Raw genomic sequence first — 72,089 nt, forward strand, 5'->3', positions numbered from 1 at the left:
TTACAAAAACTAAGCTTATCTGATGGCAAATAGTGTATTCTCCATCTCCTTTCGGCCTGTCTACAGGCCAATTTCTTGAGCGTAAGTTCTTCGGAGAACCATGGCTCAGAGCAATGTTTAGTACCTTTGGATAGTCTAAGAGGGGCCATGTCGTTGGCTACTTCTGTCAAAATGTTTTCCATTGTAGTCAAGGTAAGGGGACTCACAGAAGAAAGCTGGTTCAAGAGGGCAGTGGTGAGCGCAGGTTTAGACACTTTGCGCCAGTCACGTCTGAAAGCAGCAGGTTTACACACCGGGGAGATAGGAGAGTGGTGAACGAGTGAAAACTGAATAAGGACGTGGTTGGACCAGGCAAGATGGCAGGGAGGGGAGATAAGTATTGAAGATGTAGGGGCACAGATAAAATCAATGATATTGCCCACCTGGTGGGTGGGCTCCAGCATCAGCTGAGGAAGGCCTACATCGTCCATAAGAGACAAGAGGTCATTACCTGATTAGGGTTAAAAGAGTTAGGAGATAGGTTAAAATCTCCAGCCACCCAAAGATTGTGGTGTGTTGTTAAGGGTTCTGAAATATATTCAGGGAAGGCAGTGCAAAAGGTAGCATCTGCTCCAGGAGGGCGGTACACCAGAAGAATAGTGTGGGTGAGCTTAGGGGAGATAGTAATGTGTACAAGAAAACATTCCATCTTCAGAGAATGAGTCGGCGAGCTACACCGAGTGGTATATATGTCTTTGTGCAAGACGGCAACCCCACCACCGGGATGGGCAGCGATACGGTCAGCATCATTTAGTCATTTAGCTTTTGTAGTTCTACAGCAAGGCATTTTGCATAGTACAATCTATGCACAAGGTTTTCCATTGAGGAATGGTGTGTGTTGAGCTGCACATACATTTGTATATGAAATGGACGAAAGGAACACTTGTTTGCAAATGTGTTGAGGAATATTACTCTATTAAAGTTTTTTTGCCATAATGGTCTCGGCTAGTATTTCATAACCTTGTTCATTATTGTCTATGCTAATTGGGTTTGCTTGTTGTCTTTATGCTTCCTCATTGAAATACTGTTTTGTACTACTTTTTTTTATTTATTAATTTGATTTGGTTGCAAATGCAACCATACACATCTAATTTCTCTAAAAACTGAGAAAATGGGAAAAACAAAACAAATTCCATATACTTTAAAAATATATAAAACAGTTGTCCAAGAAACATGCATTACCATAATCACCATATCCCCACCATGCAGCTTGCCCGTAAAGCTTACTTGGGAGTAAATATCCATTTCATTCATTCTATTCCATGCTACTGTCATTGTCCTGTCAGAAAACAATATTTGTAATTTCGATAGGCTTGCAGATAATCAAAGGATTACAGGAATTATATGGATTAGTTCATGCCATTTATCCCAAATCTGTTTGAAAACTAAATTTGATTTACTCCAAGTTCTTCTGACTGTATTCTTGATAGTTATCTGATGGCAGCAAGGTTCAGAGATATCTGTTGGGCATTGAGTATCATCAACCACATCATATTAGAATTTAGCATCTTATATTCTATAAAATATTTAGAAAAATACTCATCCCTTAGGCTTGATAAGGTCCTACATTCGACCATGATGTGTTCTAAGGTCTCAATCTCTTTCACAATATATGCATGCATGTGTTGATCTGCGTTTTATCTTTCGCCCTCAATGCTTTTATTGCTCTAGTAGGCCACAAATCATTATCTCATTATCTTGGAGCGATAAGGTATATCTGGATATTTTTGTAGATAGTTGGGGACATCATTCAGCTTTTTCACAGAAAAACGACCAGTTTTAAAGATCTTTTATTTCACACATTCTAATCTAGTATTCCTGCAGTCTAGATGCCAGGACATCTGATTTGCTTGGTTTGAATTTGTTGTATCAGCTACTTTCATATTATCTCTACAGCGTGTCTTCCATCGATTTATCATGTCTGTGCCATCATCAATGAAGGCCTGTGATAAGATTTTAATCATAGTGCAATCGAACATGCCCTTAGTTTTGCATTTTTCATATAATAAGAGTGAATTCCAATTGACCACAGATCTCAATGATGTTAGGCCCACTTCAAACCGGATTATTGGCATGGGAAAACTTTTTGGCAGTCTCAAATTCTTTTGCCCAAAAAGTCCTTCCAAATAGGTCCAGTTTGGTTGACTATCCACTAGTTTGGTTAACTCTCCATATGTTACTGTAGGGATAACTTTCTGCTTATAGAACATTATAATTGGAAGGCATGTAAATCTACCATATTTTCGTTTGATCAATCTTGTTTGTGAACATAGCATAAGCATTTTATACTTCAGTTCTTCCTTGTATGGCATATCGATCTTGCTGTCACTTATGTTTATCCCTAGGTATTTGTAATCTTTAACTAATGTTATGGGATTTTTACCAATGGTCCAGTGGTTTGCAAGTTTACCCACAGATGTTTTTCTACCGCCAATTATCAGTATTCTAGATTTAACTGTATTTATTTGTAATTTATTTTCCTGAGCGTGTTTCTCTAAAGCACTTAGGGACCTAAAAAGGCTGATAGGAGTTTGATCTGATATTATAAGATCATCAACATAGAGCAAACGGCCCATTATGTTTTTATTGATTTTGGGAGGAAAAGATCTTATCTTGTCTAAATGTTTATTGATGTTACAAATGTAAAAGTTAAAAATGGTTGAGCCTACTATACACCCTTGATTGAGTCTGGTATTTCCTGGTATTGATCTTGTTAAGAGGACTTCACTCTTCAATTTTACTTTTACAGAGGTTCCTGTGTAAAATTCCTGGATTAGGTTGACAATGTGTGCTGCACTTCCAGCTGCTTTTACTTGTTCCATAGCAAGGTTTGTGAGACTGTATCAAAGGCATGTTTGTAATCAATAAATGCAATATATGATGGGCTCTTCTTCCTATTCACTTGACATTTTAGGGTTTGTATGGTTAGTAGGTTGGGAGCAGTACCTACCCCGGGTATAAAGCCTGATTGTTTTGGATCCTGCAAGTTGTGATCGTTCAGCCATTTATCCAAGGCGGTCAACAATATCTTTGCATAGATTTTCCCAGCAGAATCTAGCAGGGCCACAAGTCTATAGTTAGCCGGTTTAGTTCTGTCACCTTTTTTAAAAACAGGGATTATGAATGATTGTTTCCAGGAATCTGGGATATACCCTCTCTGCTCAATTTTTATATATATCTCCTGCAATATCAATGCCCATTTTTTTGGGAAGGTTTTGATAGTAGCATTGGAAATTCTGTGAGGCCCCGGGCATCTTGATGTTCTTAACTTTTAGATTATTGTCTGTACATTCACTAAATCTATCCCCAGTCTGTTGTTTGATGATTCATATTTTGGGCACATCTACTTTCCAAGTGAATTTTAATATAATAGGGTATGAAAATTTTCAACCAATCCCAATTCACTGATGGCATTTAAAATGTGGGGAGTACTACATATTTTGGCACCGTCCTTCAATAAAGTCCAAATGTGTGCACTTGACTTGGTTGCAATGGTGTGTAACATCATTTCATTTTCAATTTGTTTGTTTTGGAGTCTACGTTGGATTAAAAAAATGTTATACTGTGTGTTAATTTTCACAAGCTCTTTTTTATATTCTTCTCTATTTTTGGCACTGATCTTTCTGATTGCCTGCCTCTTTTCTGCTTTTTTCGCTCTAATGACCGGGTCATATGTGCCGTATACTCTCTCTACTACTCGATTATTTTCTTTCATGGTTGTTTTAAATTTGCACAATACATTCACATAGTCCTTTGGATTGGGCTGAGTCAGGTTGTTCAATAATGTGTTTAATTTGGGTTCTGTCCATTTAATATGATTTAGGCCTTGATTTAGGTCTAAAGGATGGTTATGATAGCTTCTCAGTGGACTCAGTGTTGATTCACAGGTTATAAGCAGAATGTTATGATCACTCAGATCTGTCAGGAACATAACACATTTTGATACTAGATCTAGATGTTTCTCTGAATTAAATGCATAATTAATAATGGCTTCAGATTTCTGTCTCTTCCAAGGTGGGCGTGGGGAGATATCCCCTTCCACGCATCCATTTAGGAGGGTCATGCTTCTCTCTGCCATAAGCCTCAGCTATTTCACTGCTCGCATTGGTAGAGCTCTAATATCACTAGTCACATAGTGAGTGTTCAAATCTCCCACATCCAGAATCATATTTATGGTCGGCTCAGTATCCATTTTTTCAAAAAAGGCCAAGAACATGACCTAATAAGTCATCTTCTGAGATTAATGCCTGATTCCAGTAAGCATTTATGATTGTGGTAGCAGGAGCCTTTGGTTGATTAGAGTTCGCAATTTCATATTTTAATAATTGTAGACATGCGTGATGGTTTTCCATTGAGTAAGTTTGCAGGTAAATCCATTTTCAATGCAACTAGCAAACCCATCATTGGTCTCCCTTTTTTTGGCTTTAAGGCAGGTACCCAACATTTTACCCATGATACAGGTGGTGATGTCAGCCAGGTTTCCTGTGGTAAAATTAAATCATAACTCCTTAGATTATTGGAGCTATCTTGTTGCATTAAGTGAGAAAAACATCTGATGTTCGAGATGTCAATTTTCATGGTAGCTGGCTGCTGTTTTATTGGAATCTATTCTTGTTGCTCATGATTGGTTTCTCTTACTGCTTTTTCTAACCATGCCCATTTTGTTGTTGTACCAACAGGTGTCTAATCTTCATAATACACATCTCTTTTCATTTTTCCAGTGAGGCTTTAGCAATTTATTAATAGGGGTTTAAATCTTGAGATGTAATGATGTTGATCATCACTTCTAATGAAGATTTCATCATATTTTTTGCGATGTTTTATTTTTATTTGAAAGCCTCTTTCGCAAAGATTATTTCTTTCAGCACATATTAATTACCTCACTATTTGCGACGGTACTCTAATTGTAGCCATATCCATTCTCCTTGTGTCTGGCAATCACAATCTGCTCAATGTCTCGTGATTGTATTGCTTTTAATTTTGGAATGGTATGGAACATTGCTATAAGCATAGATCTATTTGGGTATGGATCATTGTGCCTCCTTCAGTTTAATTTTTTTTTAAAGCATTTAGATGTCTGTATCTCCTGTTCATGTGTTTGTTTTCCCCCGCTGTTCAGCAGGTCGCCTATTTTAAGAGCACTCTCTTGTGTTTTTGCTTTAACCTTTGTTAATATGCTTCTTTTGGCTCTTTGTCTAATTATAGGCCCTTCATCTTTTCTTTATCTTTGTTAAGAAAACGTTTTCTTCTTTCCTCCATTGTTCGAAATTCTGAATCAGTAGATCCTATATTGGGATTCACTAATTCAATTAGCTGAATTGGGTCTTTCTCAGCTGTGTTATCCTCCACTTTTGAGAGTTCTGACATTATAGAATATGTGGTAAGATTCATTAATGAACTCATGTCCAATTCTTGATCAGATTCTGAAGGCGGCTGTTTGTTTTTTCTCCTGCTGACATTTCTATTTTTATCTTTTCACTCACCTATTTCCATAGATATTACATTAATTGTTGTTTTGATCTACTTTAGATTTTTTTATGTTGGTAGGTGTTGTTAAGGCTTTTATGAATTTTCGCCTTCCTCCTGTTTGTTTTGTGGTTTTGGTATATTCTGTTTCTTCGTTTTTCATTTTGAGTTTATTATTGTTCTTTATTTTGTTTGTCTTTTATGGCTGAAATAATGTGTATACTGCTTCATTATTATCATGAACAACATTTATCTCCAGATCATCAACATGCATATCAGGTTCTGACTTAGGCATGGGGGCCATCTCCTGCTCCAGGGTGCCATCCGGTAAAAACACAGGAGACGTCATAGAGGAGGGGGAACCCTCTTGGCCATTTTCGATCAGTAATACAGGGACAGCTGGAATAATATGATCATGCTCTTCATTACTTTCCTGACCCATCCCGAGCATCATTTTGGATGTTGTTATGGGACGACTTCTTCACAAATTGCTTTAGGTAGCAATATTTCTCGTTACATTTCTGATTGTCTCAGATTTATCTGATTTAATTCAGAAAAAAACTTGATCAAAGTTTGAGTTTATGTTTGCCAAAGTCATTGAATTTTCCTCATTTTTTATCTCTATATGCTCATATATTTTTGTCAGGCTATATGTTCCAGTATTCATAGCAGCTAATGTAATTTCGTACGTCGGTATGATTGGATTTTTAAATCCAAATGAGAGTCTCGAGGTGGGCCTTATATACAGAACATCTGACGAAGCAGTAGTTGACCCACAGACCTAAGGCATTTAAGACAAGGTAGCAATATTTAGAGATACATAGGGATGCAGATTTTACTCATACATCAATAATCAAACTGACTCAGGAAGTTGGCAAAACAAAGTGCTGTTTTATTTGCAATTATCTAAAAGAGGGAGTTACAACGGCTCGATTTCTCTCAATGAATTTCATAAAAAACACAACTCCTATAGTCAAAATTCATCATCATTGACGTCACACTACGTGGCAATCTTCAAAAACCTACTTGTGGATGTGATAGGCTTACAGGAAATATTTAAGTACACTTTGCATACTAACAGGGTTCGCCAAGGTAGGTGCATGGATCATAAGAATAGGGTGGTCTGTTTCTTCATTCTCATGTAAAATGTCCCAACTTCCCACAGGATCAACACTGTCCTCTGAACCTATCCGACTGAAGCCACCCCCTCTGCTCTTTGAAATGCTCCTCTTACCCTCTGGAAACGTCCCATTTCTCTTCTGTCATCTGTGTACCCCTCAACCCATTCCTGCAACTGTCCTGTACTGAGCTGCCCTTCTGTGGAGCTAATAATCAAAGCTCCATCCATGCTCAGTTTAGCTAACTTCTTCTGTAACAGTTTTGCTTCTGCTCTTTGCACTTGCTCCTCTATTTCCTTCTCCTTCTCTTGTCTCCATCTACAGTGATGTACTATATGTGCCGGAATTTCAGACCATCCCTTTGCCTGAATACCCACCACCTCATCAAAATCATTTTGCACTTCCTTGGGGAGAATCTTACATAAAATGTGATGAAATATAGCTACATTCTTGTCCCACATTTCTATGTCCCTGCTTGCCACATCTCCTGAATCTGATTTATATACTGTGCAGGATCCTCATCAACGTTCATTGTATGGGCCATTATTGAATGCATTTCAGGAGCGTCTGGGTATGTTACCCTCAAAGCTTTCCATACGTGTGCATGAAAGATGTTGAACGTTGCCCCATTGTGATTGTTACTTCCTCCATATTCCATCTGTTCCCCCAACAACACAGCAAACAAACTCTTCATGTACCTCACAGCTAATGTGATCCCTACTGTCCGCTTTTCTAGTACATATCTCTACTTGCCCACCCCAGCTGTGAGTGCGAGTAGTTCCATCATTAAGTTGTTCAGGTCCATATGCAGCGAGGACACATAGTGTGCTCTCCCTAGTCCCTTGTGCATTCTAAGCCTCGGGCCCATGGGTGCCCCTGTCCTCTGTCCTGCCCCTTGATCTTCCCTCTGTTTCTCATCCATCGCCCATCCTCTTCTGCGACCTCCATTTCACTATCGGTACATACCGCGTCACAATCTACACTATTTTGCATGAACCCCCCTGCGGTGGACCCTCTGGGTCTCTCTCTGAACTGAGATGTTCTTCACTTGTCACTACCTGGATATCCCTGATGACCCTGCAATCTATTCTGAAAAGAATCCCTCCCGCTCTCCACTGATCTGTGCCTATTGCTGTGCTCTGCCCCTCCTTCTGTCCCTGTGTCGCTCGTGCTACCTACTCCTCTGATTTCTTCAGTGCCTCTTCCAATTTTCTTGGTGCTCTATTCTCTAATTCCATAATCAATGGGCCTTGGGCTGTATTGGTCCACCCCACTGAGGTTCTCTGCCTGGAATTGGTGGGGAATGCATACTGGTGGTTGATGTATCCCACGGTGGGCTGTAGAGGAAAACACCCACAATGAGGTGGGTTGGTGGAGGTGGCGGCATTTCTGTGTGTACTGAGTCTGCTTTCTACTGGTTATCACCAAGGGTGTTCTATATATCTTCAAACATTGTCCACATTTTGGGTATATTCTGCCAGCTCTTGAGATGATACGGAATACCCACACTCCTTCTCAATTCCAACCTCATTTAAAAACCTTTGTTGATCGATCACAGGTCCAGCAGTGTCTTTCTTCAAATTTGCCAATGCTTCAACAAAAACCACTCCCCCTTTTACGCCCACACTCCAAACCCCACTTCAGTCAAAACATTTCTACTCACCACAGCACAACCCCTCTACACACAAATGGCAACCATCGCCCCACTCTATCCCTCTCTTATGAACACAATTATTAAAAACATCATCAAATAGAGACACAGTTACATACACAATGGTATAGACCCTTCCTCTGTCTCCTTTCTCTCGAGATGAGGGAACTCAACACGTGTCACGCCCCTTTCACTATAGGGCAGAAGGATACAGGGTTCTCTATATACAAGACCATCACCTCAATTACAGCACTGTCTTTCCTTGTCTAAGAGGATATATCAAACATCAATTCTTCACTTTTACCACTACACTACTATGAAACCATTGTTCCCCATGGCGGTCGAGATTAACTGCCTTACGACTCAAAAACTATATAATGTCACCATGTGGTATTTCCTCTTCTTCAAGGAGATTTGTCTCCTCTTTCTGCATATGCTCATACACACCCAAATTCAAACTGTCACCCTGATTGTGTGGTTTAAATGTTTCATGCAAGAGAGCATACTTGTTCTAAGTGTTCTTCCAAACTCATCCGATGTGATGCCCCCCTCTACTTGCCTTCACAGCTCCAAGGACCAGGCATGCCTTCTGGCAACACAGCACTTGCGCACATCCTCAGAGTGTGTGCATGGACTAGTCACTGCAGATGGGTGCCGCAATCCAAGATGCATGACAGGGAAGCAACCAGCCTCACACAGGATCTGGAATCACATTGCGGCCACCAAATGTGCACTGTAGGCCCAAAAAACAATCAATAAAGGAAATAAAATAAAATAAATAAGAAGTGCACCATTTGCAAGGAAGTATTATTTCATGCAAATTTGTTCGGAAGTGTTAATCAGTCGTGTAAAATATAGAACTGAAACCGCGGTCAAAATGGCCATTATGGGTTACATCTTTTATAGTGGAAAACCGCAAATTACCATATGCAAAACATATCAGGTACAACTTAATCCCACGTTCCATATCGACCAACACCAATACAGAAATCATTACCCCATTGGTTGTGCATATCTTAATATAACCCCTTACAAGATTGCCTAATTGTACAGTCAGCAGGACACACTGGGATATGATGGGTGCACTATATTCAGGTACTTTGTTTCAACAATGGTCTCACCTTGTTTGTCAAGATAAACTTGGCCAACTCTTGATGTGCATGCCCCCAAAAGGACCCAATTAGGGAGCGAATGAGAACACCAAGGTCAACCCCACCTGGGAATACATGGCTTCCTCATGAGGCCAGAAACTTTTGGCATTCCCAGATTGCCCCTTTGACCTTGCAGCTGTAATATTTGGCACCACCTCTTGCTACTCTCATCTTAGAACATGTTACTTCCCCATCACTCGCCCTACCTTATCTCTCTTTGGGACCCAGGTGCTATAGAAAAAATGCAATCAAGGCACTGCTCTTGGGGATGAGTCTCCCATATTTATTTGCTCAGGCACCTGTAGTTTAAATGGCTGACCACTTTTCAATTACTCCTCCCCTAGCTCTACACTTTGGCCATACCAAACACCAGGCTCTGTTCTCATGAGATTCATCCTTCAAAGAAACAGCACTAATCTAATCGTCCGAAACCAACATTCCATTGTACTGCCACCTGCGCGTCTCCCTTCCTCAATAACCTTGACTGTTTGCAACCTTGCTGAAGGAAGGAGGCATACAATCTAATTAAATAGAAAGAGCAAAAGCTCCAAAAGGGGGTCTCTTTCTCTAACTACCAGCTGCTATTTCTAATGAGGCCTAATCCAAAATGGCAGAACTCTTGCCAATGCAGCACACAGCCATCATATTACTACAGCACAACCCTTACCCACACTGCTGGAGACTTCAGATAACATTTCCCCTACTACCAAAAGCTTTCATGAATATAAAATAAAGCAGAATATTCTAAGATCTCCTGACTGCAACCAATGAACAACCTCAATCGCTACTATTAGCCACAAAACTATTAAACACAACCTGCCTCTAACCACTAAATATACTAAGCGATGTTATTACATTGTTCTCCTTCTTTCATCATGCAAGACTTTGCGATGCTCTCTAGAATGTGTCAATGCTACTTACAAATAACATGTGTGCAGACCTGTCAAACCAAACAGCAAAATACTGACATTTAATTCGACCAGCTCTTCTAGCTAATACAATTTTTACAGTTCTATTTTACTAGAACAACACACTTTTTTGATGGGTTTTTTAGCAAAACCTTTTTTGAAAAAAATGTTTTTAGGGGGCTTCCCACCAACCCCTAACCCCCTAATCATTTAACATTATGTACTATCCTCTACCCTTTATATCCCCTTGCCCACTCCTCCCATATATTTTTGTTGAGTTTTTTAAAATAACAATTTAGTAAACAAAAATTGAAAAAAAAGACTGTTGATGTAACAACATTGTACCAATTAACACAGCCTGAACCTCGTTCCACTGTTGCAGCATTGCACTTGCATCCCAACACAGTGGTGTGTAGAAAGTCATGCAAGTCATCCCATGCATATTCTGCACAAGTTAAAGTAACACAACAATTGTTGGTTGGCCTAAGTTCCTTAACATACAACTCCCATCAGTATGACTTTGGAACCAGCATTCTTTTGTACCACACATATTTGCCAAGAGATTTGTAATACCAGACTGCAACACTTCATCTTTGTATTTTATCTTTTGAATGAATTGAGTAGCTGACATGTTTAATAAATGGGTGCCTGTTTTTAGTGTGAACAACTCGGTAACAAAGAGTTGCTAGTTCACTTTCGAATAAGGGGTGGAAAATGTATTCGATATTTTTCCTGTATCTTGGATCTTCAGAATACATAAATAAAAAATGATATTCTGATGCAGTGATGTGTATGTGACTTTCATTGTGTCTTCCTCCTTTTCCTGTTTGAAAGAGTAGTGGAAAATATTGTGCTTCTACACTTTTTTGCCATATGCTCATTGGAGACCCTTTGGTTTGACGCATTTGATATGTTTCTAATGCATCTTCCATGGTGTCTCTGGAATGTAGTGGTTGAATTGTGTACTGGTTTAAGATGTCCGTAGTTATATGATCAACGCGTTCAAATAGGCCAGTTTGCGGTGCATCTTAAAAACTTAGGTGCTTTCTTTTAAGTTTTCTTCTATGTCTATATCTTTGTAGTAGTCAATGTTTTGTTTAAGAGGCAAGAGCTAGGGCTTCTTTAACTTTTTTTAAGTTCATTGTTGTTGTTTGTATTTCGTTGGCGCACCATTAACAAGTACAATCAATGAGTGTTGTACTGGTTGTCCTACTCCTAGTGTTTCTTCATTTTTATTAAGATCTAATGGTCAGTATGCTACTTTGCCATAGATGCCTTTCAGTGATCTGATGGAGGCAATTTGGCAGTTATGGTTTGCAGGCTTATTATAGCTTGGAATGGGTGTACTGGTTGAATTATGATACTCTCGTACAGGTTAAATTGTTAGAGAGCTTTTGGAAGTGGAACTATTTCCAAGGTACTATTGATAGCCATTGATTGCATTTGGTTATTATCAAGCTTAGTATTGCAGTACGTACATACTACTAATGGATCAGTTATTTTGTATTTATATTCGGATGTTATATATAAAGCTTTTGTGTATGTGTTTGCGAGGAGGTTACTATTAGAAAGTTGTTGGTTTATATTTTCTAAATTAACTGTATTATCTAGCTCTACTTCAGTTCTAAATTAGTTACTTTGTATGTGTTGTATTTGTCTGAGGAGTTCTTTGGCTGTTCCATTTATGTTATGTTATGTTATATACTTTTCTAAAGCGCACATATACCCGAAGGTACCTTGGCGCTTGGTGAAACAGTAACAGCAGAATAACAGGGAGCCTAGTAAAAATAGGTTTTAAGGGCACGGCGAAAAGACAGATGGTCATCAGCCATGTGAAGAGACAATGGGATACTGGTCCAAGTTTTAGCGGCAATGACAGAGAAAGCCCGGCCACCAACATGAGAGAGTTTGATTCGAGGGATGAAAATCAAAAAAGCAGACTTAGAGCACAGGGGACGGGACGGTCGACATTCGATTGAATGTATTCAGCGCTCTGCTTATAGAAGGCACGATGCACAATGTACATTGACTTAAAAAGGATGCACTTTTCAATGGGCAGCCAATGCAGTTGCCTAAAGAGCAGGGTAATGTGGGCTCCAAAGGGAAGGCGAGTCACTGCCCAAACCGCTGCATTTTGCAGAAGCTGGAGCCAGTTGATAAGATAACCAGGCTGACCCAAGTAGAGGGAGTTGCAGTAGTCCATGGTGCTCAGTACTAAAGCAGCTACCACTCGGGCGTGGTATACGTTAGGCAAAAAGGAAAGCACTTTGCACAGTATACGCAGTTTAAAGTGACTAGTCTTGCATACGGCCGCTACCTGGGGTGCCATGGACAGGGAGGATGACACAGTCACACCCAGATTGTTCACAGTTGTCACAGGCGAAGGGCAAGTGCCTAAAGAAGTAGGCCAGAACACAGGGGTCCAGAAGGAAAGGGGGCAGGAGGTGCCAACCACCAACACCTCCGTCTTGGCCCCGTTAAGCTTTTGCCAATTTGCAGCCATCCAGGCACCAAGATCTTCCAGGCAGCTCCTTAACCGAGTCACTGTGTCTGCTCTGGTGAGATCAAGCCGGACAAGAATCTGGGTGTCATTAACGTAGGAATAGAACCTGAACCCATGAGATAGAATAAACAACCAGAGAGTGTGGAAATACATATTGAATATGATGGGGAGAGAGCGGAGAGATCAACGCCTCAAGAACCTTCATAGAAAAGGAGAGCGGAGAGATAGGCCAGAAATGAGCCATTACTTCAGTATCCAGAGATGGGTTTTTGAGCAAGGGAAGCACAAGAGCATTTTTAAGTTGACTGGGTATCGTGCCAGTTTGAAAATAATCGTTTATGACAGTGGTAATATGAGGGAGTAGTTCATTGGTGATTTCTTTCATCATTGCAAGCGGAATCGCATCAGCAGGAGAGGCAGACTTAAGACCGTGAATGGCCTCAAGTACCTCAGAATTAGAGAACACAGGAAAAGAGGACCACTGAGCAGTGGGTGCAGGCATCCTGGGAAACAAGGGACATTTGTCCGTAGTCAAGGCTACTTTGGCAATGTCAGCACGAATAGTATCAATTTTGGATGAGAAAAAGGAGGATACAGAGTCACACAGAGCTTGGGAAGGAGTTACCGCTGACCCAGTTTTCGAGGGCGCAGAGAGAGAGGAATCTAATTTGGAAAGGGCCTTTGGTTTATTGATGGCTGCTTCTACCTTAGAGCCAAAAAGGTCTTCTTGGTTAGATTTATGGCCTTATGTTAATCGGACAGTGAATTACAAAAACTAAGCTTATCTGATGGCAAATAGTGTATTCTCCATCTCCTTTCGGCCTGTCTACAGGCCAATTTCTTGAGCGTAAGTTCTTCGGAGAACCATGGCTCAGAGCAATGTTTAGTACCTTTGGATAGTCTAAGAGGGGCCATGTCGTTGGCTACTTCTGTCAAAATGTTTTCCATTGTAGTCAAGGTAAGGGGACTCACAGAAGAAAGCTGGTTCAAGAGGGCAGTGGTGAGCGCAGGTTTAGACACTTTGCGCCAGTCACGTCTGAAAGCAGCAGGTTTACACACCGGGGAGATAGGAGAGTGGTGAACGAGTGAAAACTGAATAAGGACGTGGTTGGACCAGGCAAGATGGCAGGGAGGGGAGATAAGTATTGAAGATGTAGGGGCACAGATAAAATCAATGATATTGCCCACCTGGTGGGTGGGCTCCAGCATCAGCTGAGGAAGGCCTACATCGTCCATAAGAGACAAGAGGTCATTACCTGATTAGGGTTAAAAGAGTTAGGAGATAGGTTAAAATCTCCAGCCACCCAAAGATTGTGGTGTGTTGTTAAGGGTTCTGAAATATATTCAGGGAAGGCAGTGCAAAAGGTAGCATCTGCTCCAGGAGGGCGGTACACCAGAAGAATAGTGTGGGTGAGCTTAGGGGAGATAGTAATGTGTACAAGAAAACATTCCATCTTCAGAGAATGAGTCGGCGAGCTACACCGAGTGGTATATATGTCTTTGTGCAAGACGGCAACCCCACCACCGGGATGGGCAGCGATACGGTCAGCATCATTTAGTCATTTAGCTTTTGTAGTTCTACAGCAAGGCATTTTGCATAGTACAATCTATGCACAAGGTTTTCCATTGAGGAATGGTGTGTGTTGAGCTGCACATACATTTGTATATGAAATGGACGAAAGGAACACTTGTTTGCAAATGTGTTGAGGAATATTACTCTATTAAAGTTTTTTTGCCATAATGGTCTCGGCTAGTATTTCATAACCTTGTTCATTATTGTCTATGCTAATTGGGTTTGCTTGTTGTCTTTATGCTTCCTCATTGAAATACTGTTTTGTACTACTTTTTTTTATTTATTAATTTGATTTGGTTGCAAATGCAACCATACACATCTAATTTCTCTAAAAACTGAGAAAATGGGAAAAACAAAACAAATTCCATATACTTTAAAAATATATAAAACAGTTGTCCAAGAAACATGCATTACCATAATCACCATATCCCCACCATGCAGCTTGCCCGTAAAGCTTACTTGGGAGTAAATATCCATTTCATTCATTCTATTCCATGCTACTGTCATTGTCCTGTCAGAAAACAATATTTGTAATTTCGATAGGCTTGCAGATAATCAAAGGATTACAGGAATTATATGGATTAGTTCATGCCATTTATCCCAAATCTGTTTGAAAACTAAATTTGATTTACTCCAAGTTCTTCTGACTGTATTCTTGATAGTTATCTGATGGCAGCAAGGTTCAGAGATATCTGTTGGGCATTGAGTATCATCAACCACATCATATTAGAATTTAGCATCTTATATTCTATAAAATATTTAGAAAAATACTCATCCCTTAGGCTTGATAAGGTCCTACATTCGACCATGATGTGTTCTAAGGTCTCAATCTCTTTCACAATATATGCATGCATGTGTTGATCTGCGTTTTATCTTTCGCCCTCAATGCTTTTATTGCTCTAGTAGGCCACAAATCATTATCTCATTATCTTGGAGCGATAAGGTATATCTGGATATTTTTGTAGATAGTTGGGGACATCATTCAGCTTTTTCACAGAAAAACGACCAGTTTTAAAGATCTTTTATTTCACACATTCTAATCTAGTATTCCTGCAGTCTAGATGCCAGGACATCTGATTTGCTTGGTTTGAATTTGTTGTATCAGCTACTTTCATATTATCTCTACAGCGTGTCTTCCATCGATTTATCATGTCTGTGCCATCATCAATGAAGGCCTGTGATAAGATTTTAATCATAGTGCAATCGAACATGCCCTTAGTTTTGCATTTTTCATATAATAAGAGTGAATTCCAATTGACCACAGATCTCAATGATGTTAGGCCCACTTCAAACCGGATTATTGGCATGGGAAAACTTTTTGGCAGTCTCAAATTCTTTTGCCCAAAAAGTCCTTCCAAATAGGTCCAGTTTGGTTGACTATCCACTAGTTTGGTTAACTCTCCATATGTTACTGTAGGGATAACTTTCTGCTTATAGAACATTATAATTGGAAGGCATGTAAATCTACCATATTTTCGTTTGATCAATCTTGTTTGTGAACATAGCATAAGCATTTTATACTTCAGTTCTTCCTTGTATGGCATATCGATCTTGCTGTCACTTATGTTTATCCCTAGGTATTTGTAATCTTTAACTAATGTTATGGGATTTTTACCAATGGTCCAGTGGTTTGCAAGTTTACCCACAGATGTTTTTCTACCGCCAATTATCAGTATTCTAGATTTAACTGTATTTATTTGTAATTTATTTTCCTGAGCGTGTTTCTCTAAAGCACTTAGGGACCTAAAAAGGCTGATAGGAGTTTGATCTGATATTATAAGATCATCAACATAGAGCAAACGGCCCATTATGTTTTTATTGATTTTGGGAGGAAAAGATCTTATCTTGTCTAAATGTTTATTGATGTTACAAATGTAAAAGTTAAAAATGGTTGAGCCTACTATACACCCTTGATTGAGTCTGGTATTTCCTGGTATTGATCTTGTTAAGAGGACTTCACTCTTCAATTTTACTTTTACAGAGGTTCCTGTGTAAAATTCCTGGATTAGGTTGACAATGTGTGCTGCACTTCCAGCTGCTTTTACTTGTTCCATAGCAAGGTTTGTGAGACTGTATCAAAGGCATGTTTGTAATCAATAAATGCAATATATGATGGGCTCTTCTTCCTATTCACTTGACATTTTAGGGTTTGTATGGTTAGTAGGTTGGGAGCAGTACCTACCCCGGGTATAAAGCCTGATTGTTTTGGATCCTGCAAGTTGTGATCGTTCAGCCATTTATCCAAGGCGGTCAACAATATCTTTGCATAGATTTTCCCAGCAGAATCTAGCAGGGCCACAAGTCTATAGTTAGCCGGTTTAGTTCTGTCACCTTTTTTAAAAACAGGGATTATGAATGATTGTTTCCAGGAATCTGGGATATACCCTCTCTGCTCAATTTTTATATATATCTCCTGCAATATCAATGCCCATTTTTTTGGGAAGGTTTTGATAGTAGCATTGGAAATTCTGTGAGGCCCCGGGCATCTTGATGTTCTTAACTTTTAGATTATTGTCTGTACATTCACTAAATCTATCCCCAGTCTGTTGTTTGATGATTCATATTTTGGGCACATCTACTTTCCAAGTGAATTTTAATATAATAGGGTATGAAAATTTTCAACCAATCCCAATTCACTGATGGCATTTAAAATGTGGGGAGTACTACATATTTTGGCACCGTCCTTCAATAAAGTCCAAATGTGTGCACTTGACTTGGTTGCAATGGTGTGTAACATCATTTCATTTTCAATTTGTTTGTTTTGGAGTCTACGTTGGATTAAAAAAATGTTATACTGTGTGTTAATTTTCACAAGCTCTTTTTTATATTCTTCTCTATTTTTGGCACTGATCTTTCTGATTGCCTGCCTCTTTTCTGCTTTTTTCGCTCTAATGACCGGGTCATATGTGCCGTATACTCTCTCTACTACTCGATTATTTTCTTTCATGGTTGTTTTAAATTTGCACAATACATTCACATAGTCCTTTGGATTGGGCTGAGTCAGGTTGTTCAATAATGTGTTTAATTTGGGTTCTGTCCATTTAATATGATTTAGGCCTTGATTTAGGTCTAAAGGATGGTTATGATAGCTTCTCAGTGGACTCAGTGTTGATTCACAGGTTATAAGCAGAATGTTATGATCACTCAGATCTGTCAGGAACATAACACATTTTGATACTAGATCTAGATGTTTCTCTGAATTAAATGCATAATTAATAATGGCTTCAGATTTCTGTCTCTTCCAAGGTGGGCGTGGGGAGATATCCCCTTCCACGCATCCATTTAGGAGGGTCATGCTTCTCTCTGCCATAAGCCTCAGCTATTTCACTGCTCGCATTGGTAGAGCTCTAATATCACTAGTCACATAGTGAGTGTTCAAATCTCCCACATCCAGAATCATATTTATGGTCGGCTCAGTATCCATTTTTTCAAAAAAGGCCAAGAACATGACCTAATAAGTCATCTTCTGAGATTAATGCCTGATTCCAGTAAGCATTTATGATTGTGGTAGCAGGAGCCTTTGGTTGATTAGAGTTCGCAATTTCATATTTTAATAATTGTAGACATGCGTGATGGTTTTCCATTGAGTAAGTTTGCAGGTAAATCCATTTTCAATGCAACTAGCAAACCCATCATTGGTCTCCCTTTTTTTGGCTTTAAGGCAGGTACCCAACATTTTACCCATGATACAGGTGGTGATGTCAGCCAGGTTTCCTGTGGTAAAATTAAATCATAACTCCTTAGATTATTGGAGCTATCTTGTTGCATTAAGTGAGAAAAACATCTGATGTTCGAGATGTCAATTTTCATGGTAGCTGGCTGCTGTTTTATTGGAATCTATTCTTGTTGCTCATGATTGGTTTCTCTTACTGCTTTTTCTAACCATGCCCATTTTGTTGTTGTACCAACAGGTGTCTAATCTTCATAATACACATCTCTTTTCATTTTTCCAGTGAGGCTTTAGCAATTTATTAATAGGGGTTTAAATCTTGAGATGTAATGATGTTGATCATCACTTCTAATGAAGATTTCATCATATTTTTTGCGATGTTTTATTTTTATTTGAAAGCCTCTTTCGCAAAGATTATTTCTTTCAGCACATATTAATTACCTCACTATTTGCGACGGTACTCTAATTGTAGCCATATCCATTCTCCTTGTGTCTGGCAATCACAATCTGCTCAATGTCTCGTGATTGTATTGCTTTTAATTTTGGAATGGTATGGAACATTGCTATAAGCATAGATCTATTTGGGTATGGATCATTGTGCCTCCTTCAGTTTAATTTTTTTTTAAAGCATTTAGATGTCTGTATCTCCTGTTCATGTGTTTGTTTTCCCCCGCTGTTCAGCAGGTCGCCTATTTTAAGAGCACTCTCTTGTGTTTTTGCTTTAACCTTTGTTAATATGCTTCTTTTGGCTCTTTGTCTAATTATAGGCCCTTCATCTTTTCTTTATCTTTGTTAAGAAAACGTTTTCTTCTTTCCTCCATTGTTCGAAATTCTGAATCAGTAGATCCTATATTGGGATTCACTAATTCAATTAGCTGAATTGGGTCTTTCTCAGCTGTGTTATCCTCCACTTTTGAGAGTTCTGACATTATAGAATATGTGGTAAGATTCATTAATGAACTCATGTCCAATTCTTGATCAGATTCTGAAGGCGGCTGTTTGTTTTTTCTCCTGCTGACATTTCTATTTTTATCTTTTCACTCACCTATTTCCATAGATATTACATTAATTGTTGTTTTGATCTACTTTAGATTTTTTTATGTTGGTAGGTGTTGTTAAGGCTTTTATGAATTTTCGCCTTCCTCCTGTTTGTTTTGTGGTTTTGGTATATTCTGTTTCTTCGTTTTTCATTTTGAGTTTATTATTGTTCTTTATTTTGTTTGTCTTTTATGGCTGAAATAATGTGTATACTGCTTCATTATTATCATGAACAACATTTATCTCCAGATCATCAACATGCATATCAGGTTCTGACTTAGGCATGGGGGCCATCTCCTGCTCCAGGGTGCCATCCGGTAAAAACACAGGAGACGTCATAGAGGAGGGGGAACCCTCTTGGCCATTTTCGATCAGTAATACAGGGACAGCTGGAATAATATGATCATGCTCTTCATTACTTTCCTGACCCATCCCGAGCATCATTTTGGATGTTGTTATGGGAGGACTTCTTCACAAATTGCTTTAGGTAGCAATATTTCTCGTTACATTTCTGATTGTCTCAGATTTATCTGATTTAATTCAGAAAAAAACTTGATCAAAGTTTGAGTTTATGTTTGCCAAAGTCATTGAATTTTCCTCATTTTTTATCTCTATATGCTCATATATTTTTGTCAGGCTATATGTTCCAGTATTCATAGCAGCTAATGTAATTTCGTACGTCGGTATGATTGGATTTTTAAATCCAAATGAGAGTCTCGAGGTGGGCCTTATATACAGAACATCTGACGAAGCAGTAGTTGACCCACAGACCTAAGGCATTTAAGACAAGGTAGCAATATTTAGAGATACATAGGGATGCAGATTTTACTCATACATCAATAATCAAACTGACTCAGGAAGTTGGCAAAACAAAGTGCTGTTTTATTTGCAATTATCTAAAAGAGGGAGTTACAACGGCTCGATTTCTCTCAATGAATTTCATAAAAAACACAACTCCTATAGTCAAAATTCATCATCATTGACGTCACACTACGTGGCAATCTTCAAAAACCTACTTGTGGATGTGATAGGCTTACAGGAAATATTTAAGTACACTTTGCATACTAACAGGGGTAGTGATTGGGTCTCTAACATCAGGTGGACAACTAAGCACTCCTCTATTGCAGGTCATCCTCATTGGCATAAAATACACGATGATCCATTGGTTACAAAAAACTATAGGGCTCTTTGTTATGTGGCCCTCTACAATTGGTTGGCACCCTTGTACCCTTCTGTAATTTTCCACACGCCAGCAGCATATATGCTGGTACCCCAGGTGCTTGGGGGGGTTGGCCTGGTTATGCCTCCCCACCCAATTAGCCCAACATCTATTATCACTCTTGCAGTCTGCCAGTCAATTAAGTCTTTGAACTTGGCCTTGCAGAAGCTCTCTGTGCCTGGGAATAAAAGGGAGTATGGCATAGTTTGGTTTCTGGTTAAGTTGTAGCTCAACCCAAAGTCTATTTCGATCTGACCATGTGACTGGAGCCCATGTTTCTCTGCTTTTTGCTGCATTTAATACTATGGGCCTGATCACGACTTGGGCGGTAAATGTGGCGGATTATCCGCTGGACCTAAATAGCGCTAACGCCAAGGCACCCGGCGGATAATCCGCCAGATCACGAGTCATCGTGCACGCGCCCCGGTCCAAGGCGTTAGCGCGATTAGCGCGAACCCTTAAATCCGGTGCACCGTGCGCTACCGCCACCTCGCGCTCATAGCGCGCGCTATAAGCGCGTGCTTTTAGCCCGTGGGAAACGCGTCACTGCCAGAACGGGAAATAAAGTGGCGGCCACCTTGGAAATCAAAATCCGTCGGATATCACAGCCACTGGAAGCCATCCACGCGATCTGAACCCTGAAAATGAGTCAAGAGCGCACTAGGGGCAAGTCTGCACTGGACAGGGTCAGAAAACCCAAGTTCAGTGACCAGGAGCTTGAGGTACTTATGGAGGAGGCACTGACGTACCGCAATGAGCTGCAGCAGCGTAAAACCAGCGCCCAGCGCAGAGGCCAAATATGGAGATCCGTCGCACAAAGGGTCAGTGCAGTGGGGCGCGTGCCCCGGGATGGGGAGGACTGTCGCAAGCGGCTGAATGACCTGCACGTGCGAGTGCGAGGCATCCTGTCCCAGCACAGGAGTGCAAGCAGGGGCACAGGAGGAGGGCCAACCCGCCCACCCAACCTCACACCATGGGAGGAGAAATTGACGGGCCTCATCGACATCGGAACCATTGAGGGCATTGGTGGAGCGGAGGCAGGGACTGGCATAAATCCAACAGCAGGTGAGTCCCATCCCCAAATACATGCATCTGAATGAGAGTGAAGACATGTGTCTGAGGCACTGCATACACCAGTAAATGAGGGCCACATCCCTAGAACGGTAGTGCTGCCTAGACGTCCCTGTACGTGCAGTGCATGAATGACAGGGCCAGGGGATAGACTCCCATACCCATAGGACAGCTACGTAGAGTGGTACTGTGCATCAACACAACCACAAAAGCCAGCGCAGTCCACCCCAACCACGCGTTCCCATGCAGTGTACCTCCATGCACATCCACAACAAGCACCACATGGTGACTGAATGGAATGCAAGTTGACTGCGTCATTGTCACTGTCTTCATTCACACTTGTTTGCATGACCTGCATCACACAAATGTATGTAGCATTGTACTCAAACCACCCCCTATGTACCCCGCAGGCACACGTCGATCCCAACAGCCTGGTGATGATGGCGATGAGGCCACACCGACAATGCGCCCACAACACCGTGCCTCCACCAGCACCCCCAAAGACGCTGCACCCATGGGAGACAACACAGGGGAACACCCACCTCACCCCAACGCAGCCCCGCCAGACAGCAGCGGCAGCCACATGGCCGCAGGGAGGCGACCGGCAGCTCACCAGAAGCCACCATCCACAGCCCCGATGCCGAGGGAGAGAGGCCTGAAGTGGAGCCCGACGTGGGAGCAACACCTCCACGTGGGCATCATGCCACCGCACAACACTCTCAAAGCAGTAGTGATGGAGAAGGGGTGTCAACACCCCATGGAAGCCCAAGACCAGGCAGACACCAGGCAGGGAGTCGCCATGTGCCTGTGTGTCGCTGCAGCACACTGCAGCACGATGTGGACACTCCGTCCTATGGGAGTCCAGAGGGCCAGCGATCTGAGCCAGGCAGCCCAGTCCAGTCTGGTGGCATGTCGCCATGCAGCCCCCCCCCCACAGCGCCCAATTCGCGGTCCACCACCTGACGCACCAGGAGAGCCCTTTGTCACTGGGGCAGCAGTCATGGGCCGACTGGATATCATTGAGGCAAAACAGGCCCGGGTGGAAGGAATGGCAAGGGTCCAGGGCCGGCACATAAAGGCTGTGAGTAAATCCATCTGCCATGGGTGCAGGTACATTGCACGGGACAATGCGTGCACATGGCAAGTTGTGCAACAATGCACCGCTGCCCTGACAGGCTTTGGGCAATGAGTCCGCGAATTCACGGAGGCAGTGTCAGCACTGGCAGAACAGCAACGCGAGGCCAATAACCTCATGCACCAGCACATGATGGCCAGCGCTTCCATACCCTCCACTTCCACAACACCCACAGAGGGTTCACTAGACCCATCTCCGAGGCGCCGGTCCATGCGCCACCTGAGGGCACGCACACCGGAGGGTCCTGGGAGAGGGAAGCGCCCGCGCCCATCCTAGTGGTGCATGGAAACATTGTTGTTGGCCTGATGAGGCAACTGCACAGTTGGGGGTTGTACACTGGGGGCGAGGGGGGATTGTTGGGTGTTCACTGGGGGGGGTAGTTGGGTGTTCACTGGGGGGAGGGAGGATTGTTGGGTGTTCACTGGGGGGAGGGGGGATTGTTGGAGGGAAAATAAATCACGTTACAAAAAACACAATGCATGGACAGTAGTGATTGTAACAAATGCAATTTGATGTTGAAGTGACATGTTCACAATTTACCTATTACCCATTTCTAATGGAATCCATCAATCAATCCCTGTCTGGCCGACCTCCCTTCCCTCTGGCCAACCCTTTGTGCATGTGCAACACCTTCTGGCACTTCATCGCCCTCACTACCATCATCAGGTGGCTGCACATGTGCATCAGGGGGCAGTGGCACATTTCTGCGACAACAGATGTTGTACAGCATGGCACATGTCAGTACAATTTTTCAAGCTTTTTTTGGTGCATACATCATTGCCCCTCCCGTGTGGTCGAGGCACCGGAAGCGTGCCTTCAGCAGTCCAAATGCCCTCTCCACGCAGATCCGTGTCCGGGCATGGTCAGGGTTGTATGCCCACTCCGCCGCCGTGTGTGGGTGATGCACAGGGGTCATGAGCCACGTGTACTGGGGATATCCAGAATCACCTGCAGGGGAGAGTAAGCCAGTATGGGGACAAGGTAAGTCCAGTGAGTGTACAGAGCCCTGTCATCAGTGTGATTTTGCCATATTTGCCATGTGGCCTATAACATTGTGGAGTGTGCTGTCCTACGGGCACAATTGAATCAATGGGGTACTCTCCACTTGGTACGCCTATGTTTCTGTATGTAACAGTACTCATTCACTTGTCGCAGGATGAGGGGGCCCTTCCATCTACTTCTGCTTGACAGAAGTGGCTGCCTCATGTGTCATTGCAAATCCATTTGCCTGCAGTTGCATTTGCTGCTCTTCACTATTCTGTACTGTTCTCCATGCATTTCCATGGCCATTTTGGGGACAGTGTCTGTGGGATGTGCATTGTCATTACTCAGCCTACTTATGTGTGGGGCATTCGTGGATGTGCCAGCTCATGGTTTGGAATTACATTACTGTCGGATGGTCAGGGTGGAATATCTGGACTGTGTCAGTGTTGTGAGCCATGGTGCTACTCACACAGGAGGCTTTGTTGTGGTGGGGATTCTATATGTCACTGTGCCGCCACATGTCTTACATCCTGCATGGGTGTGTTCTGCTGTGTAGGACATGTCCAAGGTTCATCGTGCAAGGTTCTTGAATGTGTATGCTGCTGTGATGCTGCTGACTATTGGAAATGATGGATTCTGTGACAGGCAAAATCAGTTGTGGATTGACATGCTTTGTGGGATACATTTGTACTCACCCAGTGGCCATGTGTTTTGGCCTCAGTGCCTTTCCATGTACACTGGCAGGGTACAGTTGCGTAGGACCATGGAGTCGTGGGTGGATCCTGGGTAGCAGGCACAGCAGTGGCTGAAGGTGAGGCCATGGCCACATGTCATCTGCACGTTGAGGGAATGGTACTGTTTACGGTTTCTGTAGGCAGCCTCATGTGCCTGGGGTGGTACAAGTGCCACATGTGTGCAGTCCAGGGCTGCTATTACCTTCGGGACTTGGGCAATGGCATAGAATTGACCCTTAAGCTGGTGCACCTGTGCCTGTGTGGCTGGCAATGCAATGTGTTTGTTCATATGATTCAACAGTGCATCAGGCACCTGTCCCAGCATGGCACTGAATGTGTACTGGGCCATTCCATGCATCATGGCAATGGTATGTTGGTAGCTGCCAGTCCCAAGTGATTGAAGCACAGACACGAGCTTCAGTAGGGGAGGTACTGCCGTGCTGGTGGCTATGCGGCTGCATATGTCACCCTGGATTGTGTCCAGCAACTGGGTGATGGTTGCCCTGTCTATCCGATATTCTGTCACCAACTGACCATCAGTTAGGGCCCAGGGTGTTGGCCTGACCCTGGGGATGGCTGGCCGCCTTGCTTGTGCTGATCTCCTCCTCTTTCTCCTCATCCCCACTGCCCCCTGCACTCCCAGGGACCTGGCCTGGTTGACTGGCCTCTGTAGCTCCAGGCGCAGCTGGTAGAAGTCGACATCAAGGCTCCCGGCTCCAAATGGCAGCATGGTGTTGGGGAGGGTGTGTTGTGCATGGGTGGGTCCTTTGTAGGCCTCTGATTTGCATTGCTTCCACCTGGGCCCTCATTGCTGTCTCCTCCCTGCTCCTGCTGGTGTAATGGGGTCGGGGAGGCTGTGTTGTGCATGGGTGGGTCCTTTGTAGGCCTCTGATTTGCATTGCTTCCACCTGGGCCCTTATTGCTGTGGCCTGTGTTCTGTTACCTCCAGCTTTTTGCTGGAGGTATTTTCGGCAGATTATCCGCAGCTTTTCTGGCGCTAATAGCGCTTACACCGGACTCGTGATTGATGGTGTTTTAGCGCGAATGGTTCCAGGCGCTGTTATGGCCGGCGCTTGTACAGCAGGCTGTCCTTGCGCCGGCTGCTATTGTGCCGGTGGTATTTGGAGTCGTGATACGGCAGACCCTTAAAATCGGCGCTAAGAGCGTTACCGCCGATTTTAAGGGTTACCCCCCAAGTCGTGATGAGGCCCTATGAAATGATGAACTCTTGAAGCCTTCAGTGTTTTTCCATTTCACCTCAAACAGAAGTTTATTTCTTGCTCACGTTCATGTATTTTCTTGACAGACAACTAGGCTCACGGCGGCCTCAAATCTCGGTGCTGGGCCAACCAGCCTTTCTTGAATTCTCCTTCGCCATTAGCTGTTTTCCAACTGTGCCACACTGAAAACCTTTCCATTCACAGGGTTCAAGTCTTGCTAAAGTGCATTGTGGAACATCCGGATTCTATACAATCCTATGTATATATGTAATCTATTCACTACGTAGTCAGCCTGAAGATGACTTTGTCTATTGCGTTACTGCATCTGTACAAGTGTAAACTGATTTTGCATTTTCTTCAGCGTTTCTTTTCCATGAGCATCTTCATCTCAAGCCCGAAATGTTGCTCATATTTGACACCTCCTCTTCAGATCTTATAGAATGTTTATGTTCTTCTGTCTCATGCATTTTTTCTAGGTGCGTCAGTTCTGCTTCGCATGACATCACCAGTCTTCATTCTTGTTCATTTTCACACTTCTTCCTGGACTTTGTCCAAAAGACCATCCTATTTTCGGGAATGCATATAGGGTTTTCTCAGTGGATAGATACCCTGTTTCCAGGATTCTTTGCGGTACAGGTATCCTTACTGGTACTGCAAGTGTTGCAATTTCTAATTCCCAACATATAAGCAACATGGGGTGGAGCTTTTGGTGGGCGTCCTTGACTCCTTCTCTACAGTAGAGTTCAACAGTTGATTAGAGACTCTTGGAATCAAAATCAGGGAATCTGATAGATAAGTTGGTGTGGACTAAAATGTAGGTCTAAAATTTTAGCTTAATTTTCCATTGTGTCACTTGGCCTTTCACACGGCTGAGCATTCACTGTGTCAATGTTATTTTTCCAAACCTCAGTCTCTAGTCTCAGTCTCTAGTCTCTAGAGGTATGTCTCTAACCTCAGTCTCTAGTCTCAGTCTCTAGTCTCTAGAGGTATGTTCTTCGATACAAATTGATTTTGCAGAGTCTCAGTTCCAGAATGTTCATTAAACTCAAGAGACATATTATTCATAACAGCTTGAGAGTATAATTTGGGGGCTGCCATGTTTTCATTTGCATGGATACTGCTGTGAAAAACAGTTGGAGAAGTTGTGGGCATGTTTTTACTTATGTGTATCTCAATGCTTTGTAAGGGCTTGCCTTGTAACATAGCAGGTTCCGGAAAGCACTGTGAATTGTATGCAATGATTTCATCGTCAGTTACTTGACAGCATGGCTTCGACACTGTTTCAAAGGAATTCACAAGAGCAGGCAAGTCACGGGAGTTCAAAGAAACTTTCAACGATTCTGTGCCTGTATTTGTATTTCTCCCAGCTGACGACCAGAGTTGTCTAATGTCGGCCCCCGCCGACTTCGGTCGTTGCATACATTTCCTCTTTATGTTACACTTAGGGGCATGCCTTACATTTAATGCAGGGAGTTAGAACGGTGTGTCATTAATCATAAGGTCCTCCACGCATGCCGACATTGCGGTCTTGAGCGTATACATGCTGTTTCAATGGCAGTATACAGCAGAAGCAAAGCAGCAATAGAATGCCTTCCAAGGCAGAAATTGTATGGAGTAGTGCAAAATTCAGCTGTTTGCTTAGCTGAACAGCCAAACAGCACTCGCAGACAGCACTCACTGGAAGCGCACGTGCCAGAGATTTTGTAGGGCTTCTGGATGAAGTGAGAGGGGCTTGTATTTAGAAGAGTAAAAACGAAAATGTTATGCCTTGTAAAGAGTTTCTTTCACTCTATATAGTCTGTAGAATAGGTACGTCGCAGTAGAATCCAACCAGAAGTTCAGAAAGCGTGTTGAACGATCCTCATGGCAAAGAGTCTCCTGCAGGACAGCACTCGCAGACAGCATTCACTAGAAGCGCGCTACTGGTGTGAAAACATTAACCTGCACAGAAGTTGCAAAAGACATCTATATTGACAGTGTGCGTGTTTAGAAGTTGTTTTTGTAGTTTTTTTTAATTAATTTAGTTAGTAGTTTCATTTGGTGTGAAATTAGTATAAACATTTTCTTTTTAGTTTGAATGCACTTTCAATCAAAGTTTCAAGGATAGTTTTTCTCTGACAGTTTCTTAAGTGCAGAACGTGACTTTTCAGATTTTTTTTATGAGATTGTAAGAACATTTTTTGTAAAATTGATTTCTTTGAATGTTTTACTCTGGCTACAGCGACATTGCTAGATATAGTTTGAGGTTTTATTTGATTTGTAGTTTTTTTACTACATATTTTTTACTTTTATTTTTGAATGACGTGGATTACTTTTGTAAGTGTTGACTGTTGTACTTTGCATGAGTGCAGTTACAGTTCTGTTGCTTTTACATTTTCTATACATTGTTTTAGTGGATGGTGACTAAATGACATTCCTTTCTTTGTATCTGCTCTATCTCTTTATTTTCTGCAGAGCTAAATTTTAGTAGGCAATGTTTAGTATCTGTTAGGAAAAAAAGTGTCTATTTTAAAGTTTTAGAAGGTTTATGTGGGTGTTTATGTGGGTGGTCTTGTACAGGGATAAGGGTATTGTGGGTATAATTGTAGGTGGTTGATAAAGAGTGGTGTATGATTGTGTTGTGGAAGATGAGTGCATAGATAGTGGGAGGTATGAAGTTACATATTTGGAGAGATAGTACATTTGTGATATAGTAGTATGGGGAAGAGGGAGGTGAGATAATTAAAGTAATTTGTTTTGAGTAATGATTGGTATAAAGGAGGGGGAATGTAGGAAGGAATGTATTGGTGTTAGTAAAGTCATATGAGAGAGTGTTTTGGAAATGAATATATACAAAAATGTTGAGTACTGAGAAGAGGAAGAGGAGTGTTGGATTATCTAGATTATAATTTCATAATTTGATTTGGAAGAGGCATGTATTCATAATGTGAGGTATGTAGTAAAATTTACTGTACTGGAAGAATTTGTTGAATGAGGAAGAGGGTTCTGGAGATATTTTAACATAATTTGATTTGTGAAACCGTATAGGAATGGTGAAATATAAAAATGGATGAATGAGTTGTTGGTAGTGAAGCTATTTGCGAGAAACAGTAGTGTAGGAAAGAAGATGTAGAATAATGTTTAGTACTGGGATGAGGAAGAAGGTTGTTACGGGAGTAACCTGAGGCAGTTATATGCATGTATGACAGATGTGGAAGGAGAGGTTGTTAAATTTAGAGGTTGTAGAATTGTAGTGTTTTTGATAAGTGTTAGATTGCAATTGGGAAGTGTTGTGTGGCATAAGCATATGCATGTGAATGTGAATGTGTGATAACATGTCTGTAGTAGTGTGTGTTTCGCACTGGTGGCATTAGTGAATAAGGGAGTGGTTGTCTATTGAATAAGAAGGAGTGTTGTGCTGTAATGGGAAAGCGTGATTGCTGCAATGGATTTAGTAAGTGTGTAATGTAATAGTTTACAATACAAGAAGGATGTCCTAGGTTAATACACAGACATAATTAGGTTATTACAATGATGGTAACATACATGGTACATTAATATACTTATTTTGTAGCAATTGGATAGGTTTATTCTCTAGATGTATTTATTAAATGTATTAATCAGTTTTCTGTAAATGTAAAAGAAAGGTTGTTGGCACATGTGTTAACTAGGCACAGGTTTAAGTAGTAAGGCCTGGCATGGATCATGGCAGCAGAAGCTAATGAAAATGCAGTAATTAAAGTTGTGTGATGGCTCCTGCAGGGTTGCATCTTAAAGGGAAGGATGTATAATATAGTGACATAGGAGGGAGTGATTTTGTTTTCAGAGATAGCACTGTAGTTTGGGGTTCTGTGGACACATCTGCATTCTGAAACTGTTGTATTAGAGTACATATAGCGATACATATTAGTGTTTTATAGAATTGTTATTTGAGAGTTAATCTTTTTCCTTGTGCTCCAAGGAGGTTTGCCTTTAGAAAGTGAATTTATTTTAGAACTATGTGTGACTTTTAGTGAGGTGCTGGTAACATGAGGCATTGGTGATGGCAGCAGTTTTGGCGTATGTATAAGGATGTGGTCTTTTATAGACAGTGGTATGAGATGGCCATGTAGTTTGAATATTCTCCACCTGTTCACATTAAGTGCCATTTAAAGTGGCATGGGAGTGTTTGGTGAGTGCATTTCATTTGTTTGATAAAAAAGTAAAAATGCTGGCGCTGCTAATACACTTATGCATTGTGTGTCTTTTAGTGAAGTGGTGTTAAAATGATGCATTGGTGATGGCTAATGTGAAAAGATATACAAGCCGATTCATGGAATTATTAGCGTGGCGCAAGTGGCCAAAAACGTGTGAATCGCAGTGGAATAGCGAAAATCGCAGTGCAAGTGCGAAAATCGCACGAAAAGCAGCGCACATCGATTCATGGAAGGCCGTGCGCGAGAAAACCATCCGATGTGCGATAAAAAAGTGCGCGGCGCACGTTGGCGCACAGGCCATCTAACGGCGTGCGCCAGTTTACAGTGAAAATCGCACAGGCCACAGCGAAAATCGCACATAGCGCGGCGCACGCAACAAAAGTAGGCGGAACACGGGGCGTAACACTCGGAATGGGGAACAACTTGCCAAAATGTGGGCGTCACGGGGGAAGCACAGGGTACAAGTGCGCGGAACGCCCACACGCTCGCCTACAACACGTATTCATGGAATAGAATAGGGCAAAAAAGCGCACGCTCAAACCAGCGCACAGGCACAAACACGAACGCCACAAGAAAGCAGGCGGTAGCGTCTCTGCGCCTGTAAGAAATGTGCGCCAAAAGGTGCGCCAACAAATAGCACCTATATACAGCCATGATGAATGCCCAATACTGTGGCCCTCCAGGACAAATGATGTGCAAAGGGGTACCCACAAACACAGACACGCGCTGACAGAAAAAAAACGTGTGCGTGTATACCGGGGTGCGGGGGAAGTCTCACACGCGAATTGGCCTGGTACGTGGATTACAGGGGTGCGCGGGAAGTACCACACGCGATTTGTCAGGGTACGTGGATTTCAGGGGTGCGCGGGAAGTTCCACACGCGATATAGCCGGGTACGTGGATTTCAGGGGTGCGCGGGAAGTCCCACACGCGATTAGGCAGGGTACGTGGATTTCAGGGGTGCGCGGGAAGTTCCACACGCGATTTGGCCGGGTACGTGGATTTCAGGGGTGCGCGGGAAGTCCCACACGCGATTAGTCAGTGTATCTGGATTGCAGGGGTGCGCGGGAAGTTACACACGCGATTTGGCCGTGTACGTGGATTTCAGGGGTGCGCGGGAAGTACCACACGCGATTTGGCAGGGTACGTGGATTTCAGGGGTGCGCGGGAAGTTACACACGCGATTTGGCCGGGTACGTGGATTTCAGGGGTGCGCGGGAAGTCCCACACGCGATTAGTCAGTGTACGTGGATTGCAGGGGTGCGCGGGAAGTTACACACGCGATTAGTCAGGGTACGTGGATTGCAGGGGTGCGCGGGAAGTTCCACACGCGATTTGGCCGTGTACGTGGATTTCAGGGGTGCGCGGGAAGTTCCACACGCGATTTGGCCGGGTACGTGGATTTCAGGGGTGCGCGGGAAGTCCCATACGCGATTAGTCAGTGTACGTGGATTGCAGGGGTGCGCGGGAAGTTACACACGCGATTTGGCCGTGTACGTGGATTTCAGGGGTGCGCGGGAAGTACCACACGCGATTTGTCAGGGTACGTGGATTTCAGGGGTGTGCAGGAAGTTACACACGCGATTTGGCCGGGTACGTGGATTTCAGGGGTGCGCGGGAAGTTCCACACGCGATTTGGCCGGGTACGTGGATTTCAGGGGTGCGCGGGAAGTTCCACACGCGATTAGTCAGGGTACGTGGATTGCAGGGGTGCGCGGGAAGTTCCACACGCGATTTGGCCGTGTACGTGGATTTCAGGGGTGCGCAGGAAGTTACACACGCGATTTGGCCGGGTACGTGGATTTCAGGGGTGCACGGGAAGTTCCACACGCGATTTGGCCGGGTACGTGGATTTCAGGGGTGCGCGGGAAGTTCCACACGCGATTAGTCAGGGTACGTGGATTGCAGGGGTGCGCGGGAAGTTCCACACGCGATTTGGCCGTGTACGTGGATTTCAGGGGTGCGCGGGAAGTACCACACGCGATTTGTCAGGGTACGTGGATTTCAGGGGTGCGCGGGAAGTTACACACGCGAATTGGCCGGGTACGTGGATTTCAGGGGTGCGCGGGAAGTTCCACACGCGATTTGGCCGGGTACGTGGATTTCAGGGGTGCGCGGGAAGTTCCACACGCGATTAGTCAGTGTACGTGGATTGCAGGGGTGCGCGGGAAGTTCCACACGCGATTTGGCCGTGTACGTGGATTTCAGGGGTGCGCGGGAAGTACCACACGCGATTTGTCAGGGTACGTGGATTTCAGGGGTGCGCGGGAAGTTACACACGCGATTTGGCCGGGTACGTGGATTTCAGGGGTGCGCGGGAAGTTCCACACGCGATTTGGCCGTGTATGTGGATTTCAGGGGTGCGCGGGAAGTACCACACGCGATTTGTCAGGGTACGTGGATTGCAGGGGTGCGCGGGAAGTTCCACACGCGATTTGGCTGTGTGCTCCCAGGTATTACCTGTACACCCTCCACGGCCCCTGCAGGCAGCACACACCACAGGGGACTACCCTGCACACCTGCTCATGTCACCCACCACCCCCACCCCCCAGCCACCAGGGGCACCCTCCACCAGGCCCCCACCCATGTCACCCACCACCCCCACCCCCAGCAGTGCAGGGGCATCCTCCACCAGGCCCCCACCCATGTCTCCCACCACCCCCACCCCCACCCCCCAGCACTGTGGGGCACCTGCCAGCAGGCCCCCACCCATGTCCAACCCATGTCTCCCACCACCCCCACCCCCCAGCCACCAGGGGCACCCTCCACCAGGCCCCCACCCATGTCACCCACCACCCCCACCCCCCAGCAGTGCAGGGGCATCCTCCACCAGGCCCCCACCCATGTCTCGTACCACCCCCACCCCCCAGCACTGTGGGGCACCTGCCAGCAGGCCCCCACTCATGTCTCCCACCACCCCCACCCCCCAGCACTGTGGGGCACCTGCCAGCAGGCCCCCACCCATGTCTCCCACCACCCCCACCCTCCAGCACTGTGGGGCACCTGCCAGCAGGCCCCCACCCATGTCTCCCACCACCCCCACCCCCCAGCCACCAGGGGCACCCTCCACCAGGCCCCCACCCATGTCACCCACCACCCCCACCCCCCAGCCACCAGGGGCACCCTCCACCAGGCCCCCACCCATGTCACCCACCACCCCCACCCCCCAGCAGTGCAGGGGCACCCTCCACCAGGCCCCCACCCATGTCTCCCACCACCCCCACCCCCCAGCACTGTGGGGCACCTGCCAGCAGGCCCCCACCCACGTCCAACCCATGTCTCCCACCACCCCCACCCCCCAGCACTGTGGGGCACCTGCCAGCGGGCCCCCACCCATGTCTCCCACCACCCCCACCCCCCAGCCACCAGGGGCACCCTCCACCAGGCCCCCACCCATGTCACCCACCACCCCCACCCCCCAGCAGTGCAGGGGCATCCTCCACCAGGCCCCCACCCATGTCTCCCACCGCCCCCACCCCCCAGCAGTGCAGGGGCATCCTCCTCCAGGCCCCCACCCATGTCTCCCACCACCCCCACCCCCCAGCCACCAGGGGCACCCTCCACCAGGCCCCCACCCATGTCACCCACCACCCCCACCCCCCAGCAGTGCAGGGGCATCCTCCACCAGGCCCCCACCCATGTCTCCCACCACCCCCACCCCCCAGCACTGTGGGGCACCTACCAGCAGGCCCCCACCCATGTCTCCCACCACCCCCATTCCCCAGCCACCAGGGGCACCCTCCACCAGGCCCCACCCATGTCACCCACCACCCCCAGCCACCAGGGGCACCCTCCACCAGGCCCCCACCCATGTCTCCCACCACCCCCACCCCCCAGCACTGTGGGGCACCTGCCAGCAGGCCCCCACCCATATCCAACCCATGTCTCCCACCACCCCCACCCCCCAGCCACCAGGGGCACCCTCCACCAGGCCCCCACCCATGTCTCCCACCACCCCCACACCCCAGCACTGTGGGGCACCTGCCAGCAGGCCCCCACCCATGTCTCCAACCACCCCCACCCCCCAGCCACCAGGGGCACCCTCACCAGGCCCCCACCCATGTCACCCACCACCCCCACCCGCCAGCCACCAGGGGCACCCTCCACCAGGCCCCCACCCATGTCTCCCACCGCCCCCACCCCCCAGCACTGTGGGGCACCTGCCAGCAGGCCCCCACCCATGTCCAACCCATGTCTCCCACCACCCCCACCCCCCAGCACTGTGGGGCACCTGCCAGCAGGCCCCCACCCATGTCTCCCACCACCCCCATCCCCCAGCCACCAGGGGCACCCTCCACCAGGCCCCCACCCATGTCACCCACCACCCCCACCCCCCAGCAGTGCAGGGGCATCCTCCACCAGGCCCCCACCCATGTCTCCCACCACCCCCACCCCCCAGCAGTGCAGGGGCATCCTCCACCAGGCCCCCACCCATGTCTACCACCACCCCCACCCCCCAGCCACCAGGGGAACCCTCCACCAGGCCCCCACCCATGTCACCCACCACCCCCACCCCCCAGCAGTGCAGGGGCATCCTCCACCAGGCCCCCACCCATGTCTCCCACCACCCCCACCCCCCAGCAGTGCAGGGGCAGCCTCCACCAGGCCCCCACCCATGTCTCCCACCACCCCCACCCCCCAGCAGTGCAGGGGCATCCTCCACCAGGCCCCCACCCATGTCTCCCACCACACCCACCCCCCAGCACTGTGGGGCACCTGCCAGCAGGCCCCCACCCATGTCCAACCCATGTCTCCCACCACCCCCACCCACCAGCACTGTGGGGCACCTGCCAGCAGGCCCCCACCCATGTCTCCCACCACCCCCACCCCCCAGCCACCAGGGGCACCCTCCACCAGGCCCCCACCCATGTCACCCACCACCCCCACCCCCCAGCCACCAGGGTCACCCTCCACCAGGCCCCCACCCATGTCACCCACCACCCCCACCCCCCAGCAGTGCAGGGGCATCCACCACCAGGCCCCCACCCATGTCTCCCACCACCCCCACAACCCAGCCACCAGGGTCACCCTCCACCAGGCCCCCACCCATGTCACCCACCACCCCCACCCCCCAGCAGTGCAGGGGCATCCTCCACCAGGCCCCCACCCATGTCTCCCACCACCCCCACCCCCCAGCCACCAGGGGCACCCTCCACCAGGCCCCCACCCATGTCACCGACCACCCCCACCCCCCAGCAGTGCATGGGCATCCTCCACCAGGCCCCCACCCATGTCTCCCACCACCCCCACCCCCCAGCAGTGCAGGGGCATCCTCCACCAGGCCCCCACCCATGTCTCCCACCACCCCCACCCCCCAGCAGCAGTGCATGGGCAGCCTCCACCAGGCACCCACACATGTCCCCCTGCCCCCAGGTCCTGACGATACTCAATCATGGCAGTAATGGGCAGAATACCCAGCACAAACACCCAGGCAAGGATTGCATCCACCCACATAGTGAATGCAATTACATGATACAACCCCAATGGCAAGTATGTAAATGAACACATGTCCGTCACACACACATACACAATGAGTGCAAGTGAATGTCAAAACCCATATCATGACATGTATGAAACCAATGAGAAAATACCACAAGTGAAAGTTAAAAAAACATGTATTAAAGATGAAAAATAAGTAAACAAATCAAACATACAACAATGGGGATAACAAAATAAATGGTCCATGTCCGAGAACAAATGTAAAAATAAAAAAAACAAAGTAATCCAAAAACAAATGTTGTCCAAAGCAATATCATGTGGAAGGAAAATAATGAAAAACCATTTCCTCATGGTGAACACAATAATTAATAAAAAAAATGTTTCTTCAAAAAGCAAACTATATACACGAATATTCCAGGGTCCATGAGCCCAACACCATAAATGAAAACTACTACTACCTAATGAAAAAAATATATACAAAAAAGTGGCCATTGTCCGAGAGGTCCAAAAAAATAAAAATGAATAAAGGAAACCTAACACTAACTAACTAAATAACTATATACAAAGGCAGCGGGCAAGTCCTGCGGCTCACTCGGTGATGTTGCTGGCCAGGGCATCATCGAACTCCATGTCGATGTCCTGGAGGCGGGACTCTGTCCTGGCCCAAAGTTCTCGCAGGGATAACCCCATGTTCAGCTCAAACTCCCTGCGAGCTTCCTCGAGGCACTCAGCCCGCCTCAACGCCCAACGCATGGAGAACTCCGCCCTGACCATGGTGAGCCGCTACTCTTCCGCCCGCTGCCGCTCCGCACCTATCCGCTGGACCAACTGCTCCCACACGGAAGACACCACCATCCCAGGGTTGCCCTGCCCTCCGGCCGATGCCTGCCCCTCTGATCTTGATGGCCCCGAGCCATGATGCCTCCCACGTCGAGCCTGCTGCTGCCTCCGACGCCACTGCCTCTGCCAGCACGACGGCATCCAGGCTGATGGAAACCACTGACGCCGTCGTGCACGTGCCCTGCCCGATGATGCTGTCACATCTTCCATCTGCTGGGGTCCAGTTGCTGTGTTGTCCACCCCTGCTGGACCTCCGACTCCCAACTGTGGCAGGGATGGGATCCCCACCGAGCTGGCTGCATTGGTCGGGGCAGGCCCACAGGGGGCCCTGGTGGCATCTGGGCCGGAAGACGGCAAGGAGAACGACTGGTGTATAGCCTGCACAGAGGAGGAGAGGTCCGCCAGATTGGCCAACACATGCAGCAAACCCCCGAACATGGCCGATCCCAATTGGGCCACGTCGGCACGGTGCACTTCGTGATGACGTGCGTGCTCCTCCCGGGAAGCACGCACGGCATCACGAATCACAGCCGTGCGCATCGCGACCCCAATCAGGACCTTCTCCACACAGCCCGGGGTTCCCACGTCCGCAGGTGGAGGAGAGTCAGGTGACATGGATATCCCCTCTACCTGCGGACGGGCCTGGGACGGGGCATCCCTGCTGGTGCATGGTGGTGCACTCACAGGGTCAGGGACAGCGACATGCACAGGCCCCTCCACGGTGACCTGTGCTGCCTCCTGCCCCTGGCCCTGGACTGCACCACTTGCACCAGCAGGGATGCCCCCACCAGGCCCCATGTGTGCCCCAGTGGCGGCCTCCTCCTCCTCTGTGCAAACCACCAACCTGGATGGCTCCTCACCGTCTCCCACCGTAGCAGGCCCCTGTGGGGGCTCACCCACCCCTTCCGCTGCAGCCGTGGGGGCATCCCCGCCGCCTTGCTCCACAGCGCCGTCTCCGCCCTCTTCTTCACTAGCCGCTGCGTAGAGGGAGACAAAGAACACAAGCATCAGGGTACTGTACAATGGTCCCCTAGACAGGAAGCAATAGCAGCTGAGCACCACTGTCAAAGTACACTTCCATCATGTCCCTCCACAACACATGGGTCAGTCCAGGCAAAACACACACAGTAACAGGCATGGTGCATGCCATGGACATTTCCATGTGTTAGGCGGAAACCTGTGCAGTTCCCTCTGGGACCACTGCAAAAGATTTAGGACTACAGGTGTTGCGATGAACCCACTTGGTAGCAGTCTGTACCACACAGATTCAATTGGTAGCTGTGGCTGAGCAGTCAGACTTCCCTCAAGAAAAGTTGGTCAGTATAGGGAGTATACAAGATAGGGTAATTCTCCGCAGCAAAACGAGTAAACACGCAACCAGGCTTTAGTATAAAGATAGTAAGTTATTTATTAATAACAGAACGTCTACGAAAAATACTAAAGTGAACCACGGCAAACAAATCAAAATACAATTACTCTGCAGAATGGAATAAAGCTCAACCCCCCGAAACACAATATCGACAACTCTAGGTTCTACGGCACCACTTATTTTCAGACAGAGGTGTATACCTCAACCCAGATGACACTCGAATATTTAGTGAGGAAGGGAGAGAAGAGAAAGGCAGGTAATGAAGTCAACACGGTTCGTACTGAAGCGGGTAAAAATGCAAGGCAAGAAGGCATTAATCACACTAGATCATACAGTTCGGCGGCCAGGCCCACTCGGTGAGAGGCAAGGCACGATGTCCTGGAAAGTCTCTACGGATGATGCACTCAAGTTTTGTTTAGCAAATTGGTTAGCGACAGGTTGAACCAGTTCAGAACAAAGAGTGAATAAAGCTTGGAGGCAACCCCACGGAACGGAGAGGAATCAGATACCTCACACGAACCGATCGAAAAAGGGAAGCCAGGCGGTTACGGTACCTTGTTGTGGAAGACAGCTCCGACGGGGGCAGTTGTTCCTGGTGGTGGATGCACGACGGGTCTTGGCCAAGAGAAGAGATGCTCTCGTCGTCGAAGAGAAGATGTCCGGTGCACCACCAGGGAAGAAACCAGCCGCGGAGTGCTTCGTCACAAGGCACCACCTTTCGATCACGGTGCAGGAGTAGTGGCTATCCGGTTGCCGGGTGCTCTGCACGGGCAATTCGACCACTGCGTCCTGGGCGACCAAAAAGCACAAAGAAGAAGAAGACTAGTTGTCCCCACCAGCCAGGGAAAGAGACTCTCCGGCAGGGAGATCTCTTCTGTCGTCGGGAGATTGTGAGACGATTCCGCAGGGCTTCACCGGAGGTGTTGTCGTGCAGGTCGACTCAGCGTTACCCTCGTCGGATTCTTTAGGTCCAGTGGCGACTTCCTGAAGATCCAGTCCCAAAGCCCTGCTTTTATGCAGACGTCCCCCATTCATTCAGCCTAGCTTGTCAATCAACACATGCTAAGTGGTGAGCGGGAAGGCTCACCACCTGGGCCAATCACTTCAGAGTGCGACCTGAGTTGGCAAGGCAACTCGGTCCAGGGTGTCTAAACCCCCTCCCACACCCCTGAGGTAACCCAGACAGAATGGCACCACTTTGGAGGGTCTCTGTCCAGAGGCCCGCCAAAAGTGGAACAAAGGGCTCAACCTTTGGTTTAGGAGTCACAGAGAAAAACACAGACGCCATTTTACAACCCGAGTTCTGGCAGAAAATACCACTCGATAAACCTATTTAAGATAAGTAGATCGGTGGTACGTTGGAGATTAACGAAAAACAGTATTAATCTTCAACAATGGGACGGATCCCATAGGGTTATGCCCGGGGTCGAACATAACAAGTAGTTTCCACTGCCACCAGCCAAAACTCGACGAGGAGGGACGGGACAGTGCCCCCTCGAGTAACAGATCCATGAGTAATCGAATTACCCCTACTAGCACGTCCACAATAAGATGGTTGGTACTAGTTCTGTTAGCAAATTTAGGTCTAGTAAAGCCAATGGTGACTTTACATGCCCGGGGAGACGGTAGTCAGTCCCCGGGTATGGAGTCTATGGTGGGGGGACCAGCTAGGGTGCCCCCGTGTCACGACACGTAAGGTGCGGAGTGACACACATAGAAAAACTTATGAGACCCTATGGAGTAAAAGACCCCATAGCCCATCGAACACATTGACAATTCAAAGGAATTCCACACATACATGTCCAAGAGTGAGAGGAAAAGGGTCACACTCTTGGCAGGATGGAAAAAACAAACTCCAGAAATCCAGCAAAGCTGCTGGGGGACTCACTAGGTTAGGAAATTCAGCCTAAACAGAGAATTCTCCCTAACACTCGCCCCCCCCAGACTAAGGGACAGGAGGATTTAATCCACTCCTGGATGAATCTCATACCTCTAGTCGATGATATGCATCCTAGAGAGACCATCAGCATTTTGGTGGTGACACCCTGACCTGTGCTCAATGGTGAAATCGAACCCTTGCAGGCAGATCGACCATCTCAGTAGTTTTGGGTTTTCCCCTTTCATTTGCATTAACCATCTCAAGGGTTGGTGGTCAGTCTGAATAACAAAAGTAGAACCATACAATTACGGCCTAAACTTCTTCAGAGCCCACACGATAGCAAAGCATTCTCTTTCGATTGTTGCCCACCTTGTTTCAGGATCCTTCAGCTTGCGGCTGATGTAGCAAACGGGGTGCTCCCTACCTTTCCCATCCAGTTGACTGAGTACGGCACCTATCCCTACATTGGAAGCGTCTGTCTGCACAATGAAGTGTTGGCGGTAATCAGGAGCTCTGAGTACTGGGGCTTGGCAAAGAGCCTTTTTCAGGTTTTCAAAAGCCTGATTGCACTCCTCGTTCCATTTAACCTTTTTAGGGAATTTGGGCGAGGAGATGACATTCAGTGGAGAAGCTATGGTCCCATAGTTCTCTATGAAATTCCTGTAATACCCGGTGAGGCCTAGGAAGGCTCTCACCTGAGTCTGAGTAGTCGGTGTTGTCCAATTTTGCACAGCTTCAATCTTACTGAGCAAAGGCCTTATTTCTCCACCGCCTACCTCATGCCCAAGGTAGACTACCTTACTCTGTCCAATTTGGCATTTACTCGCCTTTATGGTCAGATTGGCTCGTCCAAGAGCCTGCAAAACATCTCTCAGGTGGGTTACATGTTCGTCCCAGGAATTGCTGAACACTGCTATGTCATCCAAGTATGCCATGCAGAAGTCCTCCATCCCGGTTAGAACCTGGTTTACCATCCGTTGAAACCTAGCAGGTGCATTTTTTAGTCCGAAAGGCATTACCGTAAACTGGTATAAACCAACGGGGGTAGAAAATGCAGTTTTCTCCTTGGCATGGTTGGTCAGGGCTATTTGCCAATAGCCTGACGTCAAGTCAAATGTGCTGAGGAACTTGGCGGCGCCAAGTTTATCCACCAACTCATCTGTTCTTGGCAAAGGATGGGCATCAGTCGTGGTGACTGCGTTAAGAGCTCTATAATCCACGCAGAATCTAAGTTCTTTAGATCCGGCCTTTGGTACTAACACAACTGGGCTAGACCATGGACTATTAGAGGGCTCTATTACCCCGAGATCAAGCATCTTGCTGACCTCACCTTTGATGTGGGTTCTTACGTTTTCTGACATGCGATATCCTCTGCTTTTGACAGGCAGACAGTCACCAGTGAGTATCTCGTGCTGGCCCCAAGGGGTCAAGCCTGGTGAGAGCGAGAACAGAGAGGCAAACTGATTCAACATAGACTTGCACTCTTCTTGTTGCTCGGGTGTCAGATTGGAGGAGAGATTTACTCCTTCAATGTTTTCATCTAAAGGTAAGCCTCTGAGGAGATCCGGAAGAGTTTCACTCTCATCTTCTTCCTCGGCTGATGCTAGAAGCAACGCTCCTACGTCAGGTCGTGAGACATACGCTTTAAGTCGGTTGGTGTGAAAGACTGTTGGAGCCTCCTTGGGGTTGCCCAAGTCCACCAGATAGTTAACCTCACCGAGCTTACCCACTACTCGGTAGGGTCCCATCCATTTATCTTGCAAGGCCCTCTGCCTTGTGGGGATCATAACAAGAACAAGCTGGTTTTGAGCGAACTCAACCATGTTAGCCTTTTGATCGTGCCAGTGCTTGACCAATGCTTGTCCAGCTTTCAAGTTATCGCTTGCTTCTGTCATCAGGTGCGACATTCTCCTCCGGAGACCTATCACGTAGTCAGTCACTCTGACTGGCTTGGGGGAAGGAGCACTCTCCAACCCCTCCTTAATCAGGGCCAATGGACCTCTGACGGGATGACCATAGAGCAGTTCGAAGGGAGAGTAGCCTACTCCCTCCTGAGGGACTTCTCTATAAGCAAAAAGAAGGCATGGCAATAGAAGGTCCCACTTACGCTTAAGGGGTTCTTCTAGAGCACCTATCATGCTCTTCATGGTTCCGTTGAACCGTTCTACCAACCCATTGGTTTGTGGGTGGTAAGCCGTTGAGAACTTGTAAGTTACCCCGCAGGTTTTCCACATGGCTTTCATGTAGTGGGACATAAAATTTGACCCCCTGTCAGAGATAACTCCCTTAGGAAATCCGACCCTAGTAAAAATACCAAGGAGGGCCTTAGCCACAGCCGGAGCTGTAACAGTCCTCATAGGAATTGCCTCAGGATACCTAGTAGCATGGTCTACTACAACAAGTATAAACCTGTTGCCTGAGGAGGTTGGAGGATCAAGGGGACCAACGATATCAATCCCTACTCTCTCAAATGGGACTCCCACAACGGGAAGAGGCACTAACGGTGCCACATTCTTGGACCCAACCTTACCAGAGATCTGGCAGGTATGGCAGCTTCTGCAGTGTTTTTCTACTTCGGCCCCCATTTTTGGCCAATAGAAGTAGAGTGAGAGCCTTTCCTTAGTCTTCTTGAAACTCAAGTGACCAGCCAAAGGAATCTCGTGGGCTAACTGCAAGAACTGTGGTCTGTTCTCTTGGGGTACTACAAGGCGTTTGTAGTCTCCAGGTGTAGACTCGGTCGGTTCACTATAGAAGAGGCCATCTTCCCAGTGCAACCTATGTTTCCCAGGCTCTTGCCCTTCAGCCTGAGTTACTGCCTGACGGCGAAGACCTTCCAGAGTTGGACATTCTCTCTGTCCCTTACTGAAGTCTGCCCTGCTGGGTCCACCTTCTGCCAGTAACGACTGCAGCTCAGGATGGTCAACAGGATCCAGATCTCCAATGAGTTCCTGCCCTTCCATTAGCTCTTCTTCAGAGTCTAATTCTACCATACAGGGTTGTACTTCCCCCTCAGCCTCAGCTGGAGGTGGAGTTACGGGTGTGACGTTGGACAACCGCGGGGAAGTCCATGTCGGCTGCATCGGAATGTGGGCTGTTGGTTTCGGTTTAGAAGTTTTAGGTTTCCCTTTGACTTCTGTGTTCCTAGAGACAGCGGCCGCCATTTCCAATGGAGCAGGAGTGATTTCTTTCTTCATCATCTCCCCGAGAGTACCGCGCAGGGTCCTCTCTCTTGCAGGTCTGGTTAGCTCCTGTAACCGTTTACTAGGAGGTCTGGGAGTATGCGATACAACTCCGAGAGTTTTCAAATCGTTACCCAACAGTACGCGTCCTGGTACCTCACTCTGTATGCTGACAGGTATCTTTACAGTCATGTCGTTACACTGGATGAGAACTGGTAATTGGGGAAGCACCTGCACAGGCCCTCCAGCTAACTTGGTGAGGCGTTTGGGTGCCTTAGCAACATCCTCAGCCTGAAAAAACGATTTATCCATCACAGTTATGCTGGCCCCAGTGTCCCTAATGGCAGGCGTCTCCTGACCATTCACCTGGACACTGTCCTTATAATACTCTTTAGTATTATCGGGGATAGAATTATAGACATCTAAATTCTGTTGTTCCCACAACCCCAGAGATACTAAAGAAACGCTGGCTGAGACTCCAATGGGTTCGTCAGCTAGCAGTAGAAAGTTTCCACTTGCCATTTGGACTTCCTCCTCTGGAGCGAAGGCTAAGGAGACAAGCTGGACCCCTGAAGGTTTACCCTTACATCTGGGATCTCCTTTCACGTGATCAGTCGAGCCACAAACAAAGCATTTCCCGAATGCTTTCTGGAATGGTGGCTTGTTCTGACCTCCTTCCGGTTTGGCACCAGAAGACACACTATTCTGTTGTGGTTTTCCCGGTGGCTTACCCTTCTGGTTTTGTTTGGGGCCCTCTTTGGAATGTGAGTTATTCGAATTCTCCTTTGAGTCTTTTTTAGGCTGTTTTCCCTCGTCCTTTTTCTGAGTTACCCCAGAATCCTTGTGAGTAGCCCTGTTGGCAACCCACAAGTCAGCAGCCTTAGCTAGAGCCCTGGAATCTAATTCCTTCGAATCAGCCAAGTGCTGTCTGAGCTCAGGAGAACAGGCATCATAAATCGACTCCAACATAAAAAGATTTCGCATACCCTCGTAAGTGTCAACTTTGTAACCCTTAATCCATCCCTCTAAGTTTTTCAACCCTTCACTCACCCAGGTAGCCCAAGGGGTACCATCATGCTTTTTGAGGGTTCTAAACCTCTTAAGATACTGGGAAGGGGTCTTCCCGAATCTAGCTATCAAAGCTAGTTTCACACTTTCGTAATCCGTCTTATCCACCTCCCCCAATTCCATTACCACATCAGTCGCAACAGGAGGAAGCCTAGAGAACAACCAGGGAAGCAACGCATTCCCGGTGATGTCCTGGAGCCCATGATTGTATTCAAACAGTTTCAACCAATCCAACACATCCAATCTCGGTTCGTACATACCCACTAATTCCTTCGGCATCCGGGGTATTTTGGGACTGGAGCTCCTAGAGGAACCAGAGGAGAGAGAAGCATTTTCCATAGACAACTTTTTCATTTGTAACTCATGATTAAGCTCTATTTCCCTGAGTCTTAACTCAGCTTGTTTCTGCTCAGCCTGGGCATTCATTCGTTTGAACTCGAGCTCTTGGTTTCGTTCAGATTGAGCCAAGAACCATTTATATTCTAATTCGAGCTTCATTTTTTCAAGTTCAAAATAAGCAGGGTTACTTGTGGGACCTGGTATTGGCCCCGTAGGCACAGTTGGTAAGGCAGGTAGAGGAACAGGTGAGACAGTTTCGTTAGCCTCGCCGTCCTCGTCAGCCTCTTCATCGCTATCATCAGAATTACGATTCAGATCAACACCATTACTGTTATCTACAGTTGCTGGAGAGTTTGGTTCCTCTGAACCAGTACCCAGACTTTGGTTCGCCAGCAATCTCTCTATCAGTTCTAACTTCTTGCCTTTTACAGGAAGATTCTCTTGTCTACAGAGAGCTCGCAGACTCTCAGTATTTTTATCCGACAAAGACTCTTGGCTGTAAATTTCCATCGTAGACATGTTTTTTGAAAGTTCCTTTTGTAAAGTTTTGTGGTTAGTCGTCCTACAGCGTCGAAAAACACTCTAAACTGTATACTCGATACTAATCCCACCGCTGCCACCAGTGTTAGGCGGAAACCTGTGCAGTTCCCTCTGGGACCACTGCAAAAGATTTAGGACTACAGGTGTTGCGATGAACCCACTTGGTAGCAGTCTGTACCACACAGATTCAATTGGTAGCTGTGGCTGAGCAGTCAGACTTCCCTCAAGAAAAGTTGGTCAGTATAGGGAGTATACAAGATAGGGTAATTCTCCGCAGCAAAACGAGTAAACACGCAACCAGGCTTTAGTATAAAGATAGTAAGTTATTTATTAATAACAGAACGTCTACGAAAAATACTAAAGTGAAACACGGCAAACAAATCAAAATACAATTACTCTGCAGAATGGAATAAAGCTCAACCCCCCAAAACACAATATCGACAACTCTAGGTTCTACGGCACCACTTATTTTCAGACAGAGGTGTATACCTCAACCCAGATGACACTCGAATATTTAGTGAGGAAGGGAGAGAAGAGAAAGGCAGGTAATGAAGTCAACACGGTTCGTACTGAAGCGGGTAAAAATGCAAGGCAAGAAGGCATTAATCACACTAGATCATACAGTTCGGCGGCCAGGCCCACTCGGTGAGAGGCAAGGCACGATGTCCTGGAAAGTCTCTACGGATGATGCACTCAAGTTTTGTTTAGCAAATTGGTTAGCGACAGGTTGAACCAGTTCAGAACAAAGAGTGAATAAAGCTTGGAGGCAACCCCACGGAACGGAGAGGAATCAGATACCTCACACGAACCGATCGAAAAAGGGAAGCCAGGCGGTTACGGTACCTTGTTGTGGAAGACAGCTCCGACGGGGGCAGTTGTTCCTGGTGGTGGATGCACGACGGGTCTTGGCCAAGAGAAGAGATGCTCTCGTCGTCGAAGAGAAGATGTCCGGTGCACCACCAGGGAAGAAACCAGCCGCGGAGTGCTTCGTCACAAGGCACCACCTTTCGATCACGGTGCAGGAGTAGTGGCTATCCGGTTGCCGGGTGCTCTGCACGGGCAATTCGACCACTGCGTCCTGGGCGACCAAAAAGCACAAAGAAGAAGAAGACTGGTTGTCCCCACCAGCCAGGCAAAGAGACTCTCCGGCAGGGAGATCTCTTCTGTCGTCGGGAGATTGTGAGACGATTCCGCAGGGCTTCACCGGAGGTGTTGTCGTGCAGGTCGACTCAGCGTTACCCTCGTCGGATTCTTTAGGTCCAGTGGCGACTTCCTGAAGATCCAGTCCCAAAGCCCTGCTTTTATGCAGACGTCCCCCATTCATTCAGCCTAGCTTGTCAATCAACACATGCTAAGTGGTGAGCGGGAAGGCTCACCACCTGGGCCAATCACTTCAGAGTGCGACCTGAGTTGGCAAGGCAACTCGGTCCAGGGTGTCTAAACCCCCTCCCACACCCCTGAGGTAACCCAGACAGAATGGCACCACTTTGGAGGGTCTCTGTCCAGAGGCCCGCCAAAAGTGGAGCAAAGGGCTCAACCTTTGGTTTAGGAGTCACAGAGAAAAACACAGACGCCATTTTACAACCCGAGTTCTGGCAGAAAATACCACTCGATAAACCTATTTAAGATAAGTAGATCGGTGGTACGTTGGAGATTAACGAAAAACAGTATTAATCTTCAACAATGGGACGGATCCCATAGGGTTATGCCCGGGGTCGAACATAACAAGTAGTTTCCACTGCCACCAGCCAAAACTCGACGAGGAGGGATGGGACAGTGCCCCCTCGAGTAACAGATCCAGGAGTAATCGAATTACCCCTACTAGCACGTCCACAATAAGATGGTTGGTACTAGTTCTGTTAGCAAATTTAGGTCTAGTAAAGCCAATGGTGACTTTACATGCCCGGGGAGACGGTAGTCAGTCCCCGGGTATGGAGTCTATGGTGGGGGGACCAGCTAGGGTGCCCCCGTGTCACGACACGTAAGGTGCGGAGTGACACATATAGAAAAACCTATGAGACCCTATGGAGTAAAAGACCCCATAGCCCATCGAACACATTGACAATTCAAAGGAATTCCACACATACATGTCCAAGAGTGAGAGGAAAAGGGTCACACTCTTGGCAGGATGGAAAAAACAAACTCCAGAAATCCAGCAAAGCTGCTGGGGGACTCACTAGGTTAGGAAATTCAGCCTAAACAGAGAATTCTCCCTAACACCATGCATGTCCAATGGACTCTTGAAACATTCAATGATATGTAACTCACATGCATCATGGCTCATGCCTATCACATGCACACACTTCACCTCAGTCACATCCATCTGGCCCCAAACACACCAAACACAGCGGATACAAGAGTAATTTGGCTGCTTCACTGAATCTGTGCATTGTCACACACATGTGTCATGCATCCATGGCATGCACAAGTCACAGACACGCAGGTCAGGCACACAGACATGGCTACCATATATGTACCTGGCATCAGCACCCATCCCTCACCCCCACCCATGTCCAGGTACAGAGACTGGCATGCTCTCATGTTCAAAATCTGCATAGGGCTCCCCATGCGGCATTTGAACACATGCAACAACCATGTGGGTCACACATCACTGGTCGCACATGCATTACTATGATGTCCCTGCACACATACATGCATACATGGCCTATGGCACACATACAGGCAAGTATCATAGAACCAGCACACCGCAACATGCCCTGTCTCACACAGTAATGCTTGGACACTTACCGCTCAACTCCAGACGGGCCTCCCTCTCAAGGATCTGGGCGTGGAGCGCTGGGTGTACGCGTTCCAGGACCCTCATCTGGATGGAACTCATGCGGCCCCGGCCCCCCTCCACGAGGCGCCGGGCCTTCACAAGGGTCCTGGACCTCAAGTCCTCCCAGCGCTTCTTGATCTTCTGGACGTTGCGGGTTGCCACCCCCTCCGCGTTGATGGCAACCACACAGTCGGCCCAGATCCTCTCCCGTCCTTCCTTGATGGCGCGGGACGATCCAAAGAGGGCATCATACTGCCCCAGGACATGCTCCACCAGGACACCAACTTCCCTGGCACTGAAGCTGGTGCCCCTCTGCCCCTCTGGCCTGGGGTTGCCACTGGTGCCAGATGTGGAAGTGCCCGACATGGCAACCCCAGAGGCAGGTGTGGGTGGGCAACTGGGTCCTGGGGCTGGGCTATGGAGCGATGTAATCCCAGTCGGGAGTCTTCAGTTCCAGCAGGGGTGGACACAGCAACTGGACCCCTGCAGATGGCTGATGTGCAGGCACCAAATGGCAGGACACGGTGGCAGCAGGCAGGCAGGCAAGCAGAAGCAGATGGCACGTGGGAGGCTGCTCGGGGCACTGGGGGCAGGAGCCCTGGTGGGCTCTGTATCAGGTGTGTGGGATTGCACACTCAGCATGGGAGTTGGTGCAGGCATTGGCTCAAGTGTAATGGTGTCAGGGGGAATGTCAGCAGGATGGACTAGGACCGACACTGTCCTGGCTGGGTGTGTGAGAGCTGGGGTGGATGGAGCCGCAGCTGCCCCTGCAGCCTCTCCGCCCTGCCTACTTGGGGCAGCAGATGACCTTGCTGCCCCAGATCCACGTGGCATGATGGCATCAACGTGCACCAGCGCACGTGTCGTAGCCCTGCTGACCTGGAAGTCAGCCATGGAGTCAGCCAGGTCTGGTGCCACAATGGGCTGGTCCAACAAGGGCTGAGCATGGATGGTGTCAGCCACATCAGCCTCAACGGGAGGGGGGGAGGGGGGGGATTATGGGTGCCCTTGACTGGTCCTCCACACATGGGGGGACAGGCTCACCCTGCAAGTTACGACCACGTCCCCTACCGGATCCACCACGGCCACCACTTGTGGCTCTTCCACCTTTGCCACCCTTACGGAATCCTCGCCTCCCAGCCGTGGCACTGATGTTAATGTGCGTATGGGAGTGGCTGTAGACTATTGTCCTGGGCAATTGGGGGTCAAAGGGGTTGGGTACCAGATGGTAATTGTACCCTAGTGCTCTAGCAAGGCTGAATGTAACCCCTGGGGAAAGATGACGGGTCACGCAACGCACAGGAGGCCCAAAAAAGGGAGATGACGTGCACGCAACCCCTCCTAGACCACGTGTGCAGAAAGAAAAACCTGCACTACGCTAACACAAGAATGAACGTATGCGTGTCACACGCAGCCTAGAATGACCTCTGAAGGGGTAGGCTACACACGGGGCAAGCACAGATGTTAGATACGTGCGTGACTCACCGTCTGCCAGGTAAAAGAGCGTGAAAAATGAGCGCGTTTGGTTGGCAACACTCCCGCCAAAAGAAGATATGTACGCTGTCTGAGGAGACAGGACAACAGTAGAAGGGAACACTGTTTGAGGGAACAGGCCCAGGTAAACCAGTACAAGAGAAAAAATAGAAAAAGCTGTCAGAGGTAACAGGGAGTACGAACTTGAAACGCCGTGAAGTAAATCGCGTGTGAAACGACAAGAAGTACAGAATTCACCCACTCGCTCTCCACTAAAAGCACGTACAAGGAATTGGTGTTCTACACGTACCTTATATGCAGGCCCACACGTACAGCGTCACTTACGCGGCGTGTACGTGCTAGGCCCATTCCCACCAATTACACGCTTTGTCACTTCTGCGTGTAGGTCCATTTGCACCAATTACACGCTTTGTCACTTCTGCGTGTAGGTCCATTTGCACCAATTACATGCTTTGACACTTCTGCGTGTAGGTCCATTTGCACCAATTACACGCTTTGACACTTCTGCGTGTAGGTCCATTTGCACCAATTACACGCTTTGACACTTCTGCGTGTAGGTCCATTTTCACCAATTACACGCTTTGTAACTTCTGCGTGTAGGGCTATTTCCACCAATAACACGCTTTGACACTCGGACGTGTCACGCAACTTTTTCCTACGCGTGCACGTGACTTCATAGACGCGCATACGCTATTGACGTGTTTACGCGCTAAGGGCCTTTCATCGATTTACACGCAGACGTGTGGGATTTTCACGTGCAAAATCACTCCGTATCAAGCTGTCCATGCGTTCACACACGAAAGACCACGCTCCTGCCCAGGAGGCCAAATTACTGCCCCCCAGAGCCCTGAGCACGCTCCCACCTGCCATCTGCTGCTGCCTGACTGCCTGCTGCCCACGTGCCCTGCCATTTGCTGCCTGCACATCAGCCAGGGGTGCTGTTGCTGTGACCACCCCTGCTGGAACCAAAGGCTCCCGACTGCTTTTCCGTCGCCCCACAGCCCAGCCCCAGGACCCAGTTGCCCACCCACTCCTGCCTCTGGGGTTGCCATGTCGGGCACTACAACATCTGGCACCAGTGGCAACCCCCGGCCAAGGAGGCAGAGGGGCACCAGCTTCAGTGCCAGGGAAGTTGGTGTCCTGGTGGAGCATGTCCTGGGGCAGTATGATGCCCTCTTCGGAAGGTTGCGCGCCGACAAGGAAGGACGGACTCGGATCTGGATGGACATCGTGACCGCCATCAACGCGGAGGAGGTGGCAGTCCGCGACTACGAACGTGTCAGGAAGCGCTGGGAGGACTTCAGGTCCAGGACCCTCAACAAGGCCCGGCGCCTCATGATGGCAGCAGATACTAAGGGGTGGGCGGGGCCACTTGTCGGAAGATCAGATGAGTGTCCTGGAACGCATATCCCCAGCGCTCCACATCCAGGTCCTTGAGAAGCAGACTCGTCTGGAGTCGAGCGGTAAGTGTACATGCATACTGATTGTAAGCTGTGCGTGTGGTGGTGTGCCAGGAGTGTGCAGGTTGAACATGTATTTTTATGTGGCCAAGTAGGGGAGTTGTACAGGGCTGTGAGGGTGACACATGCGAGGGGTCTCATGTGTGACACATGGATGGTGCTTGTGTGTGTGGGCTTGCATGGCACAGGATGTGGAGGAATGATTGTCAGGTGTGACATGGATATCGATCGAGACACTGCGACAGTTGGCGGAGGTGTACACATGCATGCAGGTTTGGTGTTGTGTGTGCATGTGTAGTGTACTCCCTATGTTGCATGTGATGTGTGGATGACCTTTGGCTGCCCATGCTGTTGTATGTGAATGGATGGTGCTGGCTGTTGCATTATGGCTGTGGTATGGCTCATGTGTGCAAGTTGAAATGACATGTGTGTTGGGGATTGTGATGCCATGTGTGAGGTTTAGCAATGCCACTCATGTATAACTGTCATGTGTGTATGAGTCCATTTTACAGTGCCCTGATGCCTGTGTTTTCTTTCTCCCTGTCTGCAGCGTCAACTGATGAAGAGGGCGGAGAAGGTGCTGTGGAGCACAGCGGCAGGGGTCGCACCACCAGCCGAAGACGCAAGGCCCGGATCCCATCCCAAGTTGTGATCTCGTCGGGGAGTGAGGAGTCTGGTGCAGCGTCCCAGGCCGCAGCTGGCGAGGGGAGGTCCAAGAGGCGGAGGTCGGAGTTGGACTCCTCAGCAGCAGAAGGGGCAGCTGGGACCCTACAGGGCCCAACGGGGGAAGATGGCACGGAGTCATCCAGGTTGGTGGGGTGTTTGGTGGAGGGTGCCCCTGCACTGCTGGGGGGTGGGGGTGGTGGGAGACATGGGTGGGGGCCTGGTGGAGGGTGCCCCTGGTGGCTGGGGGGTGGGGGTGGTGGGAGACATGGGTGGGGGCCTGGTGGAGGCTGCCCCTGCACTGCTGGTGGGTGGGGGTGGTTGGAGACATGGGTGGGGGCCTGGTGGAGGCTGCCCCTGGTGGCTGGGGGGTGGGGGTGGTGGGAGACATGAGTTCGGCATGAGTGGGGGCCTGGTGGAGGCTGCCCCTGGTGGCTGGGGGGTGGGGGTGGTGGGAGACATGAGTGGGGGCCTGGTGGAGGCTGCCCCTGCACTGCTGGGGGGTGGGGGTGGTGGGAGACATGGGTTGGACATGGGTGGGGGCCTGCTGGCAGGTGCCCCACAGTGCTGGGGGGTGGGGGTGGTAGGAGACATGGGTGGGGGCCTGGTGGAGGATGCCCCTGGTGGCTGGGGGGTGGGGGTCGTGGGAGACATGAGTCGGGCATGAGTGGGGGCCTGGTGGAGGGTGCCCCTGGTGGCTGGGGGTGGTGGGAGACATGAGTGGGGGCCTGGTGGAGGCTGCCCCTGCACTGCTGGGGGGTGGGGGTGGTGGGAGACATGAGTTGGGCATGAGTGGGGGCCTGGTGGAGGCTGCCCCTGGTGGCTGGGTGGTGGGGGTGGTGGGAGACATGGGTTGGACATGGGTGGGGGCCTGCTGGCAGGTGCCCCACAGTGCTGGGGGGTGGGGGTGGTGGGTGACATGGGTGGGGGCCTGGTGGAGGCTGCCCCTGGTGGCTGGGGGGTGGGGGTGGTGGGAGACATGGGTTGGACATGGGTGGGGGCCTGCTGGCAGGTGCCCCACAGTGCTGGGGGGTGGGGGTGGTGGGTGACATGGGTGGGGGCCTGGTGGAGGGTGCCCCTGGTGGCTGGGGGATGGGTGTGGTGGGAGACATGGGTTGGACATGGGTGGGGGCCTGCTGGCAGGTGCCCCACAGCGCTGGGGGGTGGGGGTGGTAGGAGACATGGGTGGGGGCCTGGTGGTGGGTGCCCCTGGTGGCTGGGGGGTGGGGGTGGTGGGTGACATGGGTGGGGGCCTGGTGGAGGGTGCCCCACAGTGCTGGGGGGTGGGGGTGGTGGGAGACATGGGTTGGACATGGGTGGGGGCCTGCTGGCAGGTGCCCCACAGTGCTGGGGGGTGGGGGTGGTGGGTGACATGGGTGGGGGCCTGGTGGAGGGTGCCCCTGGTGGCTGGGGGGTGGGGGTGGTGGGAGACATGGGTGGGGGCCTGGTGGAGGATGCCCCTGCACTGCTGGGGGGTGGGGGTGGTGGGAGACATGGGTTGGACATGGGTGGGGGCCTGCTGGCAGGTGCCCCACAGTGCTGGGGGGTGGGGGTGGTAGGAGACATGGGTGGGGGCCTGGTGGAGGATGCCCCTGGTGGCTGGGGGGTGGGGGTGGTGGGAGACATGAGTCGGGCATGAGTGGGGGCCTGGTGGAGGGTGCCCCTGGTGGCTGGGGGGTGGGAGTGGTGGGAGACATGAGTTGGGGCCTGGTGGAGGCTGCCCCTGCACTGCTGGGGGGTGGGGGTGGTGGGAGACATGAGTTGGGCATGAGTGGGGGCCTGGTGGAGGCTGCCCCTGGTGGCTGGGGGGTGGGGGTGGTGGGAGACATGGGTTGGACATGGGTGGGGGCCTGCTGTCAGGTGCCCCAAAGTGCTGGGGGGTGGGGGTGGTAGGAGACATGGGTGGGGGCCTGGTGGAGGGTGCCCCTGGTGGCTGGGGGGTGGGGGTGGTGGGAGACATGGGTTGGGCATGGGTGGGGGCCTGCTGGCAGGTGCCCCACAGTGCTGGGGGGTGGGGGTGGTGGGTGACATGGGTGGGGGCCTGGTGGAGGGTGCCCCTGGTGGCTGGGGGGTGGGGGTGGTGGGAGACATGGGTAGGGGCCTGGTGGAGGCTGCCCCTGCACTGCTGGGGGGTGGGGGTGGTGGGAGACATGGGTTGGACATGGGTGGGGGCCTGCTGGCAGGTGCCCCACAGCGCTGGGGGGTGGTGGTGGTAGGAGACATGGGTGGGGGCCTGGTGGAGGGTGCCCCTGGTGGCTGGGGGGTGGGGGTGGTGGGAGACATGGGTGGGGGCCTGGTGGTGGGTGCCCCTGGTGGCTGGTGGGTGGGGGTGGTGGGAGACATGGGTTGGACATGGGTGGGGGCCTGCTGGCAGGTGCCCCACAGCGCTGGGGGGTGGGGGTGGTAGGAGACATGGGTGGGGGCCTGGTGGTGGGTGCCCCTGGTGGCTGGGGGGTGGGGGTGGTGGGTGACATGGGTGGGGGCCTGGTGGAGGGTGCCCCACAGTGCTGGGGGTTGGGGGTGGTGGGAGACATGGGTTGGACATGGGTGGGGGCCTGCTGGCAGGTGCCCCACGGTGCTGGGGGGTGGGGGTGGTGGGTGACATGGGTGGGGGCCTGGTGGAGGGTGCCCCTGGTGGCTGGGGGGTGGGGGTGGTGGGAGACATGGGTGGAGGCCTGGTGGAGGATGCCCCTGCACTGCTGGTGGGTGGGGGTGGTGGGAGACATGGGTGGGGGCCTGGTGGAGGCTGCCCCTGGTGGCTGGGGGGTGGGGGTGGTGGGAGACATGGGTGGGGGCCTGGTGGAGGCTGCCCCTGCACTGCTGGGGGGTGGGGGTGGTGGGAGACATGGGTGGGGGCCTGGTGGAGGCTGCCCCTGGTGGCTGGGGGGTGGGGGTGGTGGGAGACATGAGTTGGGCATGAGTGGGGGCCTGGTGGAGGCTGCCCCTGGTGGCTGGGGGGTGGGGGTGGTGGGTGTCATGGGTGGGGGCCTGGTGGAGGGTGCCCCTGGTGGCTGGGGGGTGGGGGTGGTGGGAGACATGGGTGGGGGCCTGGTGGAGGCTGCCCCTGCACTGCTGGGGGGTGTGGGTGGTAGGAGACATGGGTGGGGGCCTGGTGGTGGGTGCCCCTGGTGTCTGGGGGGTGGGGGTGCAGGGGGACATGAGCAGGTGTGCAGGGTAGTCCCCTGTTTTGTGGGCTGCCTGCAGGGGCCGTGGAGGGTGTACAGGGAACACCTGTGAGGACCCACCCAGCCTAATCGCGTGTGATAATTCCCACGCACCCCTGTAATACACGTACCCAGCAAAATGGCGTGTGATAATTCCCACGCACCCCTGTAATTCACGTACCCTGCCAAATCGCGTGTGATAATTCCCGCGTACCCCTGTATTACACGTGCCCTGGCTAATCGCATGTAAGACTTCACGCGTACCCCTGTAATACACGTTCCCTGGACAATCGCGTGTTGAACTTCCCGCGTACCCCTGTAATACACGTACTCTGGCTAATCGCGTGTAAAACTTCCCGCGTACTCCTGATATGAAGGTTGCCCGCTTTGCGTTCCTTGTTTGGCAGCCCTGTAAACTGGTCCAGGGTTAGCGCAGCCCTTTGCGATGATTTAGCGATGTTGATGGCTTTTCCTTGCGCGAGGGCGTTCTTGGGGGCGTTACTGGCGCTGCTGCAGGCTCGCTGCGATACTCTGCGCCACGGCTGGTTTGGGAGCATGAAATCCATGAATACGCTGTGCGCGGAAATCGGTTTTAGCGCACGTGCCTGGCGCACACATTCGCACGCGGACACTCTGCGCCAGCCGCTTGCGACACTTTTCTGCGAAATTCTATGAATTACCCTGATAGTATTTTCTAGTTGGCGCAATTAGATAGTCATGTAGTTGTAACAGTTTGCACGTGCTCATCTGAAATGCCAGTTAAAAATGCTATGGGAGTGTTTGGCAAGTGTGTTTTATTTCTTTGTGAAAGCATGTAAAATGTTGGTGCTGGAAACGCACCTGTGTGCTGAAATGATTGCCAACAGTTGTACATTTTTAACAAAGAAAGGAAATGCACTTGGCAAAGAGACCTATAGCAATATCACGTGGCAATTCCTGTTAGAGGTGTACAATGTTGCAACTATCTGGCATCTCATAGCAGTGCCTGGACAATTATGTACCTTTATACATAGGCAAAACTGTTGTCTTCAGCTATGCTTTTTTTAACTGCAGTACACTAAAAGACACACAATGCATTGGTGGTTTACCAGCATCAGAATTTGTATATTTTTCACAAACAAGGAACATGCATCTGCCAAACATGTGTATAGTAGTTTTAACTGGCACTTTGTATAACCAGTTGAAAATATTGGCACTACATGACCTCTAATAGCAGGGCTGAGAAAATACTACACCCTTATACATGAGTAAAACTGTAGCATTCAGGTATGCCTCTTTTTCACAGCACTTTAGAAAAAGACACACAATGCATTGGTACATTAGCAGCACCAACATTTGTAAATGTGTTCAAACAAGAAAAATGCACTTACCCAACTTTCCTATAGTACCATTAACACCAATTGATGTGAGCAGGTGGAACATGTTGGCAGTACATGGCATCTGATCGCACTGCCTGGGAAATACTGTACTCTTATCTATAAGCAATCGTGTTGGCTTCAGATATGCTTCACTAAAAGACACACAATGCATAGGTGCATTAGCATCAGCTACATTTGTAAATGTTTTACAAATAAGGAAAATGCATTTGCCAAACACTTCTGTAGTACTATTAACTGTTATTTGATGTGCACAGGTGGAACATGTAAGTGCATGGCTATCTGAAAGCACTGGCTAGAAAACATCACATGCTTATAGTTAAAAGGGTAATACAAAAATATACTTTTGGAAATGACAGAATACCTGCACTATGTCTTCTTAGGTGTAGATTGTGGATTGTAGATGTTGAATCTGGCAATAATTTGTGATAGAGAATGCTCTGAATCACATCACAGGTGCACTCTCAGAGTTTTAATATGCATTAGAATTGTTGGACTGAGTGACAGGAAGACATGTAGAGATTTGAATGTGATTGCTGGATGAATGTGTGTGTGTGCGTTTGCAAGTAGCCAATGAGGGAGTTTTAGAGAGATAAAGGTAAAAAGAATAAACGGGCTGCCCTATGCATTGACATCTGCAGACTTCCACAAATGTACGTAAACGTAGTGCATGTGCCATCCAGGCCCTTTGATCATGCCTTGCCTGGAAAGAGGACTGAGGAGGCCACAGACTTCTCGTATGTCTGCGGACGTCGAGAGGAACCGCAAATACGGCTTTCTCTTTGTGGAGGAGGAATTTAAGCTACAGAGGATGACATGGTAGGAAGTACTTCAATTCTTTTTTTAATTGCTGTAAGCATAGATATGAACAAGAAGACTGTTTGGATGTTAGCGGATTTGAGGATTCATTGAGTGAAGATGTATGAGCAGTTTAGCATCTCTGATAATCTTGGAATAGAAGATGTGGAGGTGGTAAGGCATAGTTTGTGGAATGAAATTGAGTCAATTATTACACATGTGTGAAGATATGGTGCATCTGAAACATCCTGAAATGATTAGAGTAGACTGTGGAGCAATATTTTAGGATATATAACTGAATAAAGATACTTTCAGAAGGCTAATTAACTTTTTCCCAGCCACAAAGATTATTTTTCACAAATTACTCAAAGACAAAAGTGAAAGAGATCAGACTTGTTTTGTCCAAAAACCGAAAAAGCAAGGCGGCATGTCAATGAAACTGTATGCACATTTGTACAAAATGTCAGAATTGCATCTTTTCACAATGACAATATACGAAATGATCGAGTGTACATTTTTCGAAAAGATGGAGTACATCTAACACGTTGGAAATTTGATTTTTCTTTCTAACATTCAGAATGCTGCTGAAACAGTTTTTGTGAAAGAAATCAAAAAGAAACAAGAAGAGTATGTAGAAAAGATACAGTACATACACATAGTAAGAAATAGAGGCTCTTTTAAGAACCAACATTATAGTAAGAAAAAAAGCAGTAAAGTGAAGGTAAACCCCCCTTTTTTCATATTCTCCATCCACAGACTACACTGAGTATGGCTGAAATACCTACCGGACACATTACACTTTATGTTTGGCAGAGAAAAGGGGTAGGGACAGAACAGCATTTCTGTCAACTTTTCTTCTCTCTTTTATACAAATTCTCCATTATTTACATTAACATAGAATATAATGTTAATGAACATGTTGGGGAGTCTTATAGAGTTTAACTACTTTAAGCATAAAGGTAAAGCATTTGGAATTTACAAGACTTAAGTATTTTTTTTCATTCTCTTTTTAAACATTGAAAGGTGGTTCCCTATTTAACCATTATTTTTGGGGGGAGGCAGATTAATGCAAGGAGGGAGGGTGGGGAAGCTAAAGGGGCACCAACCACCGTACGAGAGCCCCAGATGGACAAGGGAAGATGTACGGCCTGCTTTAAAATGTTGGGTAGGGGTTTAATCTTTTAATGTGTCTTTACAGCCACCTCAAAGGTGCTCCTGAATTGCTTTCCTCTGCAGATGAGTGTGTCGCAGTACACATAGATGATTGTTGACTGCGAAATACATAGGTCAACAGCCTCCTGTATGGCCTGTGAGGCAGCAGGAGGAATCCTCTGCACTACTGTGGTTTATTGAGAGGTGGCAGGGGTGGTTGATGGAGATGTAGTAGCGGAGGTAACTCTACTATGTGAGTAGGGGATGGGATTGAAAATTACAAAGTGGAAGACTGGGTCAAATTAAAAAAATGTTAACATATTTGCCTGCAAATACATGTGGGGGCTGGGCAATCGTGGTAATAAATAAATGAGGTGGCCAGGGGGCTGTGGTGGTCTCCCCCCTAATATATTGGCAGCCAAATCAAATCAGAGAATACAAAAAGTGATGAAATTGCATTCAACAAATTATTTTCGATGTAATCATATAGAACCGTGGGAACTGACTTCCTCAGGGCAGTTTGGTTGACTCTTTGGGTGTGGTGGCACCACAGAGTGCCAAAAGAGTAGTGCCCATTTTGGCCATGACTCAGTGTGACTCCACACTTAGTGCAGCGTACATGGGTAGCTTGAGCTTTTAGCATCCCTGCCACGATGGTGAGAAACCTCCACACCATGACTCCGTCTGACCAACCAATGTAGTAGGTACTTTCTCTACAACATATTCCCCGTCCTCCTGCAGCTTATCTGCTGCAGGGTCCCTGTTCCCCTGTCCAGGTCCTCCGGGTAGTGGTGGTCGTGGTGGCCCCTGAGCAGGAGGGATGGCCTAACAGTGGCCATTTTGAGCAGCAGGTAAAACTCCCAAATGTTGCTCCTCTCCCAAGCTTTGCCAGGTTGATAATGAGTGAAAAAAATGGGTTGGTCCCTTGGAGGAACCGTCCACAGTCTTTCCTCCTGTCTGCTGACGCAGTGACTAAAGAAGTCTTTGAAATGCCTTTGAAAAGTTGTGTACAGTTCCAAGAACAAGTAAGAATGGTACTAGCACCAAGTTGTGCAAGAATAACATATGTCGAGGTATTTTTGCCCCCAAAGTGAAAATCAAAAGTTGCCACTCCTGAATATACACACAGATAAGGAAAAAAAGAGGTAGGAACTGGGAAGGGAAAACACTAGGATTCATACATATAATAAAAGGTTAAAACATGATGGACACTTAAAAATATTCCTAGCATTTGAAAAACAGTACCTAGATGTAGCCATCACTTTTTTACCTTTCTTCTTCCTATACCTTTGTCCTTTGTGTTGTGCTTGCAGTTTCTCATTTTTTGTTATTTTATTTGGTAATTTTTTTTTTAAATGTTTGACAGAGTCCTTTTTGGGTTGTGTATTTTTACTGTTTTAATTTTTCTTCACGGTGTTGCATTTTAAAATGACTACGACCAGCAGTGATAATGATATGCTGTAGATGGTTTCGGCTTTACCTCCACGGAAGAAGCAATGTGCACAAAAACATTTGCTGACAGTTGCCAACATTTCAGGGTAAAGGACCAACACAGCAAGAAGGAGATTGAGTTAGTCATGTGTAATTTCTGTGGTAAGGTTTTACGGAGGGGACCTTCATACAAGCCTTTGCAAAGTTTGGGAACATCAACATTAATTCAACATCTTGTCTGCATACATTGGGATGAAGTGGTTGAATCGTACAGGAAGACTCTCTGCACTACAGAGTTCCAATATGATCACTAATTATTTTCCACCAACTAACACCCAACCTCAGTCCATCCTGTCTTTACCCGATCTTTCAAACTTTGTGGTGATGTACAAAAGCTTGATGGAGGTGAGATCCCACCAAGAGACAAAAACTATTGATAGAAAACAGGAAAGAGGTGCTTGCGAGAGGGGAATAACCACAGATATGTGATATAGCCAATCAGAATGTGTTCACCACATGCGAGGATATGCACAAGTGCAATGACGTGTTCACACCTAAATTATTGAGCAATTGCCTGAGTCAATGAGAAGACGCACCTGCATGTGGCCTGGTTGCGTCGAGGAAAGGCCCAATCACTTTGAAAGCTGCGTTGACACGGCTACACGGCTTTGTGCCTGTTTTTAACAGCCATTCGCATCACAGGCTGCGGTCACTATTTGCAAACAATGCTTGATGTCTGTGGGATGAACGGAACATCCCTGGAAATTTCATAAGTAGTTGGAAGATTAATGTCTCAGTGATAGGCTAGTCGTTACAGAGATACGCAGATACTGCTAAAAGGTATTATCGCACACATGATGCAAGCAACAGGATTCATAATAATATGTGTCAAGAACAGAATGGCGGTTACTGTTGCGAGGACAGGAGGGCTGTAATTACAAGAACAGGTCCTTGAGAATCAGCGACATCATGGCAGAGATAACATTGGCTGTTTTATTTAATTAAGAACAAAGGTGATATGCTTGTCTTCTCCTCCCATCTACATAAAACATGTCATCATGCTGCCAGTTCACAGAGAGTGTGACTGCATGTTAACCCGATAATCACATGTCCTTTTTCACTGCAGAAGTAATTTAGAGCCTACCATTCAAGCATGATAATGTAGCACATTTGTATGCAATGGTTTATGGGTGGGATCTAAAGAATTGTCCAATCATTATTGGTGGACAAATATAATTATTTATGTAGTTCAGTAAAGAGAATCAATGACCAGGAGTGATAGTTTTTCCTAACTGTGAAATCAAAATGCCTCTAAAAACTGCTGTTTCCTATTGAGATGTGGAGAAAAATCTTGAGTAAAAGCTTTGCTGTTAATCTTGTTTTTCCCCCAGTTTTACATGGCAATTAAAGCTGGGTTACCTTGCATTTGGCATAGCACAATCCACTCTGAGTTGTCTCTTTATTAGGAAATAACAGTTAAAGGGCTATTTGATTTTTTACCTCTGTTTCATCAGTTATGGATAGGAAATGCCAGATTTCACTCTTCGTTGTTACCTTGTGGGAGAGAGTCTACAGGGACCAGGAGTAAGCAAGGCACGAGGAAAAACAGGGGCCACAGAGACTGTGAGATATCAATGCAGTATCAGACACTGGTCTCTCCAAATCTACTCCTAAACACAATTATATCTTATGGGAGAATCTTATGTTGTCATTGTAGGACAGTCTGAGGTAAGCAGAGAAGCGATGGTTCAGACAGCTTTCTGAGGAAAATAGTTGCACACAGCCAAAAACATCCAACAGATATTCATTACAATGTTCAGACTACTGAGACCAAATAAGCGAGGACCAAATGATGAGAGTTATAGCAACACATATCAAAGCAAGGAGCATAGTGGTAGTTGAGACACATCTTCTTCTTGGACCTGAAGCCATATGGACCACAGCCCCCTATCAGCACTTGACACCTGATGTCTGCACTTACCTTTGCACCTGCCACTAGATGGCCGCACCTCTTATTTATTGTTCTATTATTTACTGTCTATCCTATGTACCGCACTTCCCGTATCCCTCCCCCCTCGCACTTTTCCTCTCCCCCCTCCCCTGCACTTGCGCGATCTCAATATCACCTGGCCTAGTAGGATCATTGTCTCTGTCTCCCTCTGTCCCCCTCCTTTGCCTCGTCGCGCCTTGAAACACTTGTGTATAGGCGCGTTATAAATGCCATATCATATCATATGGTGAACAAAGACTAATATGAAGTGCATGTCTGTCAGGTAATTCATAGACTATTCATAAGCTACTTACTGATAACATAATTCACAGACTGTTAACTGCATAACAGCTCAAGTTAAATATATGTGCAGCAATCCTGCAGCTGCTCAGCATACCACTTGAATTCATTTGGCCCCAAGCACCAGGAAGCATGCCCATCCCAAGTGAAAAGGTGTAATGTACAGAATGTGCTGCCAACCTTCCGTACTTCCATATGCCACATCTCCAACCACAAGAACCTGGATGCAATCCTCCACTGCTGAATCCACACTTGGCCATGCTGATTGAAAAGCCTACAGACAGGAAGTTCAACAGTGATCACAAATATCAAAGACTAGTGAAGGCACTTGACATTTTAAATATGATGGTGTGGAAGGATAGATTTGCCAATAGTATCGATGTATTCAAATGTTTACTATTAATCACTCTTCATTGTTGCATTGTGGGGGAGGCTCAACAGAGAGTAACAACATGATAGATATTAAATGAGGGTGAAGAGATTGAAGAAAACTTACATCCTGTAAAAAGTGTTTGGATTAGATGTTGCACCCACTGCGGGGTATTGTGCCAATATGTTAAAGTTTGTATTCATTTCATTAAAGAAAACCTATTCTTTTGGTGACTAGCACTGCTTTGTCATCGGGTAAAAAGTGATGACCGGAATAAAGAACATAGTTAAAACTTGTACGAGCAGGAATACAGAAACAGGTTCCAGAGACCTAGTGCCTGAGTCAGAGCGTTTTCATGTGGGATTGCGCCATTGTAAAATACATCTGTGAATCAGGCCCCAAATCTTAACTATCAATAGTAACTCTCAAATGACAATACTTATTAAAGAAAGAGTACCCATTTCTTGGTGTAACACTCGAAGACTATGTCTGCATCAAAATATAGGTCTCTGGAAAATGTATGCTGGACTATGACTTAAACTGTGGACCTGCACTACAACATCAACAGCATGTGTGATATGCAGACATCCGGAGTGAAGTGCAAATGCGGAAGGACTAACACTTGGTAGTGATGTCAATACAGATGTCAATGTTTCCAGAAACCAGAGAAGCCGAGACAGCGTTCATCTCCCAAACACTGTCAGCAAGCCAGGTTTAAGGACAGGATGCTGAGACTGACAATGACATATCTCTCAATGGATTCTCATTTGTACTCTCATTTAATTCTCCATTTATTTAATAGGTATTAGTGTCTTACTTGATCATCCAAAGCAACTTTCACACGGCTAGGATTGGTGCATTGCAGGGGGTGGGGGGATTTGGAATCTGAGAGAGAGAGAGAGAGAGAGAGAGAGAGAGAGAGAGAGAGAGAGAGAGAGAGATGGAGCGTGAAATGCAAGGAGAGGCAGTTGAGTGTGATCATGGGGGATGTGGGAGGTTGTCATATGAGAGAACCAATTAAAGAAACTATCCTTGAAGAGATTATAACAGTGTTCTGCTCAATGTATGTGCCTGGTTACACTTACTCTACATGATATAGACTAATGCAGTTTAACACAAATGTACCTTTGCCTTCATGAGCATATATGGTCTGTGAAGATGTCTTGGATATCGCTGATGCACCTTGATTCTGGTGTTATGCTTGGATATGCTTTGGTATAATGACCTAATAGTCAGGCAAGAACAATTACACAAGCCATGCACCTGTGGAAATGCACACCTCTGCAGTATGTGGCCGTGTCTGGCGATATTTGGAACTTCTATATGTTCAAATTGCGAAGTGCAGGATTGTCGCCACATGCTGAGACATGGCGGTGGGTAACAGAAAACTTAATTCAATCGCAATATTTCCAGGCCACTTAAAGTAGCCTGTAAAAAAAAAAGTTCTTGCTTTCTACCACTTTCTCGAAATAGTGGTGAACGTCCTACAAATTATAAAACACATGCTTCACCCCCCCAACGTAAACGTGTTTAATATACAATATCCCAAAAAAGTTAGTGCATCACAACCCCCTAGAAATTAGGTTAATTCATTATATCCTCAAAAAACAATTATGCTGTCTACTCTAAATCTACAACCCCACTACAGTCATTAAAAAACTGCTTGTTTAAACTAATTATCTGGTCACATAACGGACGCTTTCGTTGTCTGTGGACTTGCATCTGTCAATGCTTAGCAGCAAAGGAAAGGGAGGGCCATCTTCTAATTCAAGAAAGGAGTCAACAGGCCCCCTGGTAAAAGTCTGGGGCCACACTGTGGAGGCCCGCTGTCGTGTTGCTTGGCAGCTAATGTATCGCGGTGCTGCCGGATCGAAAACCGGCGACATGAACCTGGGGCATTAACATTCTTTTCTGGGGCTGGCACAAGCATTTCTTCTGCCCCAAGCAAAGAGTAATTTTGGCGCAGCCATCTGCTACAGCGAGGCCACATTTGTCAACTAAAGATGACCTGGTGCACAAATACATGTAAATAATACATTTGCTCTAGGGCATTGCCTCGCATCATTTCCAATGTCCTCATTGGCTGCACATCCTAAATATGTCATTAGATTTGACACAAATGACAGTAATTGTAAATAATCCATGTTTGTCATTTTTAATAGATAATGTGTGAATATCCTTATGAGTATATGAGAATGTGCACAGGAGAGGGCCGTATGTTTATGACAAAGGCTTTTTTTCTGTTTTACTTCGCCACACAAGCTAGAGGTTTGGCAGTATAGTTTCAATCTGTTTGCTGCTGGTACAGTTGAAGGGTTTCCTGTCACGTTCGCTGCAGATCAAGCATTTCCTTCCCTGAAACAAACTCATTAAAAATAAACCCAGACGGTGCTGTAATCACTATTTATGTGGTCAGTACATTTTTCCTCTATTGGGAAACATCATCAGGTTGAATTGCACAGGGTTTCTTCTTTTTCATGTCGATTACCACAAATAAATAATGCAGACCGGTGTAATTAAAGGCAGCCTGAACTTTTTAACCACTTTAGTAACAGTGCGACGCATGTCTAGGCCTCTGAATCGGGACCCCTTTCTTTTCCCAGAATCAGCCATGCACTTTGAACAGCGCAATTCTGGGGAGGGCATCTATCGCTTGGATGGTACGTCCGAAACGCCTGACTGCATTCTAATACCCCTTAATAATCAATTAAGCCTGGAGTACATTCTCTTCTGGTGCATATTTCTTTCTCTCCTTGTCAAGATCTTTCGCGTGGACAAGAAGAACCACATGGCTCGGTTCAGTGAATGGGGGTGTGTGAAAACCCCTGGGAATTGTTACATTAAGATCATTTCAAAACTGAGGGAATATGGTAATGCACGACTGCTTTATAATTCATTTTACCCACTCCATAGATCAATTGATACCGTATCATATGAAGCCGAGGCGCATTAAATAATGTAGTTTGATTTTTTGTTGAAACCTTGACTAATAATATCCTCTGTATGTAAAAGGTGCCTGATTAGAAACTCCATTATAAATCTGCACTGGTGGACAGTCTGTACCGGCAGAATGAGGCTAGTGCTTTGGGCGAAACAGTTCGACTTAGCACTCTACTCCTTGATGAGGCTTTGCCTTCTCCAGCACTGGTAAAGGTGCTATTATCTGAAGCTCAGCCTAAAAGAGGTTATTTTGATTAAAACACCCCTGCCGTTAAAGCATGCGCACGGGAACATTCTGAGAGCTCTCTAGCAGAGATAAGTGTGTGTAGTGAAGCGATTCGAGTAGGGGAGACTTGCAGTGCTGTTTTTATATAGGGTGTGCAGAAATTGTACTTCTGAACTGTCTCCCCACATCTATAGGTCAGGATTATGGAATCATCTAAATTCCTCATGGCAACACAGCGCCAGAGTTGCACGTGGGGTTTCGGTGACCCCAGCATCAGTTTTCCTATGTCGTAAAGCCAAAAGTAAGCAAACGTGAATCTAATGTTGTTGCTGGTACTGTGGGGGAAAGCCTTTAAGTAGATGTCATCTCTGCCCAGTTTGTAGGTGTGCTTTGTGTGGCAGCTGGGCATTTGCAAGGAACAAGAAACAAGCAAAACTACATGTCCCAGCAGACTCTGGGCATAGGACTACAGCCCCAGCAGCCCGGACTCCTCCCCGGAACAAACCAGGCACACGGGGCCTGAAAACGGCTCTGGCGACGCCTAGGCCAATGTCCGACTTGACGCGCATGCGCGGATTGGATAACGCGCATGCGCAATCCGCGAGCGTTTGTTCGCGCTCGAGATTACGCCAGACAGGACGCATCTCACAGAGCTCTGGCAAAAAACCTTAAGCGGGGCCCGCCCTCGCTAGAAATCAACCCCTCTGGCCCCGCGCCTCATCAGATAAGTGCCGAGCTTGATTAATGTTGCGGAGCATGTTAACGGAGCATATAACTGATCTTTGCCTGATATATTAACCCATGGGAAGTGACAGTGACCACATTGGCCGACGTTACGAAAATACTAACTCCTAACTGCATGTCGCATTAAGCTCGCCAGTTGCGGGCATACTTAGTGTTGTTTCTATGAAAACTAGCATCACGCATCATGTGGTGAACACACACTAATCATTTCCTTTTTCATCAGGAAACAAAGCGCCTCGGCTCCCGCATCCTTCTGAATCTGTACTTACGGCAAAAGGAACAAGATGCTCGGGGAAGCCAGAGCTAAGTGCTTTCTAAAATTACATGTCTAATGCATGAGAATTGTTGAGCTTTCTTACAGCGGGGCATTTGCTGGTGTACACCTTTCAGCCCCAGTATTGTAGTGTGTCATGTAACCACCCTCAGTGAACTTATAATGTCACATGGAAACTGCTAATGTTTGTGTATGAGTTTGATCTGCGATCCCGAAATTCACCTTTGTGCAGATAACAACAGAGAGTGGAGTAGAAAACAGAAGGGGTAACGCATGCATGAAAGTTGAATGCATATTTCAGCAGAAGGGGTAATGCATGTATGAATATGAATGCATGTGGGTGTGGAAATCGCTACTGAGAGTCAAGAAGAACTCAGTGCAATTACCTACAGAACAAATTGGCCAAGAACAGAGCCAAGGAGCATGCCTTCCCTTCAAAACCCCCTCCCTATCCACAACCGCTCCCTAAACCCCAACCCGGTTTACCGAAAACCCTCTACCCATCCAATCCAAGGACCCTAACCCTCTTTACCCCTGGGGGTCGCAGTGACCTGCGTTTATCCAATTCAGGTGCCAAGACCGCCAAGGGGAGTTAGGAGTTTGTGCTGCTTCTGCGTGGAACGGACCTCGCCTCGACATCCTATTGCCATGGGCAATATATGGGCCATCAGAAACCAGGTGCAGTTCATTTATATGAGGGGTATAAAGGCAACTGTAATTGAAGATATGCCCTGTGCATATCCATTCAGCACAAAGATCATACTATTCTGTCCCTATGTATGCTTTAAAAGGTGGAGAAACCACAGAGGATACTGGATTTACAAATCCTTCTTCACATATGAGCAAACATACACTTGCCTGTCACTGGTGCGTCCAGAGAAAGTAGCAAAACAAAAGAGTTGATGGCTGGAAGGTTTAGAATAAATCTTGACCTCTGGCATTGCTCTGGGCAACCCTCCAGACATCGTTCTTCGCCTGACAAGCCATTACAAAAGGTGAAAAACCATATGCAAATCAGGCTTGGTCCCACCCCCAAAGGGGTAGTCCAGCACAAACTGCTAGGTCACATCCCTTTTGCACGAGACCACAAGTATCACCAGACATGTTTCAGCAATGTTGGGCATCATCAGTGAGGAGTAGCTTGGGTCTCTAGGCCCAGCAGGCCTGGGACCCACGTCTGGGCATACCCTTCCCACTCAAGGTGACAATAACAAAACAAAAGAGTTGATGGCTGGAAGGTTTAGAATGAATCTTGACCTCTCGCATTGCTTTAGGCAACCCTCCAGACCATCATTCTTCGCCTGACAAGCCATTACAAAAGGTGAAAAACCATATGCAAATCAGGCTTGGTCCCACCCCCAAAGGGTTAGTCCAGCACGAACTGCTAGGTCACATCCCTTTTGCATGAGACCACAAGCATCTCCAGACATGTTTCAGCCTTGTTGGGCGTCATCAGTGAGGAGTAGCTTGAGTCTCTAGGCCCAGCAGGCAAGGGACCCACGTCTGGGCATACCCTTCCCACTCAAGGTGACAATAACAAAACAAAAGAGTTGATGGCTGGAAGGTTTAGAATAAATCTTGACCTCTGGCATTGCTCTGGGCAACCCTCCAGACCATCTTTCTTCGCCTGCCAAGCCATTACAAAAGGGGAAAAACCATATGCAAATCAGGCTTGGTCCCACCCCCAAAGGGTTAGTCCAGCACGAACTGCTAGGTCACATCCCTTTTGCACGAGACCACAAGCATCCCCAGACATGTTTCAGCCTTGTTGGGCGTCATCAGTGAGGAGTAGCTTGGGTCTCTAGGCCCAGCAGACAAGGGACCCACGTCTGGGCATACCCTTCCCACTCGGGGTGACAAAAGCAAAACAAAAGAGTTGATGGCTGGAAGGTTTAGAATAAATCTTGACCTCTGGCATTGCTCTGGGCAACCCTCCAGACTCTGTGAGAGTGGGTATGCCCAGAGGTGGGTCCCTTTGTCATGCCTGCGCCATGGGCGCATCCATTTACGCTCAATTTGGACTATATGTTTATCATTTATTTACAACAGACTCTTGGATCTATCTATATTTACTTTGGAAACTTTATTTCCCATTTGCGAGACTTTGCTGCTTAATTATTATTTCCAACAAACTACGCATACCATAATGCACCTGGCTACAAGCATTGATTCCTGGCTGTTCCTATTGGTTATCAATGGAACTACACCCCCCAGAAGCCCTAGAGACTTGCCCTGCTTCCACCAGCCCAGGAACAGAAAGGGAGGTGGCCGATTGCCTGCAGGTGTGTTTAGCCAGGTGCAACCAATTAGCCTGCCTCTGTGCTGGGCTAGGCAGTATAAAGGCTGCTGCCTGCAGTGGCTCAGCCTCTTGCATCTGAGAGTCCTTCCTCCACCTTTTGCTTCTTCCTACGGATCTTGTTTGCTGCTTACCTTCACTCCTGCTTGGACCCTGCCTTGTTGCTTGATCCACCCTGCTGCCTCCAGCCATAGCCTGCCAGGCTCCCTGCCTCACAGCCCTGCTCCTCTGGGCTCTCCACACTGCAGCTGATCACGCTCTGCTGCCTTTCCAGCCTTCGCCCTTGCCCTGCCGGGCTCTCCACATCGCAGCGGATCACGCTCTGCTGCCTTCCAGCCTTGGCCCTTGCGCTGCGGGGCTCTCCACATTGCAGCCAATCACGCTCTGCTGCCTTCCAGTCTCCGCCCTTGCCCTGCCGGGCTCTCCGCATTGCAGCGGATCACGCTCTGCTGCCTTCCAGCCTTCGCCCTTGCCCTGCCGGGCTCTCCACATTGCAGCCGATCACGCTCTGCTGCCTTCCAGCCTCCGCCCTTGCCCTGCCGGGCTCTCCACATTGCAGCCGATCATGCTCTGCTGCCTTCCAGCCTCCGCCCTTGCCCTGCGGACCTTCTACATTGCAGCTGATCACGCTCTGCTGCTTTCCTGCCTCAGCCCTTGTCCTCTGGGCTCCCTGCCCTGCAGCCTGTCTCACTCCGGCTGCCTTAGCCCTTGTCCTCTGGGGCTCCCTGCTCTGCAGCCTACCTCTCTCTGGCTGCCTTAGCCCTTGTCCTCTGGGCCTACCTACTTTGCAGCTTATCACGCTCCGCTGCCTACTACCTACCTTTTCCGCTGGGTTCTCGGCCTAGCAGCCCTCTACAGTCCTCTGCTACCTTCTACGTTCAGCGGCCCTGTCCCTCAGGGTTCACTCCTTTCTGCCCGGCCCTTACGGGATCCTTGCCGTGCAGTCTGCTTTACTCTGCTGCCCTAAGCCCTTTTTCTCTGGGAGTTCTACCTTACAGTCCTACTCCTGTGGGCTTACTCATTGCTTTCCTGCTCCTCTGAGCTCTCAACCTTGTTCCTTACTGTCCTCTGCTATCCTATCCTGTTACACGACTTTCCTTTCATTTCCTTCTGCTAGTTTGCTATCACCTCCTTTACTGGATTTGTCTGTAGTATCTTCTCTTGTACTGTTTGTAGACCCTTTTGTACAGAGCTTGTCTGTTGGTTCCCATCAGTCAACCTCTGCCCCTTCCCTTGTCCTGTTTCTACATTACAGACACCCAGAGCTGCTGTTCCAAGTCATGAGCAAACAGCGTGGGCCTCTGTTATAGCAAACTGTGCAGAAGGCTAGAGTATTTCCAAGGTTCGTGGAATACTCTTTTCCTATATCTGCATACACCCCAAGAGGGTATTCATTCTGTATCTTTTCCCTTGCTACTCTTGCTTACTCTTCGTTCTCTTTCCTTTCCGCTGTGTGTGTTCTTATCTGTCCACTTTATTTGGCACAACCACCCAAACCCTTTCTGGGTGTCCTGTGCCACTCTTAATAGAGTGCCATTCCTGACACTCTTGTTCGCTGCGCCATAGAGAACCAAGCTGAAACTCACTGAGGAGGCCCAACAAGGCCGAAACATGTCTGGGGTTGCTTGTGTTTCCGTGCAGAGGAGACCTGGCCTAGCAGTTCGGGCTGGGCTGCTACCATTGGTGGCAGTACCAGACTGATTTGCATATGGCTGGACCCCTTTTGCAATGGCGCAGATGGGCTAAAAAACGGTGGTGTGGAAGGCTGCCCAGAGCAACGACAGTGGTATAGATTCATTGACAACCTTCCACCCATCACTTTTATGGTCACGCATCTAGAGACAGATCAGATTTTGCTGGAAAAATGTGCAGCCAATGGAATTGGTCATTCAATTTTCCACTTTGAAATATGCCATTGATGAACACTCTCCAATTTCCTACACAATTCAAATAGTTCAAAAATATCAAGGGCAGAGTTGAACCAATATTCTTTGAGGTAACCCTGGATCTCCAGTTTGGGAGCCATTCACATTTTAATTCGTACGCTGGCAAGATGTGTTATAGGTTGCAGGAAACATGACGAACGCAAGGAAGTCAAGTAATGCATAGTTTTGTATCTAAATAAAGTGTGATAAAATGTATGTTTATGTTGTAATTAAATGCCACACAAGATTCAAGGAAAGAGTAGGAGAAGAAGCAGAGGGAAACTTCATGTTAACCTAATAGTTCATCATGAACTCATAAAAGTATATAAGAGGATACAATATATGAGAACATGTATTTGTGTGTATTTGCACAGGGATAAAGAGTCTGTATGGCAGGCGGAGTCTGTGATCGGTTGGAGCTGGACCCACTAGAAAAGGTCAGCTGCGGACACTGGCAGAGATTGGACTGTCTCAGTGACTGTGTGTGTGTCATACTTAGGATCAGAAGCTTCTTCAGTAACCCATGGCAGGAATCAGGAATAACAGAGACTGATGGGGATTATTTACACATTAGTTCAGGGGCCTTGGGTTCCGCTTGTGATTTCTCTCACATGCAGTTCTCAGGAACAAACCATCATCAAGCTAGAGCAGGGCACAGTCACACATGAATAGGCTCACACTCTCCTATCAAGGAAATTGGCACTCAAAGTAGGAACATTCACTAACAGAGGCCCATGAAAAGTTCATCACTGCTGCATAAGCACTGCTGGTTTCCCCAGCCCCTATATTCATCAGGGGCACTTGCAATGAGGTTGCCGCAGGGGCATCCCATGCAACGTTGATTGCTCCTAGTGTTAAGATGGAGAGTCGGGCTACTGTTAATGGTACAGAGGCAAGTATTATGCAGCGCACATTTCAATCATTTGAACAGTAATGCAAAGAGCATCAGTGAATTCAACTTCAATTCCTGTATTCATACATTATAAGACCCATAGTACTACATGTGTCTAGAGGTTCTATACATCAATCCATGAGAACGCTGGTCCCAAAACGTTTCATGAATCCTAGAAGAAGGCATTTAAAAGCCATTACTGACAACCAATATTTCCACGTTGTTGAAATGGAAAATTGACTGCTAGAAGAACTGCTTCCCTGAGTTACCCTCTAATTATTTGAAAGAAACGATAGGATGGCTTGGAAGAGTTGGCATAATACTTGCATGTGTGCCATCAATAGAATCCTGACTCTCCTTCATAGCGCTAGGAGCAATTAACATGATATGGCATAGCAAATAGGCTCTTACTATGCAGGTTCAAAGCACTGCCAGAACTACATGAGCAGCATGTGACTCAGGTTTGCAATATAAAGTATAAAAACCTTGTTCTCTCATGATCATTTGTTCGCTCAGAAAATGTGCTCACGATTGGCACCTGCGCAAAAGCCATTGGATGCCATAGCCCCACTAACTGAATGTCCCTCAAAAGAAATGTCAATACCTGCATGGGACTTTTCCCATGGAGCCCATCTAGCCTCATGAACACTGATGAATCAAGCAAATCTGCCAGGCTACCATGTGCCTGCTTCCATTCCCCAAAAGCCTAGCTCATAATAAAGTATGCATAAACACATTAAGAAACAAGAGCAAAATGCTAATCTGAGATAGTGTCAATCCCAGCAGTAAGAAAAAAGGATGTTCCATAAGAGAGCAATGACGTGTGTGGGGTGGTGTTCTCATGGATTGGTGTAGTAGCTCAATACACAGCTAGGACTATGAGTCCTGCGCTGAATGGATGCAGCACTTGGAGTTGTATTAATTGTTTATATTAAAGAAAATAGTGCTGCATAAGAAGAGACTCTTTGCCATGCTATATACATTTCTTTTTCAAGATATATTGATGAGATGCTCTCAGTCATATGCATGCCTCTTCAGGATTGCAAGCAAGTTAACTGTAGAGATGGAGTAAGTGGGAAGTAGACAGGTGTGTGTGCTTGTTGGTCATGCAGATATGTATGTTCTGTGAGTCTCAACAAAGTGATCAGTGGCTTGTCTGTGCCCTTTTACGCTTTTCGTAAATGTCCATTAACATAGATCAAAGGTCTGCTTGCTTTAGGTTTCCAAATCTGACTTTAAATTCGCTGTATTTTGAGCAGTGGTTATGTGCAGTGGATGTTTACCGATTATGAACCAGCACCTGCATCTACTCTGCTTTTACGCCTTCTCGTTTGTTCCTGTGTGGTCTCCTGAATCCTGGGCTTCATCTGTTTTTCTCTGATGTTGGTCAGATCGTTAGTAGTTCTTGCAGGAATTTGAACTCCAATGTCAATGATCTCTGGCACAAATCCCTTTCTTTAGTGCATGGGGATTTTATGTTCTACACTCTGGTAAGGCTTCCATTTCT

This window comes from Ambystoma mexicanum, chromosome 1q, assembly GCF_040938575.1.
Source record: "Ambystoma mexicanum isolate Mex_15411 chromosome 1q, UKY_AmexF1_1, whole genome shotgun sequence".
NCBI lineage: Eukaryota > Metazoa > Chordata > Amphibia > Caudata > Ambystomatidae > Ambystoma > Ambystoma mexicanum.